This window comes from Rhinolophus sinicus, chromosome X (genome assembly GCF_036562045.2).
Source record: "Rhinolophus sinicus isolate RSC01 chromosome X, ASM3656204v1, whole genome shotgun sequence".
Classification (NCBI taxonomy): domain Eukaryota; kingdom Metazoa; phylum Chordata; class Mammalia; order Chiroptera; family Rhinolophidae; genus Rhinolophus; species Rhinolophus sinicus.
This window is the reverse complement of record NC_133768.1, coordinates 30,345,475-30,417,563: the sequence shown is the minus strand read 5'-3', so window position 1 is coordinate 30,417,563 and position 72,089 is coordinate 30,345,475. Positions and strand designations below refer to the sequence as shown.

At 41.5% G+C, this 72,089-nt stretch overlaps 2 protein-coding genes across 3 annotated transcripts; both read right to left on the bottom strand.

The window, feature by feature from the left end:
- Nucleotides 1–1,718: 1,718 nt before the first annotated feature.
- Nucleotides 1,719–2,915, bottom strand: LOC109438503 (E2F-associated phosphoprotein). Of its 2 annotated transcripts, XM_019718413.2 has the most exons (2): nt 2,506–2,915; nt 2,185–2,387 (listed from the first exon to the last, which is right to left on the bottom strand). In XM_019718413.2, exons 1-2 carry the CDS (start codon nt 2,854–2,856, stop codon nt 2,319–2,321), a joined length of 420 nt encoding a protein of 139 aa, XP_019573972.2. In that variant the 5' UTR covers nt 2,857–2,915; the 3' UTR covers nt 2,185–2,318. The 2 variants fall into 2 exon arrangements, with proteins under 2 accessions (XP_019573971.2, XP_019573972.2); XM_019718412.2 differs by having other exon boundaries at nt 1,719–2,915.
- Nucleotides 2,916–19,456: 16,541 nt separating this feature from the next.
- XK (X-linked Kx blood group antigen, Kell and VPS13A binding protein) lies at nt 19,457–69,265 on the bottom strand. Its single transcript, XM_019718414.2, has 3 exons — nt 68,515–69,265; nt 61,018–61,280; nt 19,457–23,310 (listed from the first exon to the last, which is right to left on the bottom strand). Exons 1-3 carry the CDS (start codon nt 68,757–68,759, stop codon nt 22,484–22,486), a joined length of 1,335 nt encoding a protein of 444 aa, XP_019573973.1. The 5' UTR covers nt 68,760–69,265; the 3' UTR covers nt 19,457–22,483.
- Between the last annotated feature and the right edge of the window lie 2,824 nt (nt 69,266–72,089).

Genomic DNA, 72,089 nt, shown 5'->3' with positions numbered 1-72,089 from the left:
GAGATAGGCCTGTAATGATATAAATTTCCCTCTTAAAACTGCTTTCCTGCATCCCCAAAATTTGGTAGGAAGTATTTTCATTGTCATTTGTTTCTATGTATCTTTTGATCTCTCCTCTAATTTCTTCTTTGACCCAGTCGTTCTTTAAAAGTATGTTGTTTAATCTCCATGTATTTGTGTTTTTTCCTGCTTTCTTTTTGCAGTTGAGATCCAATTTCAAAGCCTTGATCAGAGAATATCCTTGGTATGATTTCAATCTAATTAAATTTGCTGAGGCTGATTTTATGTCCCAATATATGGTCTATCCTTGAGAATGTTCCATGTACACTAGAAAAGAATGTATAGTCTGATGTTTTAGGATGAAGTGCTCTATAAATGTCAATTATGTCCATTTCATCTAATGTGTCATTTAGGGCTGCTATTTCGTTATTTATTTTCTGTTTGGATGATCTATCCATAGCTGTCAATGATGTATTTAAGTCCCCTAGTATAATTGTGTTTTGGTCAATTTCTCCCTTTAGTTCTGTTAGTAGTTGCTTGGTATATTTGAGTGCTCCCTGATTGGGGGCATAAATATTGATGACTGTTATGTCTTCTTGTTGTATAGAACCCTTCACCATTATGAAATGTCCATCTTTGTCTCTTGTTATCTTTTCACCTGAAGTCTGTTTCATCTGATATCATTATGGCTACACCTGATTTTCTCTGGGTACCATTTGCTTGGAGTGTCAATTTCCACCCTTTCACTTTGAGTCTATGCTTGTCCTTGTAGCTGAGATGTGTCTCTTGGAGACAGCATATGGTTGGGTTTAGTTTTTGATCCAATCTGCTACTCTGTGGGTTTTATTGGTGAGTTCAGTCCATTTACATTTAGGGTGATTATTGATATGTGAGGATTTCCTGTCATTCTATCTTTAGTTTTCTGGTAAGGCTGTGTCTCCATTGTTTCTTTGCCTTTTTGTTGTTGTCTATTATTTCTGTGTGGTGGTATTCTATGATGTTTCCCTCTGTTTCTTCTTTTATTACAGTATATATTTCAGTTCTGGATTTTTTTGAGTGGTTACCCTTAAGTTTATGTAAAAGAAAGTTTGATATTTAGAGTATTCCATTTTCTTCAGCACGCTTACTTTCTCCATTCCCATATTCCGGTTCAGGCCTTTACTCTCCCTCATTTTATGTTTTGGTTGCCACAAAGTGTCCCTGTTGATGGTGGTCGAATAGCCTCCTTTAGTATTTCTTGTAGTGCAGGTCGTGTATTAGAAAATTCCCTCAGCTTCTTTATGTCTGGAAAGGTCTTTATTCCTCCTTCATATCTAAAGGATATCTTTGCTGGATATATTATTCTTGGCTCATAATTTCTCTCTTTCAATAGTTTGAATATTTGGGTTCCACTCCCTCCTGGTTTGTAGAGTTTCTGCTGAAAAATCTGATGATAATCTAATGGGCTTTCTTTTGTAAGTTACCGTCTTCTTTTCCCTGGCTGCCTTGAGGATTCTTTCTTTGTCGTTGATTTTAGACAGCTTCAATACAATGTGCCTTGGAGAAGGCCTGTTGGGATTGAGGTAATTAGGTGTTCTATTTGCTTGTTGGATTAGAGGGTCCATTTCTGCCCACAAGTTTGGGAAGTTCTCATCAACAATTTGTTTGAATATATTCTCTGTTCCTTTCTCTCTTTCTTCTCCTTCTGGTATGCCCATTATTCTTTTTTTTTTTTTTTAACTTTTTGATTCTAAAGAGTTTTAATAAATAAAAAGCCCCAAGTCTCCAAAGTCCATCAAAAAGGGAATGAATGAATAATCAATCCCATGAGAGCGGGAGGAAAATTTTAAGAGAAGGGGAGGGATGAAGGTTGATTAACCATTCTCTTTCAAAAAGATAAAACACTGCTTCCTCAAATAACCACTCAGAATGTCACTTGATGTGAACAGGCAGGAGGAAAATAACTTGTCAATATTTGCCTATATACAGTATTGGGCAATTAAAAGCCAACACAGCTACTTAGGAATGGCTCGCTAAAATGTTGAAAAAATGAAAGACTTCGTCCTTGTCATAGACAGCCACCTCCGTGGAACATTCGCTGCACATGACTGGGTGATAGATTTCTTCCACTTGTGTCTCTGCCTGCTCTGCAGCATCTTCATGGTCAGACCTCATCTTCTTACGGCCTCGCCTTTTCTTCCTGTTCTCTGGGGTTTTGTATCTTAGAACCTCCTCTTTGTTGACAGAACAATTCATTACAAACATTGCTCTATATTGAGTTTTGTATGATTCATGCCTTTGGCAATCAAGACACAGAGTGGTCATGCAGGCAGGGCAATTCAAGACAGCATCACTACTCGGAACAGGCTGTTGCTGACGTGGCCTCTGTCTTCCCAACCCATGGTAGCCTCTTCTCCGTGCATCGACCCAGGCCTGATCTCTGTTATCTTTTTCAGGATCATATAGTAATTCATCATTTGTTGGACTCCTATGTCGTTTCTTCTTTTTCTTCTTGGTCACCTGTGCTGTTTTGTCTTCGTCCTCAGAATCATAATCAAAATATATATCATCATAGTACTTTGTCAGAGCTGTTCCAACCTTCCCATTTCCTGAGGAAGACCCTCTTTCCAGAGAGGATAACTTGTCCTGCATTGTTTTTATGGTGGAATTTAATTCAGCTTCCATTTCTTTTTCAAATTCATCTTCACTAGATGATTCACTTTCTCCAGTAAGACATTCTCTGATGAGTTTTTGTTTTTGTTCAGGCATTCCATGTAAAAGCACATCCACTTCATCTTCAGAACTGCTTAAAGCCGGCTCCTCATCGCTAGGCTCTTCAACAGCGTAGGGGTCATAGTCATCTCCGAGCCGGTTCATGGTGGCCTTCACCCTCGGAAACCGTCTACAGGCGTTGGCCTAGTACCTGTTTACTCCGCAGGTCCCTCCCCTCCCATTATTCTTATATTGCTCTTTCTGATGGAGTCAGAAAGTTCTTGTAGAGTTCTTTCATTTCTTTGAAGTCTCAAGTCTCTTCCATCTGTGTAATTGCCAGGGTTCTATCTTCGATGTCACTGATTCTTTCCTCCATCTGGTCAACTGTACTGCCTAAGCTGGTTATTTCATTCTTAATTTCTTCTATTGAGTTCTTAATCTCCAGAAATTCTCTTTGGTTCTTTTTTAAAATTTCAGTCTCTTTCGTAAAATGCTCATGTTGTTCTTTGATTGTGTTTCTGAGTTCATTAAACTGCCTTCTTGTGTTTTCTTGCATCTCGTTGAGTTTTTTCAGAACTGCAATCTTGAATTTTCCGTCATTTAAGTCACATATTTCCATATCTTTAAGTTCCTTTTCTGGAGACTTTTCACTTTCTTTCTGAGCTGTCTTGTGGCCTTGGTTATTCATGGCAATTACTGATTTATTATTTCTCTTCCTAGACATCTACAGGAGTGACTTCTGCAACAGGTTGATAGGAAGAGGTCTTTCTTTTGTTTTCCAGTACTTGTTGGTAAAGTGATTTATTTTCTCTCCAACTGCATCCTTTTTTTTCTCTCACACGGTAGTGCTATGTTTTCTCTGCACTATTCCAGCTTCTCACACAATGGGGGGATTCCCTGGGAGACGGGCTTCTCCTCTGTTAATAGTTCACCTGGGTCACAGGGCGCAGTGTCCCGGTGGGTATGCAGAGAGATTTTGAAGATCCAAAGCTCTTCCTGAACCAGATTCAGAGTTCATATGTTTCAGCAGTTCTGTTTACTCCTGCAGGGATCCGCCCAGATTGGTGAGGCCAGGGGCAGGGTGAGTTGTGAGAGGTAGCCCAGAGCAATGGCGGCGACCAACGCCACAGCCGGTCCTGCTTCCACATCTCCCTCCCCTTGGCCGGAAATAGTTGGGCTACGAATGTGTGTCTGTGGCCCACAGTTCTCAGAACAGCAAATATTCTGTTCTTTTGATCTGACACGGCTACTGTTCCGCTTCTAGCACCGGGTAGGTGGGGGCGGGGCGAGCTCTGGGAGGGTAGGGAGGGGGCGGCTAGTCTCAGTGCCTAAGGCTCCGTTCTCTGCTCGGCAGTGAGGGCTTAAACCACCATTTTCAGCCTTCTTCCCTCAGTCTTTTCTCCGAGGTCTCTGCCATGAGCGTTGGGTTCAGCCGTGTTATATGCTGCCCCCTCAGCCCTGTGGGCCATAGATGGAGCCCTAGCAGTCCGAGTTCTTCCCTCTCCCGCAGCTGTGGTAGCTCCGGGACGCAGCGAGCTCAGAGCACTGAGCTAGGTCTGCGTCCTGTGCCCGTGCCGCTCCGTCTCTGCACTTCTTCCTTCCCTCCTCCCCTGCTGGCACGATTCGCCCACCTTTAGGTGAGTTCAGTAGTGGGCCTCTTCGTCTTGCCTGTTTGCTGTGCAGGGAGTCCTTTGTGGAGTTATTGTTGTTCGATTAGTTGTAAATTCCAGGGGAGCTTTACAGAGGCTCACCTCACGCTGCCATTTTGATGACGACCAGGTGTCCGAGTATGTTTGATTATACCAAGCAAATGGGTCTAAACCAGTATTGTCCAATATGGTCAGCACTAGCCATATGTGGCTTTTTAGATTTTAATTTATTAAATTTAAATAAAATTTTAAAATTTAATTTCTCACTTCCACTAGCCATGTTTTTAGTGCTCAATAGCCACTAATGTCTGGTGGCTTCTGTATTGGACAGTGCAGATGTAGAACAGTTCCATTGTCATTGCAATTTCTATTGGACTCTGCTGGTCTAGAACTGATGGGCCCTGACAATTTAATTGTCACATCACTTTTGTGAAGCTTTCATCAGCAAGATGTTTTACAGGAATAAAACCAGCAACTAAGAAAAATGTACACTGAAAGGTACAAATTTGATCACCGTGCTTTTAAAGCCTTTTTGAAAAGTATGAGATGCATACCTAGAAGTGAATATAACATAACCAATTATTTAAAAGTGAATTCCCATGTAAGCACCATCCAGGTTAAGAAATAGAACAATTCCAGTCCTCTGGTATGACTCACTTAGTATATCCCTTCCTATTCATAGTCCAACCCTCTTCCCTCCAGGGGTAATCATTAGTCTAACTTTAGACAATTATCACGTTCCTTTATAATTTTATCACCCATGGGTTCATCGCTCTAAGTTGTAGGGTTTAATTTTGCCTTTTAAAAACTTTACATAAGTTGCAACATAAATTAGGAATTATTTTCTCGTCTTGCTTATGTTCGAAACAATGTTAGTAAGATTCATCCATGTTGTTGTGTATAGCTATAGTTCATCCACTTCCTTTGCTGTATATACAGAGGGTGCCAAAAAAAGTATACACATTGTAAGAAAGGAAAAACTGTATTAAAATTGTAATACAATGGATGTTGCTAGCATTCATTTGATGAACGCCACCTTTTGAGCTAACATCATACTACACATTGCTACCGTAATTCAACTTCGAAAAGTAATACATAGAGATAAGATCTCTTAAAATGTATACATTTTTTGGCTCCCCCGGTATAATATCCCCATTGTATAATTATGCCACACTTTTCTCTTCTACTGTTGGTGGCCATTTGAGTTTTGTCCACCATTTGACTATTACAAACGTCATCTGAAAAAGAGGATTTTCCATTCTGTCAAGGTGAGACTTGGGTTAATAGAAATGTACAAACATTTCTGACTACAGCCACATTAAGAAAACATTTTATATTGTGACCCAGTATACTCATGAATGCATAGAACAGAAACAAAAATTCTCCCAAGGAATAACTGATTTGATATGTGCAAGGCACTCTGGTATTTTCCTTTATATTTCATTCTAGTTTATTTCCTTTTTTAAACAAGTTCTGGTTGTGACCCACAAAACTGATTTTGGGATCCATTAATGGTTTGCAACCCACAGGTGGAAGAATTTTGGAAAGTTACAAAAGATATGGATGGCAACACTAGATTAGTAGGGTTCTTCCAGGATAAGCCTTCCACGGTTTCCATGACCACCCGTTTTCCCGTTTTTCAGGAGAATGAAACAAACCATGCAGTGAACCAAAACTATCATGACAATCTGCTCCTTCCTCTCTTCTTCATCAGAACGGGGATTAAATACAGCACACAACTGAAGCAGCCGGAATGTGGAATCTGTGACCAGTGCCCTCAGAGAGAATCCAGGTCTGTCCGTGTAAAAGCCTCATGCCCCAGATGTGGTTTGCCCACATACCTCTCCCAGGCTATGGAAGAGCTGACCCCTTCCCTCACCTCAACGGCCACTCAGAGGAAAATTTCTTTACTTCTTTATAGAGCTGGCCCTTCCCCAGGGTGTGGAGGAATTAATGACGACTCGGAGCAGCCAAACCAGCTCTGAATCAGAGGATAAGCCTCCTCCTAAGTTCCCCTTGGTGTTTTCCCCACATTCCCAAGTTCACCCACTTCTCAGCACTGCTAACAGAGTGTTACCTCCCTCACCATATGCCAAACTGCCCATTGTCATTGTGTGGACTTGCCTATCTGGGTATCATAGGGGCTCTTTCCCAGCTTGCTGGAGATGGGGCCCCAGAGTAAAGGACCACAGCCTTTCCAGGGTGGCAGGTCAACTTGCCAACTCTGATTTTTCTGCAGAGTTGTGAGCTGTGGGTGGTGAGGGGGGAGTGACATCTGGGAACTGTGGGTGTGGGGTGGGCATGAGGGTGATGGCATTGTTCTACTTTTAGCTACTGAAGCAAGAACATGTGATGTCCTGGAGAACCTCAAGGGAGTGGGAGGTTAAGGGCAAGGGTTTTAAAGTCAGATGGCCTGGACTCAACCCCAGCTTTCCCACTTTCTGGCTGCATGACGGACCAATTATGTAACCTCAGCCATGGTGTCCACAGGTGTAACGGCTACATCTCCGCACTGTTCTGAAGATGAAATGAGATGATGCACGTGAATCACTAAATGCCTAGCCCTCAGAATGGGCTCGCTGATGAAAGCTGCTGTTATTAATGCTTTACTGTTGTTAATCACACCCAGGAACAGGAAATGGTGAAGAGGCCTCGGCAGTGACTCTGGGAAGCAGCCAAATGCAGAAAGTAATGCCTGGGAATTGCACATATACAGTCACCCCCCCCCCTTATCCACAGGGGATATGTTCCAAGACCCCAATGGACGCCTGAAACCACAGATAGTACTGAACCCTATATATGCTTTTTTTCCCTATACATACATATCTATGGTAAAGTTTACTTTATAAGTTAGGCATAGTCAGAGATGAACAATAACTAATAATGAAATAGGACAATTACAACAGTATAGTGTAAAAAATGTTATGTGAATGTGGTCTCTCTCTCTCTCAAAATATCTTTTGAATAGTTTATTTCGGAAACTTCCCATTCAATAGTGTCGAACTGCAGTTGACCCTGCGTAACTGAAATCATGGAAAGCAAAACCATGGATAAAGAGGACTGTTGTATTACACTTGAACCCAGAAACTTGCTCTACCTGGGATGGCAGACACGGGTTTGTCTTGCTGGTCTGTTGGTCACTAGAAACTTCAAGGAGAACTGTGCTGAGAAGGACTCTGAAGCCCCAGCACGTGTCATGGTGGCAAGAGTCAGGACTCGTCCTGGCCAGCCTTGGGCTTGGAGTGGAGAGTTTGGACTGGGGAGACCAGCTGAGCATTTGCCTTTCCTGCCCCTCTCAGGACTTAATGTTTAGTGATTTAATCTTTAATTTTCCAAGATTTTCAAGATGGCTCTTTTTTTTTTTTTTTTTTTTTTTTAAGATTTTATTGGGGAAGGGGAACAGGACTTTATCGGGGAACAGTGTGTACTTCCAGGACTTTTTTCCAAGTCAAGTTGTTGTCCTTTCAGTCTTAGTTGTGAAGGGTGCAGCTCAGCTCCAGGTCCAGTTGCCGTTGCTAGTTGCAGGGGGCACAGCCCACCATCCCTTGCGGGAGTCCAACCGGCAACCTTGTGGTTGAGAGGACATGCTCCAACCAACTGAACCATCCGGGAGCTCAGCGGCAGCTCAGCTCAAGGTGCCATGTTCAATCTTAGTTGCAGGGGGCAGAGCCCACCGTCCCTTGTGGGACTCAAGGAATTGAACCGGCAGCCTTGTGGTTGAGAGCCCACTGGCCCATGTGGGAATCGAACCGTCAGCCTTCGGAGTGAGGAGCACGGAGCTCTAACCGCCTGAGCCACCAGGCCAGCCCCCAAGATGGCTCTTTTTTAAAACATTCTCATTAGCACCCTGCTGGGTGGTGTGTAAGCCTCAACCACATTTCTGCCAGGCCATAGTCTATAAGGTGCATATTGAAGGAGGGGTTAGATGTATGAGGAAGGTGGGTTGAGCAGTAGAGGGGAAAAGAAGTGGAAGGAAAGAAACAGCCAATCACAGGATAAGGAAAGTAAACGGGAGAAACTTAGAACCAGTGCAACTTCTCAAAAAGCCTCTCAAGCTCAGGATGGGCCCCAGTGTAAGGCAGCTGTCAATATTCCATACCTGGCTGAGCAAACATCGCCACCCCGTGGCCAAGGAGAGTGTGACTGTCGAGGGGTCAGTTTGGAAACCACATATTTGAAAGATGTGAGCAAATGGGTAGAAAATTTAAAATATTTAAAATGTGTGTTTTTCCATGTGCGTGTAAATGCATGCTTGGGGTGTAGAAACCAGAGAGTAGTAGAGATGATAGTAAAAGGTAAACGAGGAACATGCATCCTTTCTTTATAGCTGACATTTATTGAATGTTTATAATGTGCCAGGCACAAGTCTAACTGTTAAGTGTGGATTATCCCATTTATTCCTCATACCAACCTAATGAGATAGTACAACTATATATCCCCATAGTACATCTGTGGAAACTGAGGCACAGAAGGGTGAATGCACCTGGCCCCAAATCACTCAGCAAGGAAGTGGCGGTGCCAAAAGGTCAACCCTGGCAGTTCAGCACAGAGCCCAGTGCATATATTGGAAACAGAAAGGAGGCCAGAGATTGAATGTAAAATTTCAAAGATTTGTAAAGTAAGTAAGCACAGGAGCTGAATTAATAATGAAAACATGAAAATAATTTACCTTTCCCCAAGTCAATCATTCCACAGATATTTACTGAGCCCTGAGTCTGCTAGGCACTGTGGGGGCTGCGAGTCTGATATGGGGTACAGTTCCCACCCTCAGAGAGTTCACAGTCGAGTTGGGGAAATAAAACACACATGTAAGACACAATCAGAAAGCCACATATAATTGCATTAAAGATGCTGCAAATTGTGCAGGGTCCAGTATAGGTGATGAACAGAAGAAATTAGGAGGCAGTAGCAAGTGAGGCTAAGGAGTGGGGAATGGGAGCATTGTATAATAGGCCACACTAGGTTAACGAAAGTGTCTGGAATTCAAATGAGCATGAAACAAAGGACTTGGACTCCACAGAGACAGATTAAATACTGCTGCGAGGGGAGCTTTAATGATCAGTAATAAACCCCATCTAAGTTGTCGTCCTGCACATTTATTTACTTTTTAAATATTGTACCCCAACTCCTTCCAAAAAGCATTTCAGCAGTGAGATCTCCTGGGCCTCCTATGCCAAAAGAATTTTTTCTTGCCACTCTTTATCGCTGTGACTCCCAAGAAGAGAGGCAAGGAGTGTGTAAAGGGGAAGGGACCATATGGAGGGAGAGAAGAGCTCAGTGGCCTACAGCATAAACTCTGGAGCTGGTCTAGATTCAAATCCCTGATTGATCTTGCTAGCTGTGTAACTTTGGGCAAGTTACTTAACCTCTCTGTGCTTGTTTCATCATTAGGTTGTGATCAGGATTAAGATGATTTAACTCATGTAAAGCACACAGAACAAGGCTCGGCACTCAGTAAACTATTCCAGTATAACTGGAATAAGAGTCATAGTCACATCTTAAAATGCTTATTAATGAACTTTTCTCTTTTGCATTTCAGTGTGGCTGACCCTGTCCCTAGTCACCCTGAGGCAACATCTGCCTGGAATGGGGGGATACAGGGTTATGACTGGGGCTAGAATCAGAAAGGAGGTAGTATTCCCACTTGAGGTGGCAAAATAAAAATTTTTTTAGTTAAAGCCATGATTGTGAAAACCAGGCTTTGTTGTGAGAGAGAACCATTTTCTGTGTCCCTTTGGCTCTCACTTCAACACATCAAAAGCAAATCCTAGAGGGCTGAGGCCACATTGCTCTTGCAGAGCAAAAAGGACATTCTTTCAGTGTGAGGTACCTGGAAAAGGAGACTTGCTGCCCCAGAGAAAGGTGGGCTACGCATGTGAGGAAGTGGGCGATGGGCCCTGGGGGATTGTGGGAAAAGGGAGCCCCCTGCATCCTTACCTAAGCCCAAGAAGCGGCATATTGAATCAGTTCAGAGAATACCAAAGGTTAGGGGCTTTTTTTGTCACTTCCCATTGATGACTCTCTGAGGGACACTTGTCTAGGGCACCACCTAATCACCCATTACCAAGGAGAAGAGCGCAGACAGAGGGAGGGCCGGACTAAGCCCTCTGGGATGGACACAGCGACCCAGAAGCCCAGCCTTGCCCAGGGGAAATGGAATGTGAGGCTGAGGCTGAAAGCCTTCAATCTCTCTCTTCCAGAAGGGGAAGATGTGGGCTCCAGAGTCTGCAGACCTTGGCAGCAGAGTCCAGGAAAATGTGTAGGGCTCAGGTATGAGCTAAAACTGGTCTGACCTGGTCCCAGGACAAGCCTCACTCCAGAAGGTCCCACAGGGCCCTGTGCCATGAGGTCACACTGTCGTGTGGGGCGGCCTGCAGGGCCTCTGGTCCCGCTGCCCACACTAGAATGCAGGATATGGTGAGGCCAAAAAGGAACACCCATGGAGCCATAGGTAGGGGAGTCATACCACTATATTCTCGTTGGCGACTAGGTTGGAGACACAGGAAGCAGGAACCACACTGTCCGCTGTCCTAACTACAATCCGCGCTTGCCAGCCCAGCCACCATCTTCTTGCTAGCCCCCATGTTCTGCTAGCGTATCCATAACAGTTATATTAGTGGCCAATGGCTCACTGGTTACAGCTAATGGCCAACTAGCCACAGCTGATGGCCATGCAATCACAGTTGATGGCCACTTACTAGCTGAGCCAGCACCTTTCTACGTGAGGCCAAGAGCCTGGAAACTGCTTTCTGGGGCTCTGCCCCCCCACCACACACACACACACAGTCTCTCTCCCAAACACCGGGGTGCTGCCATCTTAATAAAAGAGGGGGGGGGAGGCATTCTGAAAGATAGAGCATTTTAAGTCTAAGATATCCAGTAATTCCAAAGGCACTATTAAATTTAGCCGAGATGGAGATACCAGGCTTAGCAAGGCTTTTTGTTTTGTTTTTTGGAGCCAAATGGGGACAGGGAATCATGAGGAAGTTCAAATCCGTTCTAGAATATAAAGAAAGGAGCTACATTTTATTTGGACTTCTGAGCAGTGTGAGGAAATCAGTGATTCTGCTACCTTTAGACACAGACACAGTAAGTCCACACGTACCGTTTTCTATAGGTTCTTGGAACAGATTTTGAGCAAAATGACATATAACAAAACCAATTTTATCATAGGCTAATTGATCTAAACAAGAAGTAATTTCCTGTAGCATATTTCTGGTCACAAAAACATCGCTAAACTAATTAAAGATCAAAAACACTTCTAATATTAAACATTGAAATAAATGTGAGCTATACAGACATTTAAGAGATGAATAAAAACACGATAATTCTTTTCCAACCTGCTTATTCCAGTTCAGGGTCGCGGTGGCTGGAGCATCTCCCGGCAGCTCAGGGTGCTTAGCGGGCAACCCACCTGCCCTTCCATCACAGGACGCACTCACACCCACACCCACACTCACTTGGTCTGGGACAATGTAGACACGCCCATTCACCACACGTGCACATCTTTGGGATGTGGGAGGAAACCGGAGTGCCAGGAGAAAACCCACACAGACATGGGGAGAACGTGCAAACTGCACATGGACAGTGGCCACGGCTGGGAATCAACTGTTTTTTTTCCTCATCAACCTTATATGAAACAACATTGAACAAAATGACTTTATTCAAGGACCTTCTGTGTGTGATGGAAGAGTCAGCTGTTCTTAATACCCAGACACCTGCCTTTGCTTATAAAGCAAACTTTCTGGAATGCTGAAGAGTTCGGGTGCCTTGTAATCACCTGAGGAACTTAAAAAACAAAGAAAAATGCTGACACCCGGGTCCCACCTCAAGACGTTACCATTTAATTAGTCTGTGGTGTAGCCTGACTTCAGAATTTTTCAAGGCCACCCAGGTGGTTCTAACGGGAAGACGAGTTTGAGAACCACTATATTGAAAAATATTTTCTCCCTTGCTCAGGATATTCTCACTGAATATAGAACTAATAGAGTGAGGAGTATTTGTTCTTACTGAAAATACAATTTCCCTGACATGAGGGGAGGGAAACGCCTGGCTAGTCTGGTGTCTTTCTGGTGTACTTTGCATCCTCCATAGAAAAGCAGGTCTTCAGGGTGGTATCAAGCCATCCGAGTGGCAAGAGCAGCACTGTCTCGTATAACACAAACCACAAATGCCAACCACGAACAGCATTTTAAATTTTCTAATGGCATATTTTAAAAATAACTACAAAGAGGTGAAATTCATTTCAATCATACATTTTATTTAGCCTAATATATCCAAAATATCATTTCAACATATCAACAATATAAAAAAATTAAGATAGTTTCCCTTTTTTGGGGGGGGAGGACTAAGTCTTGGAAATCTGATGTGTGTTTTAACTTACAATACATCTCAATTCAGACTAGGAGCATTTCAAGTGCTCAGTAGTTACCGTAGCGAGTGGCTCTTGTACTGATGGATAGTGTTGGTTTAGACATGATGGCATTCATCAGTATTAGATAATGAATCAGAGTACTAAGGAGATGACATTGTAGCACAAAATTTATTTCCCTTTGAAAACATTTCGATGCTATCAGGGCACTGAAAATGTAATATTTGTTTCCTCCTGTAATCCCGCTTAGCCCTGTCAGGTTATAAAGAGTCCTGCCCTACCTGTCTAGTTCTTTAGGACCTAGTGGAAACCTTGCTTATCTCTTTCCTTCAGAATCAGTTCTCCAGAGAAAGCAGAGAATGAATTCAGTCTGGGAGGTGAATGTAAAGTAGTCCCAAGGAGTTCTAAGATGTAAAAAGTGAGGTCAACATTTAGGCAGAAGAATTAGGGTTTTTTTTTTCCTATAACCCGTGATAGGAGGAGACTTGTGTGATGCTGGCAGCTGAAGACCACACTGCTTCCTTTTGCAACTCCTGGGACCCTCTCCATACTTCAAGATGTCCAAAGCCAATTGATCAGATTTCAGGGCCAATATTAGTCCACATTAAGCCCTTTACAGGTGAAAGATGTGACCTGTAGAACAGGTGGCTGCACTTTTCCTCCCATTGATCTAATTTCAAGAGTGGAGTGTTGGCAGTAAGACAAAATACATAAGGTAGGTCTTATAGCCTGCCGTTAAACATTTAAGCTACTTAAACCTTTCTAATGTGGGGAAACGGATCCTTCAAGATGTGTCAGACCAGCTAACTAGAGTTCTGCATTGGTGTTGAAGGAGATAAAATGTCTTGCTTCTTTTTTTCAGGAAACTGTCCTTGGGGATTTTAACGAAAGAGGTGGATGGTCTGCATAGCGATTGAAGTCTTTCTTGTCCCTTGGCCCGACACCATCAAATGTCAGGTAACTATGACACCTTAACCAAATTGTCTCCCTCTACAATGTGAGCACTTAATAGTCTCCCTCCTAAAATATCAGCTTGAAGAAAAAATATATATATTTCTTATTTATCTACTTAAGCAGTGTTAACTTTTTCGTTTCCAAAAAACAAAAAATAAGACTTGATAAACCAGGTTCTAGGCTCAAATGTGCTCTAATTCACTAGTTGACCTGGGGTGAGTCCTATAATTTTTTCCAGGAGAAGAAGAGAGCAGCCCTGAGCACAAATATTGTTGTAGAAGAGTAGGATTTCAATCCCAGTGTTCTTTCCTCTAGGGCCTTCATGGTTTCAGCCCAGTGGCCCCCTCATGGCTCTTCAGAGCATGTCTCCAGTGCTTGGAGCTGAAGGCTGCCTTGCCTCAGCCCCCAGCCTGACACCTCAGCAGAAATAACCCTCCCTACTGAGTAAGGGTGACCCTATACATGCCCCTGCCCCTTCAACCCGGGGGACCCTGGGAAATGCCACCAGGCTTGCTTCTTCCCTCAGTCTCTGACATCTGCCACACTTACCCACATCTGCAAATTGGGGGGGGAATTTAGGAGTGAGGAGAGCCTAGTGATTTAATGGTTGAGCTTTGGCACCAGACAATATTGGGCTTGAATCCCAACCCTGCTACTTACTGTCCAACCACAGGAAAGTTTCTTTATCTCACGAGTCTCAGCTTTGTTTTTTGTAAAATGGAAATAATCGTAGTAACTGCTGCACAAAATCGATGTGAAGAATAAAAGTGATTGTGTGTGTAAGATGCTTAGCGTGGTGCCTGACTCATATCAACACTATCACTCTCTTCTCCGTCTCTCAATGTGGCTCCTGATCATCTCTCCAGTGTCACCCACCTCCCATTGTCTAGCAACACTGACCTACGGGCTGTTACCTGATGACAAATGCTCCTTTTACTACCGGTCATCCCAGGCTTTTGCACATGTCCCTTTACCAGGAACATTCTTTCCAGTGCCTTCACCAGGCAAATGCGTACTCATGCTTCAGATCTCAAGCAGGAGCAGATCTAAGTTTTATGGGGCCTGAAGCATAAACAAGTTGGCTTGGGAAGAGGCTTTGAAAAAATATTTTTAAAATGAATTCAACATTAGGTAGGAAAGAATATTGAGAATGAAAAGGAAATCACAACAAATTACTGGCGCCCTAAAGATTCAGATCCCTTCTCTGTGATCTCTTTGGACAATGTGGCAGAAATCCTTAGTACATGTGCTTCCATATTGCATCGTGACCTCTCATACCCACCTAGAACATGCTATATAACTCCCAGCATTCACTGTGGCGCCCGAGGCTTAAGTTTTATAAGCTTCAGGGTAAATTCACTTCTGGTCTCAGATTTTATGTCACTTTCTCTGTGAATGTTCTCTGAACCTCCAAGACCAAATCTGGGCTCCTTATCTCTGTCCCTAGGACCTCCTGGCTTACAGTCCCATGGTTGTTCTTACCTCTCTGCATTGAAATCACCATGTTGGGTGTCTGTCTCTTCAAAGAGACTATGAATTCTGGGAACTAGGGCTAGTCTCTTGCATGCCAGTCAATCTTCAGTGCCTACTCCAGCACGGGGCTCACAGGGGCACTCTGTAAATATTTGTTGAACTAATGAATGGATATCTGGTTTTCCCCCTGAAATCTCAGGGAACCCTGATTCTCCAGAGCTGAGAATTCTCCTCCCTGCTCCTTCTAGATGCCCACCGTCCCACAATTTCAATCTTGTGACACTAAGATAATCCCACTAGTGGGACTTCTCACAGGGTAATTGGGTGTAGTTGCCACTATTTTTTTCAATATGACTTCTTCCAAAGAGCTTCTTAACCAGTGACATATAACACAAGAGGAGATGAGGTAAATATGGGCTTTTTTCTTGGAAAGAGTGGGTAGGGTGCTGTCACACACTTCCCCAATTCCTCAGCTTAGCTGAGTCTTTAGTTTTCAAAAATGTCATTGAAAGACACTACAGGTTGTCCTGCAAATGGCTATTTTCCTCCACTTGTTCCTTGCAGGATGCTATTATATTTTTGTGGCTATTTTTCCTCTCATGAACTAAGGGATGGTGGCCCCTTTACCAGCCCCGAGGGGTGAATGTTGTGTAGTCAAAGGAAATCATGGCAATTCCATTCTCCTTGCCAGAGACAGCTTCAGAGCTGGGCCAATAAGGAACGGGAACTTCTGTGGAGGGCGGGTGGCATCTAGGAAAGATTTTCCTCCTGAAATAATAGAGATAGCAAAAGGGGAATCCCTTTTTCAATGGTGGGTTCAGTTGTACATGTGATACCTGGAGCTCAGGTTGTCCTGCTGCATCATCAGACAAGCGTGACGAGGAGGCAGCAGGTTGAGGGTGGATGAAGGAAAGGTGGAAAGCCTCTGGAGCCCGAGGATGTTTGGCCCACTATACTAGAATCACCTCTCTCCAAACTTCTTGTTCATTTAAATAACAAAATCCTTCTGTTAAAGCTATTTTAAATCAGGTATTCTACAAATTGTAGCTGAAAGCACCTTGATATAATTTCTAATAAGGCCAAGGAGGCAAATAGGAAAGTGAATGAAAGAATGTGTAGAAATCACTTCATTATTTTCATGGGTATTATGATAATAATATACATTTATTAGTGCTTTGAAATGGTAAAAGCATTTTGCTTCAATGACATACTTTGTGTGAAGGTAGATAATTTACTTATTGAAGATAGAGCATCCACATTCCATTTAAAATAATTTTCTCATCTCTGGTATCAAGCTGGGAACGAGAGAAGCCAAGTGACTTGCGTGTGAACAACCCTGTCCTTCAAAGGTACACGTGAGAAAATATTCCAGCAGAGAAACCTTCTAAGGCAGTAGTTCCCAACAGTTCCAATGACAAAGGACGTCTTTCAATGTCCCCTCCCATAGGATAGTGGTTGAATTTTTAACAACTGCTCATGTTAGGGGCTGGTAGGGCTAATGACAGAGCTACTTTAAATACAATGGTACCTCGGTTTTCGAACGTAATCCACGAGTTCTGAAACGTTCGAAAACAGCCGACAGCTAGGCCTCAGGATCTTGCACTCAGCAGACGCCGTGTGACATGTTCGACTTCTGAGTCGTGTTCGAAAACCGAAGCACTTACTTCCAGGTCTACGGTGTTCATAAACCAAAATGTTTGTCAACGGAGACATTCGAAAACCGAGGTAACCCTGTACAGTGATACTTCTCATCAGCCCTGTTCTATCGCTCACAACAGCATCCCCATGGGTTTGAAAAATGATTGTAAAGTGTATGCCAGACATCTCTGGTTAGTGTGCAAACATCTCTAGTTAGTGGAGAGGAGCATGATGCCTTTCCAATTCTTAGAGGTCTGCAGCCCTACAACTGGACACCATTGTTCTAGAAAATTCTGCCACTCTACTTAAGGTCACCTTGTTAGGAGAAAGTGACATCAGGGAAGCATTCTCTTTTCCATGGGGGTGATGATGAAGATGGTCTTGCAGCAACACTCCAAAATAGTATTTCTAAATCCTGTTTTGTTTCTTGAAGTACTATCGCTCCTGAAAACCAGATTCATTAACTGTAGAGTTTAGGTAATTAAAATAGGAAGCCTGCTGATAAGAAATTAAACCAATATGTATAACGTGGATGTCTATAGACGATATTCCCAGGGCTCTGGGAAGCAGGTTAATCAGGCTTCAATCAGGAACTCATCATTCTGAGAAAATTAATTCAGGATGGGAGGGTGGGAGGGAGCAGAAGCACAGGCAGAATTTCAAGAATCTAGCTGATGAATCTCTCCCTGGAAGGAGGAAGCCCTGAATCCCCCTCACACGGAGGTGTATGCCGCAGTGGACTCTGGGTGGGAAGTTGCCTGATAACCTGCTGCGAGGAGATGCAGCTGCACACTGCTACATACTCCTCAAAGATGCTCTGGGTTCCAAAACCCGCTTAAAGCAATACTGTTTCAGACCTCCTTGGCCTCATCATTTCCAGAGAACCAACCACGTAGAGTGGGTGACCAGGAGATGCGAGGCCTTTCCTTTCAGCAGGCTTCTGCAGCAGACACACGTTCTGAGCCGGCTAGGCCTAGTCGCACAGGCTGTTGTGCGCTAGGAGAGGGGGGACTGGGGACGTGCCTGCATTCCCGGCTCTGAAGAAATCTCTGCTTCTATGAAGTGCCTTTCCCTGAAAACAGAGAAAAGGCTCAAAATGTTACTCGTTTAATTACAGTATATGGTTGAGATTTCTGAGCTCTTTCCCATTTGGAAAGATGTTCATAGAAAATATAATATCCTGGAAGGGGAGACAGGGAGAAATATGGGCATAGAGGCATAATATATATTTCCCTCACCTCCTTCCTAATCTTTACAAACTTGGGCCTAAACACTGTAAAACAGAACTATCACAGTGGGGCAGGGATGGGGAAAGAACTACAGGCTCACATATTAAGCAGCAAATACTTGATGCCTAACATGGATATCCATGAAAAAGAATTGCCCACAGTTCACCAGTAAACACTCCAAATTTACGGTTTTAAGCTATTACCGTGTTTCCCCAAAAATAAGACTGGGTCTTATATTAAGGTTTGCTCCAGAAGATGCATGAGGGCTTATGTTCAGGGGATGTCATCCTGAAAAATCATGCTAGGGCTTATTTTCCGGTTAGGTCCTATTTTCAGGGAAACACAGTAGTCAGTACTGATGATATGCATGTTTTCTTCAAATAGCTTTTCAAAATCTGCTGTGGTTTTCCCAGCATTCATAGGCAAGTGAAAACTTATAACTTTAAACAAAGAGAACCCCATAGAAGAGAACTGAGTAGATTTACACTGTTGAGGAAGCTTTGTGAAAACAAATGAAGCAATTGGCACAATTGTTAAATGGAATGTGGACTCCAGATTAGATAACTAGTATTGTATCCATTAAATTTCCCGAATTTGATCACTGTACTGTAACTATGTAAGAGAATGTCTTTGTTCTTATGAAACACATACTGAAGTATTTAGGAAATTAGGGGTAAAAGAGAGAAAGTGACAATGATAAAGCAAACATGGCAAAATGTTAATAGGTGAATCTGGGTGAAGGATATAAAGGAATTCCTTGCACTATTCTTGAGGCCGTTCTATTAGCTTGAAGTAATTTAAAATGAAACATTTACAAACACCAAATGAATTCATTTTAGACTGACCTAATTACACACTATACTTGTAGACATTCAGTTTTCTCAAGGGTTTAACACCAAGAGATCTTTCAAAAGACTCATCCTACAGCTAAGTCTTTCCAAATTGCAAGGCCACCTTCAGAAGAAAAGGAATTACTGAACCAATCCATGTCTATCTCATGCTCTGAAATGACCCCTTTAATAAATAACATATTTTTCCAACCATGGATCATCATTTACATTTGATTATTTGTTTATGTTAATATCAAGTCATCTCTTCAGTATATTTCTGAATCAGTATACCATTTATGCTTGTCTACAAGAGATTTATATTGCCTTTTTTTTTGTATCGCACACAGCAATCAATAGACAGCTGAGCAGAATCTTTGTATCTAGCAATGCAACTTTAACAAATGGAGTAAATGCTTATAAAACAGTCAGGCAATTCCATGGACTGTTAGCCTTACAAGGTAGAATCCTAGCACTCTCAAATTTCTCATCCTACAGAAGGAATTTCCAGGTGAGGTTACAAAACTAATTAATCACAACAAAACCATTTTTAAATTTCTGTTTTTAAAACAGTTCCTGAAGTCAAAAAGCTATAAAAGGACGGCGTAAGAAATGAAACAAGGAGAAATTGAAAAATTAATTTATTATATGAAGAAACATAAACAATATTTATTAGAGTCAATGGCTGCAGAGAAGCAGCCTGCAAAATCTCACACCCACAATTTACTGGCTGAGTACTGATACATACACTCACAACCATAACACTAAAGTTCTAAGGCGGTTTTCCAAGGAAATGCTGTATTTGACAATTTTAATGTTTATTTTCCCATTTATGAGGCTGAGAAGATTAAACTCACATTCAATGAAAATCTAGCAGGATCAGGCATTTAAGTTGTAAATTATCAAAAGATGCTGCTATGTCCTTTATGAAAGATGATAGATACAAAAAATGATAAACTCATCTGCCATCAAAAGCAATTTCTCAGATTGTGGTGGGTCTTGTTTGTCCAACTACCAAGTGTTTGGCTGCTAATTTTTGTAAGCAACTAATGTAAGAGAAACGGCAAGGGCTGAGTTTTCTCCAAGAGTAAAGACCACGTGACGCTTGCCCTCCCATAAGGCCAAAGGCCAGCGTATTCACCCAAGACACGCATGTGGATGGTGCTCCTTGCTTCTTTTCTAACAGTAAAAAAACTAATAATAACCTGTTTATGGATTTGAATGACTATAATAACTCCTTCAATGTTTATGGCACTTTAAAAATATTTTCAAAGCATTTTCACACTTATAATCTAATTTGATCTTTCCAACAAGCTTGTGAGGTAGGCTGGGCAAGTATGCATTGTGAATTTGGTGGGTGAGGGAACTGAGGCATACAGCAGTTAAGTAACTTGTCAGGCTTGACAGGGAGATGCCAATCTCTAGACTGCACTGGCTCTAGTAATGAAGAAAGTCTAGACATGTTTGATGATTTTGTTTCAACATATTTTGAGGAAATACTTCACTTCCATCCAGCCAAATGATAGTAATTCCGTTGGAGCAGGTGTCATGACAAGTTATGGCACATAATTAGACAAAACACTGAGAGTTTTAAAAATTGGAATTATAACTGAAAACCACATTTTAACTCTCAACATGTGAGGGAATTGGCTGGTTTGTCTTTAGGGCAACCTAGCTCTGCAGTCTGAACTATAATTTTACCATTTCAGAGGTATAATATAAATAATTTAAAAATAAAAATTATCAGTTCAACATAACTTAAAAAGTTTCAACATGCAGAAACAAAAGCAGTGGTTTCTCTTCCTCAGAGTGAATGGATATACATGGCCCCAAAGCAAGGGTATCTGTGTCTGAAGGGTGAGATATGACAACATGTCCAATTTACTTACCACACCTCTTCATCCTTATATAAGAGGCTTATAATTGGGCTTTGGGAGTCTGACAGACCATCACTGTTAGTTTGGTTTGAGGTCACTCAAGGTATTTACCTATCTTCTACATTAAAATTATTTAAAATGTATTTGAAGCCTCAGATTTTATAACGGTTCTTGAGATAGGCTTCTAAACCAAGGCTGGGAAGTACCAGTCTCTCCATCCCTGTCTGATTCTGACTGTAACTCCTGTTCAAACTCATCATTTTTAACCTGCCCCCTCATAGACTGGCTGTTAGAAACTGGATGGGCCAGAAAGTTCATCCAAGTCCTTAGACTGTCAACCTTGACTGACCTGCAATGTCTGGCCTAGTCAGTGACAGGTTACCTGCTTCTTTATCAAGGTATTTCATTATCAAGGTTCTTACAGTAAAAATAATGGCACTAAATCCAGGCATCTTCCCAAGACAACTGAGGATACATTACAAAATCCTTTTATGAAACAAACAGGGTTCAGAAATTATACTGAAGAGAGGACAGTGTAGAAGGATAAAATTGGAGATCTTGTTCAAATTAACTCATAATTATGCCAAATCAACATGCATTCAGTTAAAGACAAAAATCACTGGAACATTTTATCATTTTCTATAATTTAAAAGTTTCTGAAGTCTATATATAACTCTGAGGTAGGAGGAAAACCCTTTTCCTTCAAATAATAAAAAAATAAAATGTCCTATATACCTGTGCTGGGTGAAAGATTTTATGGAGTTTTCTAGAAAAACTGAAGTTAACCAAGGTAACTTGTGTCTGAAACCTTCCTGACAGACAAAGAAGAAAGGGAGTCAAGACTATGAGTTTTATTTACTTCTTTCTTAAGAAGGCAAATCCTAGCAAATTCTATTAGAAATTTCCCAGAATCGTAGGACAGGAATGAACCCTGAAGAGGGTGAAGGCTACCTTCCAGCACATTCACATCTTTAACCTTCCTGAGAAGGTAAGAACTCTGCTTACAAAAGCCTACATCATTTTGATGTTTTAACCACCCTCTTGATCCAGAGTTTTTCCAACATATTTCAACATACAGGAAGACACAACGTTCTTAAAATTCTAAGGCTTCCATAACCAAATTTAGAATTCAATTTTGCATCCATGGACCTTTGGGAATAAAGTCTTCAAATCTAGACTTTTGAATCCATTCGAGATGGCAGGCCACAGTGGCTATGGTTGGTTATGAACAAAGAGCCCTAATGAGATGAAAATGGAACATCTGTCTAGTAAAAAAAAAACCAAACTTGAACAGCTGTCTCTGAAAACTCTGCCAGAAATGATGTTACTGACGGCAAAACCCCAGCAACCTTTGCTGGTCATCAGGACAGCTCCTGGGTGAAAACTATGCTCAGGGATAATAAAACATTAGGCTACCTGGTCCAGCAGTCCAGAAAACTACACAACAAAAAAGCCCCTGTCCTCATTCTAACTGATGGATCTAACCAGCTCAACAGATAGCGTGGGTACTTTGTCAGTGAAAAAGCCAGTAGTGCGTGGGAGAGCATGGTCAACTCTGAATGGTGGTACCTTAGGCTGCCCTCCAACACTCAGGGGTTTCCCCGACTTCTCTGCATAGTTCCCACACACCCAAGAGCTCTCTAAAGGGGAGCAACTCACAAGAAGTTGAGAGCTAATTCCTGCTATGTTAACTGTGCAGGGCTCATCTGCTTGTATGAAGAAGAGGGATCCACCCAGAAAACAGTATGTCTCTGCCCAAGAGATCCAGGTCCCACTAAGCAGAGCAGAGCTCATTAGCACTCAAGATCTGGCTGGGCACAGAAATGAATTTACTGCTAGAAGGTGTCTCATCTCTGTCTCCGAGTGATCTTAGATCTGCCTTTCCTACAGACTCTGAGGATTTGTGCCACCTGCAAGGACAGCAAATACACTTTAGCCACCGCTGAAAGCTTTCAGAAACACTGGAGGAAAAGAGCTTTTTGCAAGGATGGAAGAACTGGTAGAATACCAGCATGAACAGAATGGCTGTGCAGTACCCAATGAGCAATTTCAGAATCAACAGAGGTGCGCACACATACATATAGATGTCAGTTTTGTAAAGATACCACATGAGCAGGAGGAGGGCGTTCTCAATGAATCTCAGCATGTAGTACACGAGCAGCCGGTACCAGTTCTGGGACTTGCTGATGAGGTCAGGGTTATTGATTTTCAGCTGCACAGCTGACCAGCAGAACATGTTGATGCCGGCGTAGAGTAAGGTGAGGAAGCACAGCACGATGGTGGTACCCACTCGACTGAGGGCCTTCTCGATGTTCTCAGGGAACGGGGAGCCACTGCACCAGAAAAGGATCCAGGGGTACAAGAAGAAACTAAAGAAGTTGATGAGTACGACCAGCACCACCCAGGCCTTCAGGACGGAGGTAAAGAGGACCAGGACAATGACTCGCGTGGCAATCTCGAAGCTCCTCCAGAGGAAGATGCAGACATAGGCCAGAGGCTTCACTTTGATATCATATTCATCGTACTTGATTTTGATGGCTAGAATGTTGCAGCGCAAGGCGCCGTACACAATGGACAACAGGGATAGGAACATGCAGAGACCTGGGGAGAGAAGAGAAAGAGCCCTGTCACGTCTCATGGCCACCAAGACTCCTACTGTGGCAGACACTCTGTCATCCCTCTACCCGTATTCCTTGGACTCGTCTGTCTCATAGGCACAGGCTGACTTCCACCTGTCGGTATCGGCTTACTGCGCCTGAGGACTTTTGCTAGGGTTGTAGAAGGACGCTCTGCCCAGGTGCTGGACAGTTCTGGAGAATTGGTACCCCTGGGAGAGTCCTCATTACCCCAACAGTAGCCCTGATAAGAGCTGGAATGTAACGACCCTAGCTCCCCTACCCCTGGCGTAGAATAACTCGAGGCATGTGTTTTGTACTATTTACCAGTGTTTTCTCATAGGAGTACTTTCTAGTCACCCATGGTGACCCTTGTCTAATAATGCCCCCTTGACTGGCTGCCTTCCCTTCCCTGTCTCATTTCCTTTCTCCCGTGCTCCTTACACCTTCCTCCAAAAATACCTGCACTCAAATCCTTGTCTTGGGTTCTGCTTTGGGGTCAACTCAACCTACAATACCTTCCTGGTCCCATCTTGTTCTGCCTGAGTATGCAAAGTCCTTTACATGGTATGTTTTGTTTCCTCAATTAGCTTATAGGCTCCTGAGGAGTCAAGTGCGACCATGTCTGATAATTATTCTTGAAGCCGCTCAACATACAGCAGTAGTAGGTACACAAACAGAAGGCACTCAAGAATAAATTGCTCAGTGAGTTCCTCTCTATCTGCAGGACCTTTCACATTTATATACTGACTATAAAATGCTCATGTTTCTTTACTCTTCAGTTGTATTCTTCAGTTCTACAGACTGCTGAAGAAATGAGGATCTCACTGTTACTGAGAGCCCATCTGTCTTGGGCTGAAAGGCCTTAGTGTTTTAAGAAGTCTTAACTTTAAGCTGTTTATTTCTTAAAATGACTTATGGCTATTGGGTTTATCCAGTGTATACAACACAGCAGGACAAGCTGTGGCTTCTTTAAATGGAACGTGGTACTGTGTTTGGGAGCACGACACTCTAGGCTATGAGTTCTATCGTCTAAGAAATGTGCTGCCAATTCATGAGCACAGACTGTGTGATCAGAATGGAAATACAGTCACTTACTGCAGGCTGGCACCACCTCCCTGCAGGCTGGCACCACCTCCCTGGGAGGCAGGGCTTGCAGTTAGGAAACAAGAGTCTGGCTCCGGTTTGAGTCTTGTCTCACCAGGCTACACTGGGGAAATGGCCATCTCTCTGGGTTCTGTTTTTTCAGCCATAAAATTGAGGTGACACCTTCCACGCCTGCTTCTTAAAATGCAATGTCCATGTAACATAACTGTCTCTACTTAAACATGTAACTTTAAATGTATGTGAATAAAGGGTTTTTCCTTATTTAAGTTCTGAATCAATGGAAAAACATCTATATATGGTGGGCATAAAAACTCCGAAGCTTTGGTACATATTTCCCTGAGAGAAGCTCAATTTTACTCAAAGCATCAACTTTTTTGATAGTCTTTGGCATTGATTTAAATCATCAGTATCCTTCAGTGGAAAGACTGTTATGTACTAATGAAATTTAAAAGACAGAAATCCTGTCACAGGAGTAGACTGTAGTCACACAACAGCCTAGCCAACTGTCCGACCCCCTGTGTCTTTCCTTAAGGAAAGGAGAGTCTGTGAGACTGTGCCTTTCTGGGACTCTGTTCCATCCTTGTGTTTACACCTTATGTCTCTCTGTCTGTTCCCCAAAAGGTGGTTTGCAGCCAAAGACGGGTAAGATATCTCATGGGAGATAAGAACCTAAGCCAGGCGGAACCGAGTGGGGACCCCCAATGAGTTGCCTTAGAAAAATATGGGAAGTGGCCTTGCCTCTCCTTCCCCCTGCCTGGGAAAAGCTGTTGCCGGCTCTGGCTTTTCCCTGGCACCTGTTTGTGAGAGAAGTCATGAGGACAGTAAAGATCAGTTCTCTCCACTTATCTCAACGGAGCTGTTACAATATGAGAGACTTGACCCTGAAAAGGTACATCCTTAGGTAAGACATTATGGGACCTTGTGCTTCGACTGTTTACAGACAAAGGGTGATTGGAATAAACATTTTTCTGCTATGATGTATGAGTCTCACAGACCGTGTAAGAAACAATGTTACTTTCTTATATTTGTATACTTATCAAAAAAACCTCCAGTCGGCTTTATTCTGGGCTCCAGTCCTCTGAGACTGAGACCCCTGGCCTTCTGAGATTTAACTGCATTAAGTCTCTGTTTGTTTCTTTCTTAAAAACTTAACCCAAAGCCGCCCCTTCTCGCACCCTCATTGCCTGTGTTGCGCTGGACGCGACAGTAGATGGGGAGGTAATTGGACTGAGTTATTTTTCCTGAGAGGCTAATTGAGTGAAAAATTGTAAAGTAGTACATATGGGTGATATATTTGTATCTGTGTGCTTACAAATTTCTATACTCTAAGAATCTAGTATTGAATCCTTTTCTTTTAGTCCTTATGTTTTTTCCACTACAAGAAAAATACTTCAAATGCAGAAGATGAGCTAAGCATAAACAATTAAAATGTAAATAATGTATTCACACAATACAGTATTTACATTGTAATACTGATGGTACTTTAACTCCAAATTACGTATTACTTTTAACAATGCAATGACCCAAACAATTTTTAAGCATCTATTCATTTTACTCCTGTGAGGCCAATTATTTCCAAACTGCATCTTTTTCTCTAACAAGAGTTAGCCAATTACTACCCGACTGTTGTACAGTAGCAGCCAGCCACTGAAGCCTTCTGAGAATCCATCATCACTCCTACCGTTGGCTGCTCAATGCAAAATGTCTCAGCTAGAACGGGGCCAGGAAGAGACGTACACTTGGGAGATAAGCGTGTACAAGATGCTTAGAAGGTACACTTCCACCTCTGGAATTTAGTAGGGTGCTCATGCAAATAACTACTTTTCCAGACTTAAATGAAAAAAAGTTCTCTGCCCCCGTTTCCTAACCTTCCCTTCCCACAGTCAACATAAAAGGGGATCCGTGGGCAGTCCCACCTATTTAAGTGGCACTTCCCAGAAGCCTAACATCCCCTAATACTCCTATTGTCGTTTCCTACATATGAGTGTATGTGGGGGGAGGGACATTGGGCTGCTTTCATCTTTTACTAGAAGGCAAGCAATCACTTTAGGTAAGGCTAAAAACCACGCTCTGGCAATATTCTCAACCCTAACCATACTTAGAAAGCTTCTTCCCACTCCATTCCAGCCAAATGAACTCTCTTCCTATTTCACAGAGACATGAATTGTTATTAGGCATGACTTTGCTCATTTCCCGACTTGATACCCCAAATTTAACCTCTGTGTTAAGTGATGGGGAACATTTTCTTCCCCAGGATTTCTCTTTGGAAGGGAATTCTATTTGCAGGACCAGGGGAACAATTTCTGTTACTTGGGAGACATAACAGAGGCTGCACCCAAGATGGAGGACTGTAAATGGTCATTCTCTGTAAAGTGACCACTCTCCGTGGACACTAGATCTTCAATAAAATGAGACTGATCTTGTGAAATGTTTGGGTAGAATACATTTTTCAAAAAATTAGTGAATGGCTTCAAGGGAAGAACTGAAGCCACCTGCAGGGATGCGGAGTGCAGTGCTGGAAGGAAACTGGAGGACTCAGCATAGCGAGCTTCTGGAAATGGAACTTTGAACCAGATTTCTGAGGGGCTGTGATTTTGAACTCTCTCTCTCCTCTCAGTAGACACAGTGCCTTTTGCACTGTCTGGAGCCAGGATCTCTACCTGTACTATACTCTATCACTGCCTCCTTCTCAAATATCATGCTCCCTCAATTATCATTTTTCTCTTCTAAATTTCCAACTGCTCCCCCTATCTTGGCTCTTTCTACTGAGTGTATGAACATGCTTTAATCTGCTGCACCTAAAAATTATCCTTAGTTGGCAAAAACGTACAAAATTGTCAAAGCTGTGCGATAGATACATGGAGAGTCATTATGATATCCTCTCAAGCTTTTTGTATACTGGGAAATTTCTATAATAATGCTAAAAGGGAGGGAGGGAAGGAGGAGAAAAGAAGGAAAGAAAAACAAAAGGGTGAGGGAGGGAGAGAGGAAGAACCCACCCCCTTCAGCCTCTACTTCTTTCTGTCTACTACTATACTCTCTCCTTGACACTTTCAGTCAGCGCTCTTGAATTATCTCTAATCAAAACATTCACTTTCCAGCCCTCAGCTCCCTGCGATCTGGATTCTGGTCTTGCTCATTCCTCATGTCTCTGTAACATCTGATGTTGTTCATTCCCACCTTCTTGAAACTTTTCCTGTAGAAGCGATCACATCATTTTCCCCTAAGCCTCCTCTCCCTTTCTTTGCAGCCCCTTTTCATTTTCATTCATAGGCACATTGCTCTCTTACAACTTAGGGACCGTGGTTTTATTTTCTCCTTCTATCCTAGAGCCTACCAGAGTTCTCTTCCTAGATATCTTATAGGTGACCAAAAAAAACAAAAACAAAAACGCCCAAACAAACCCCCCACAAAAACCATGGACAGAACAAAACTTCATGGTTCCCCGAAACCTCCTTTCACGTTTCCTCTAGCAGCCCATGACACACTCAATACAGATCATCCCATCCAGAAATCTATGTGCTGACTTGCGCTTTTCACCCTCCTCTCCTATCACACCCAAACAGATCTCTAAGCTCTTGCACTCAGTATGGCTCATGAACCAGCAGCACTGAGGACTGCGAGTTTGTTCTGACCCAGGAGTCAGAATCTGTAGTTTAACAAGACTTTCCAGGTGATCCGTGTGACCATTAACGTTTGAGACGTACTACTCTAAGTTGTTTTCCTCCTCCCTTTCTGGTCCTGTCACTTGCTAATCCTCATCTGGCTCTTGCCACAGGATCCTAACTCGTTTGCTTCTCTGCCACCAGCCTTCCTCTTTTCTTTGCCTGAACAACCCCTACTTGTTCTTCAAGGTTCAGCGAAAGTGTTACCCCATCAATGATGCCTTTCCTCAGCCTTTATTCAATTACGTTCATTCATTCAGTTGTGCTAAATGCTCCCAAGACTCTCGCAAGCTCAGTTCACTGCCACCCTGTTGGGATCTCACACCACCTATGCATCCTTATCTGTATCTTAGCACTTGGTACTTTGGTTTAGTGCGCACTCTTAGAGGTAGCTACTGTTCTGTATTACGCAGAGTTTTATCACCAGCACCTAGCACAGTGATTGGCCCATAGGTTACTGATTTATGTATGCTGAGTAAATGAATGAATGATAAATTGCACAATCTGTAAACTGTCTTTTTTCACCACTGAATGAGTAATTTCGGTTCCAAATCTCTCACAGACATAACAGAAGTGAGGAATGAGAATTCTCAAAGCCCCTTACCAGAGGGTGACTTCTGAGGTTATGCGCTTCCTATGAAAATACATCTGCTTCCATATGCCTTTCTCAATTAAGAAGTTGAACCTGGGTGGCGAGACCGGTGGAAAAGGTGAAGGGGAATAAGAGGTACAAACTTCCAGGTATAAAATCAGTAAGTCACGGGGATGTAATAAAGTACAGCACAGGGAATATTGTCCATAATATCATAATAACTTTGTACCATGACAGATGGTTACTAGACTTGAGATCCTATCATTAGGTATGTAAATATCGAATCACTACATTGTATTCCCGAAACTAATATAATATTGTATGTCAACTATACTTCAATAAAAAAGAAGTTGCACCTGTTTCCAACATTTCCTGAGAAGTAGGATCCAAATTAGAAAAGGTCTTTCAGATTTAAGTCTTACTCTAAAAAATATTTGAGGTACGTGAGAGGCCTGCAAAACAGGGAGATGTAGAAACAGTGCAATATCCTCTGACCACAGGAGTAACCGAGGAGGCTAAATACTGCTTCAGGATGTGGGGTCCAACCAGAAGTAAGACAAGTCTGCACTATCTTGGCAGTGTTGTGTCTTCCTGACCAGCTGTCAGATCCCTGTTCTTGCTGGATTCCACGGCTTACTCCCCGGAGTGATCCTTGACCACGTATCCTAGGACCCAGTGTTCTTCTGCTTTCATTCCACCCCAGGCCCTGACAGCTCGTCAGCAAACTGTTAATGAAGAGGTTGAAAAGGACAGAGCATCATCACCATGAGCTTGTACCAACATCTGCCACCCTCTCTCCCCAGTTGCTACCACAAATAGTGCTTCTGTTCTTTATTTTAACAACTTGATTGAGATATAATTCACATACCATGCAAGTGACAATTTAAAGTGTATTTGATGGGGTTTATAAAAATAGATTCACAGTTATGTGCAAATACCACACGACTCAATGTTCTTTCTTCCTTCCTTCCTCCTTTCCTTCCTTTTATTGAGGTAACACTGGCTAACAACATTAGATAAATTTCAGGTGTACAGCATTAAAATTCAGTATCTGTATACTCTAGAGCAGGGGTGTCCAAACTTTTTTCAATGGTTTTCACCAAGGGCCATATGCGGTAAAATATACAAACAGCCGGGCCACTCACTCGAGGTGAAGTATGTATTGGTTTATTTAAGTAAACTAAATATATTTTTGGAATTTGCTGTGGGCCAATTAACAATGGATCGTGGGCTGCAGTTGGCCCGTGGGCTGCAGTTTGGACACCCTGCTCTAGACCAACAAAAGTCTAGTTTCCTTCTCTCACCATATATTTAACCTCCTTTACCCATTTCACTTTCCCCCAACCCCCTTTCACCTCAGGTAACCACCATTCTGTTGTTTGTATCTATGAGATTGTTTTTGTTTTATTAGTTTGTTACTTTTTTTGCTTTATATTACACATGTAAGTGAAATCATATGTTTTTTGTCCTTTTACATCTGACTTATTTCACTTAGCATAATACTCTCAAGATGCATCCATGTTGTCGCAAATGGCAATATATCATCTTTTTACAGCTGAGTAGTATTCCATTCTACACATACATCTTAAAATGCCCACATCACCTAAAGCAATCTACAGATTCAATGCAATCCCTATCAAAATCCCAATGGCATATTTCGTAGAAATAGAAAAAAAATCTATAGTTTGTATACAACTGCAAAGGATCCTAACGAGCCAGAGCAATCCTGAGGAAAAAGAAGAGTCGATTTTAGTACATTTTCATCACTCCAAAAAGAAATCTGTACCTTTAGCTATCGTTCCACCAACCTCACTTCCCCACCCAGCCCTAAGCAACCACTGATGTACTTTCTGTCTCTATCGATTTTCCTACTCTGGTCTTTCATATGAATGAAATCATACGATATGTGATCTTTTGTGACTGGTTTCTTTCACTTAGCATGTTTTCAAAGCTCACCTATATTGTAGCATGTATCAGTCCTTCGTTCCTTTTTATGGTCAAATATTCTAAAAAATATATTCCATTGTATGGCATACTGCATTTGTTTATCCATTCATCAGTTGATGGAAATTTGTGTTTCCAACTCATGGCTATTGTGAATATGCTGCTATGAACATTCCTGCATGAATATGTTTTCATTTTTCTTGGATTTATAGGAGTAGATTACTGGGTCATACGATAGCTTTATGTTTAATTGCTTAAGGAACTGCCAGACTGTTTTCCAAAGTGACTGCACCATTTTACATTCCCACCAGCAGTGTATGAGGGTTCCAATTTCTCTACATCCTCAGCAATGTTTGTTCTTATTACTAACTTGAATTGTTATTATTATTAACTTTTTAATTCTAGCCATCCTAGTGGGCATGAAATAGTATCTCTCTGTGATTTTGATTTGCATTTTGCTGATGACTAACGATGTCAAGCATTTTTTCATGTACTGATTGGCCATTTGAATATCTTCCTTAGTTGATTCTGGTTCTGAACTATGGAACAAACTCATTATAGATTTCATTCTGTCCCATATGTATCCCAAAAAGTGTGCGAGAATTCAAAGGCCAGATCTGCACAGACTAATTTAAGAACAATATTAGCCTTACTCACAGCTGTCGATGAACATTTAAATTTTTTTAGAAAGATTGTACAATTCTGTCTTCTCATGCTTTTTTAATTCCCTAAAAAAATGCATCAAAAAGCAAAAGATCTCCATGCTGGCAGTGGCAGATTAATTTGTTTTGGTTCAGTATTTCTGCCAAGAACAACTGTACAAACACCTGTTCAAAGGCATCAGAAAGTAATGAATACTTCTAGGACCAAGATCTCAAAGAGAAGAACAATCCCAACAGAAAATTGTAAAGCTGCTTTCCCCCCTCAAGACATTTACCCATATGATAGCGGGTATGAAGAGACTAAGAATCTGAACGCAGCTTTTAGCAATCTCTCACAGCTGCTGAGTGGGGAGCCTGTCTTACATTCCAGCCCTATAGTGTTCCTGGTATACACCCATGGTTTTCTCGTGGGAACCCAAAGGACAGGACTCTAGGAGTAAGGGTGACCAGAAATAGATAAGTCCTGCCAAAGCCTGAAGTACAAACTTTGACCAACTCAAGTTGTGAATGAGTCAAGTTGATCTGTATCTAATCCAACTGCCTGCCATAAACAAAAGTAAAATCTTCCTGGAGAAAGAAAACTCATCCAGAGCCTCAAATTATCTCTATTTTTAATAAAAATACCTGACATTTATTTGAAAATAATATGATATGCCAACAAAAACAAAAAATGATCCAAATACAACAATAAAAACAGATAATCAAAACAGACCCATAGAAGATACAGATATTGAAATTATTTTTTAAATATCTGCAATTGATATGTTCAAGAAATTATATAACAAGATAGAGAATTTATCATAGACTGGAAACTATTTTAAAAACTCAAATGAGGGCCGGCCCAGTGGCTCAGGCGGTTGGAGCTCCGTGCTCCTAACGCCGAAGGCTGCCGGTTCGATTCCCACATGGGCCAGTGGGCTCTCAACCACAAGGCTGCCGGTTCGACTCCCACAAGTGATGGTGGGCAGCGCCCCCTGCAACTAACAACTGGCAACTTGACCTGGAGCTGAAATGCGCCCTCCACAACTAAGATTCAAAGGACAAAAACTTGACCTGGAAAAAGTCCTGGAAATACACACTGTTCCCCAATAAAGTCCTGTTCCCCTTCCCCAATAAAAATTCTTATAAAAAAAAGCTCAAATGAAAATTCAAGAACTGAAGAATACAGTAAGTGCAATTAAGAAATGAACAGGTGGGTTTAATAGATTAGAAATAGCTATAAAGATAATTAGTGCTAACTAAAACACAAGTCAGAAGGAAATGGAGAAACAAAAAGCACGAGAGACTTAGGGGAAAGTAAAAATGAGAGAGAGAGAGACAGAGAGAGACAGAGAGAGAGAGAGAGAGAGAGAGAGAGAGAGAGAGAGAGAGAGAGAGAGGAAAAAGAATGGGTCAGAAGCAACATTTAAAGTGATAAAGGCTAAGAATTTCCCCAAAATGTTAAAATATCAAACTAAACCCCAAATAGAATAAAAATGAAGAAAGCCACAACTAAGCATATCATATTAAAATTGCTGAGCACCAAAGTCAAAAATCTTAAAAAGCAGTTATATGTTTTCATTTCTTAGAAAACAAAACAAACAAACAAACAAAAAAAAACAACCCCAAAAACCCAGATTCCCTTCAAAGAAGCGGCAATAATAAGGACAGCTGGCATCTCAACACAAATAATGGAAGCCAGAAAACAAAGGAATGATACCTGAAAGTGGGGAAAAAATGACCTCTAACATACAGCTCCATATCCAAAGATGAAGGTAAAAGAGACATTTTATGACAAAACAAAAATGAGGGAATTTATCACCAGCAGACCTGCTCTAAAGAAAATATTAATGGTAGTATTTCAGGCCCATATATAATGACCCCACATAGGAGCATGGAGATAGAAGAAGGTATGAATAGGGACCAAAAGAATAAATACAACTCAATTTTTATAATGGGCAAAAAGATTTGGACAGTCACATCACACACAAACACACACACACACACCCCAAAATGGCCACTAAAGACAGTGAAAAGGAACTCAAGCTCATTAATCACCAGGAAATGCAAATTCAAACAAAAAGGAGATACTACTACACACCCACTGTATTCCTAAGAGTAAAACCAAGTGTTGGCAAGGATGTGGAGCAGTGGGAACTCATACACTGCTTGTGGGAGTGTAAATCTGTACAACCACATTTTAAGTTTCTACTAAAGCTAACCATGGGCATTCCCTATTGCCCAATTCTACTCCTGAGTACTGGCATACCTCGTTTTATTGCGTTCTTTATTTGTGCTTCGCAGATACTGCATTTTTTACAGATTAAAGGTGTGCGGCAACCCTGCACCGAGCAAGTCTACGAGCACCATGCTTCCAACAGGCTCAGACGGTGTTCATCCTTTTTAAGCAATAATGTCTTTTTAAATTAAGGTATGTGCATTTTTTTGAAACATAACGCTACTGTACACTTAACAGACTAGAGTGTACACATAACTTTAATATGTACCGGAAACCAAAAAAATTCTTGTGACTTGCTTTGATGCGATATTCACTTTATTGCTGGGGTGTGGAACCGAACCCACAATATCTCCAAGGTGTGCTTGTATAGATGTAACAGAACTGCAGACATATTTTCAGCAGCATTACTTTTAATAATCGCAATCTGGAAATAACCTAAATATCAATCAAGAGAAAAATGTATCAGTTCATTGTGGTATATTCATATAATAGAATACTACACATCTATGCTAAAGAACAAACTTCTGCTACAAGCCACAAGACAGCTCTCACAAGTACAGAATGAAAGAAGCTAGCCCTCTGATTCCGTTTATATACAATTTGTAAAATACAGGAAAAGGAATCTGTGATGATAGAAGCCAGCTTTCTGCTTCGTGGTTCCTCTTTGGGTAGGAGGGTTGGTAACGTGATTAAGAAGAGGTAAAGGGAGGCGTCTGGGAGTGCAGGTACTCCTCTGTGTCTTGATAGAGGGAGACATGAGTGTGTTTACTTTGTGATAACTCATCAAGCTTCACCCATACATTTCACACTTCCATAAACATGTTTATTTAAAAATATCTAGGTGTGCTACTAATGTACGTATTAGGCTCTCAGTAAAAGTTTATTAGATTGATTTTTTTTTAAGGCAAAATACTACACTTTCATTATCGTAATGAAATTGTTCGAGTTTTTTCCTACCCTGGCAAAATGCCAAGTAGAAAACAAACACAGTATAAACCCCTTCTTAGATCACTAGAGCAAAACTGGTTCTACAGATGTAACCAGAATGGCACCCTAATACTGGAAAATTCATCTTAACGTTTGAGTGACTATGACCTTACTGTTACCAAAATCTCCTTGAACATCTGCCAGTTTACCAGCTGTTTAGTCATAAATTAAGGACTTTCCTTTCAATACATATTTATATTTGTTTAGTACTCTGAATTGTCAGAATAAATACAATAAGCATACGTGATATGATTATTATCTACTCCCCAATCCCTGAAGATCCTGAATGCTTTTGCTATTTTTCTCCCATACATATTTTGATTTCTTGTCTGAGAAAACTGGGTGATAAAATCTCTTTCAGTTCCTCTCTCTTATGCTCAAAAAAATTATTGTACACTTATTTCATGCCAAGAACCGTTTCAAGCACTTTACAGATATGAATCACTTAATCCTAACAATTCTAGGAAGTAGATTCTGTTCTTATCCTCATCATACAGATGAGAAAACAGAGGCACAAAGGTGCTAACTTTCCAGAAATCGCTCAGCTAGCAGAGCTGGAATTCAAACCTAAGCAGTCTTGCTCTAGAATGTTAACTAGTTGTAACTAGTAGGCAATTCTACCTAAATAAATATAATGAGGTCTATTTCCCTAGCAATGGTCTTAGCTCCACTTTTTAATTTCTTCTATCAAAAGGAGGCAAGAAGTAGTGGTCAGTTCCCCTGACACTGCTCAGGGCCTAAAGGAATCTGGAGAATCCCCCCAGAGTGTTTGGGGAGTTGTCCAATTTTTCCTTGCTTCCACTGAGTCCAAATTTCATAACTATTTTCTATCACACGAGTATTCTATGTATAAAGACTTCCTGAAATTATTCTGTCTAGGCACCCGGGAGTGGGTAAGCCTCACTGCACCAAGCTGGTTTCTGGGAATGGCCTCCCAAGGCACAACCAATGATCAGAAAGAAGGGCCAGGCTCCTTTATCTGCCCTACCAACTGCCTTATCATCCTGCCTCAGGCAGAGAGAAGAGGCACCAGTGTGTTGAGCTAGAGCAAAAAAACCCCTTGCCTTCCACAGCCAGACAAAGGAAGTTAGGACCTGACCAATGTGTGGGGGCCCTCTGTCAGGTTATCTAATACTGAAATGATGGTAGCGGGACCACTTGTAACCCCAAGACAAAAGTTCTGCATCCTGCTGCAGATTGTCAGCTGTGGCAAGGCATGGCAAACTGTCTTTCAACAGTTACTCATGTACAGTGTACTTTGTAAATAATCAGGCATGGCCACTTGACCCTCCACAACGGAAATAATCTCTTGCCTTTCCTGCCTTTGCCAACACTTGAACCTTAGACACTCATAAATATTTGCACACACAATCCTTACCTACTCTAGTGTTTGAACTCCCAGTATTTTTCACCCCCCAAATCTATCTTCCCTTCCTTCTTTTCAAACTCTTTATTCTATTCTTATTAAATGGTACTGTTTTATATGCATTTATGGTTGTGAACATGAAAACCTTTTAGAAATAGGTAGGGTATAAATAATTTTTAAATGGATAATTGGCTTGGACCTTGCAAAGAAGACCTCAGTTCTCCGTGTGAGTGACTGTACCTGCTCGATGCCCCCAATTCTAAGCTGTACTACCAAGACCTACTTACTTTACAGGGACGGCGGAGGAATAAGAAGGTCCTATGCTGGATTCTTCAAACAAGGGTTCTAGAAGGAAACCTGAGAAGCTACATAAGCAGCATTGGCATGTTCCAGTGAACCCAAGCATAGTCTTGACAACACACTCTTATATGGAGGTGGTGGGTGGGGGCAGTGTGTCTTACCATTGAGTAGCATTAAGGAACTTCCACTGGCTTGTGGCCACAGACTTCAGAAACGAAAATCAAAGCCTATACCCAGGCAAGAGCCAAGCCTGAACGAAAAGTCTTGGTGGTATACGAAGGATTTTCTCCCTAGCACAATTGGAGGTGAGCTCAACTGAGAAAGAATGGATATGAACTCATCCTCAAGTCCTAAAGACTTCATATTGTCGTACACATTGACATATGCGTATATACCATTACACAATCATATAGACCATTTTTTCAACTGCTATATTATAGCAGCTACCGTGTTTCCCCAAAAATAAGACTTAGCTGGACATTCAACTCTAAAGTGTCTTTTGGAGCAAAAATTAATATAAGACCTGCTCTTATATAAGACCCGGTATTATATTATATTATATTATATTATATTATATTATATTATACTATAAAGACTGGGTCTTACAAAGTAAAATAAGATTGGGTCTTATATTAATTTTTGCTCCAAAAGACGCATTAGAGTTGATTGTCCAGCTAGGTCTTCTTTTCAGGGAAACACGGTATGTATACTATACTGATTATAACTAAAAATGCTCTTTGGTGCAAAAAAAATTTAAATATTTAAAAATATATATATAAAATACATATATGTATGTATGCATATATATTAGGTTGGGGCAAAAGTAATTATGGATTTTGGAATTATTATTTAACCTTTTAAACCGCAATTACTTTTGCACCACAGTACCTCGGTTTTCAAAGGTAATCCACGAGTTCTGAAATGTTTGAAAACAGCCGACAGCTAGGCCTCAGGATCTTGCACTCAGCGGAAGCCACATGACATGTTCGACTTCTGAGTCGTGTTCACAAACCGAAGCACTTACTTCCGGGTTTATGGCATTCATAAACCGAAATGTTCGTCAATGGAGACATTCGAAAACCGAGGTACTACTGTGTATGTGTATGTGTGTGTGTGTGTGTGTGTGTGTGTGTATACATATGTGTGTGTATATATATATACATTATATATATATATATATATATATATATATATATATATATATATAGTATATATATAACTTCATTCTTGGATTTGCAATAGTCAAATAAATGAATTCATCTGGATATAGGTCAATGAGAACAGTGTGGAACCCTAATCACAGACATCTAACATGGAGCAGAGGTTTGAGAAATTTCCATACTGGAGCAAAACCAATATAATGCACCTAAACCAACCTTAGGGTAAGAATAAAACTACAGTAAATTTTTTATGGCTTTAATTTGGTACAATTTGTATACAAAGAACTGCATATATTTAATGTATACAATCTGATGAGTCTAGACATGTACAAGGAAAATTTTTAGTAATGAAAATACCTATAAATTTCATTTAGTCGTATTTAACCAATTTTACTTTTAGGTACAAGAGAAATACGTCTAATTCATATCCCTAATAGAATATACACTCAACAAAAACAAAGATTTTGTTTTGTTCACTAATGCCTGGCACCAAGTGCAGTGCCTGGCACATAGTGGGTGTTCCACAGATATTTGCTGAATAAGGTAACTGATAACAAGGATTTATTATTAAATTAAAAAACACTGTATTTAAGCCAGTGTTCACATATCTTCTTCATTTACCAAAGCATATACTACAAACATGTTCCAAATGCTGCATCATCCCCAATCTTCAAGGAATATTTCTAATATGTATGGGATTTTCTTTAAAGAAAGGCAGAAAGATAACAAATATAAGGCAGAAAAATACACAAGCAAAATATATTTCTGGATGGCCCATGTTTATCAGAAAATCAAATGCCATTCTCTTTGGAGAAAAATCTCCATTCCCTTTGGACTGTTTAACTGAGTTTCATGGTACATTTGAAACATTTGTTCTGCCAGTCACTCTTACTTTGAAAGAGAGGAAATCAGTTACACAACTCTGTGCTCAATGTCCTATTGTCCTTTTTGCTAAGCATTAAACAAAATAATTCAAATGTACTTCTGAAGGTTTTAAAATGAATAAGACTTTGAAGTCAAAGAATTAGCAACTTTTCTAGATTTTTTTCTAGACATCTGTCGCTTTACACACACATACAAACACACACACACACACACACACACACACACACACAAACACACTTCCTTTAATTAACCTTGATGTTTGGATCCTGGTCTACACACACAAGAAGAACTCACAAAATGTTTACAGAAACAGATGATAACAACTATATGTCCTTAAGTTCAACTCAAAGTAGCCAATTCTCAGAAGTTCAAAAGTCATGAATTTATTGTTTTACTTTTTCCTAAACATAATGAACATATGCCATTGTAATAACCTTGTTTTAAGATGCTTTTAATTCATGTTTAATATTATTTTCCCTAGAAAAAATTCAATTTTATCCTATCCGCCAAGTCCAAATTACTTTGGGGTCTCCTGAGGCACAATTAGAAATACCAGAAATAGCTTCCAAGCTGAAGCAAGCATTAAAAACTACTTATCTCTGCAAATACAAAAATTCTCTTTCTGTCAATCTTCTTTCTCAGTCTCCTACACACTGAAAACTGCAGAATCAACCTTAATAAGGAAAGGCCAGCAACCACAACCACTATTATCCACATTGTAATACAGCTGCATCAGCCAATTTGACCCTTTCCACGTGTCCTTGTTGCCCATTTGCAAATCTCCAGCCCTTAGCCAGCCTTCATATCCGCCATTTGGCAGTCTGGGCAATCTGTGACTGCAGAGGATGAGGAAGGATTGCATATGGCACACCTGAGCACTGAAAATGTGAAATCAATTCAATTTTGAAAAACGTCTTTCATTTGTCCACATGCCTGCCACCAGGCTAGATCCTATTAGTAAACATGTGCTTAAGGCATAAAAAAGGTGTTTGCAGTGATGTATGAAGGATATTATTTATGCATACTTTTCTCAAAGTTCTTATTTGGGCATAGTTTTAAAAGTAGACATACCGAAGTTAGTTCCTTGAAAAGATCAACAAAGTTAATAAATTTTTAGCTGGACTAATCAGGAAAAGAAAAAGACAGAATGTGAGTTACCAACATCAGAAAGAAAGGGGGTATCACTAGTCCTGCAGACATTCAATACGTCCTGCAGACATTCAATACGTCCTGCAGACATTCAATACGTAAGGGACTATTACTAACAACATTTGCCAATAAATTCAGTAACTTAGGTGAAATGGACAAATTGCTGGAAGAATACAATTTACCAAAAGTGACACAAGATGAGATTAAAAATCTGAATAGCCATCTATGTATGTATTACAGAAATTAAATTCATTAGTAGAACCTTCCCCCCCACACAAAAATTAATTCATCACTGCTTTGCATCAAGACCAGAGAAGGAACCAAAACATGGACTCCAAGCTCACTTTAATGGCCTTTTGTAAGGTTACAAATTTCATTAAAATCCATTAAAGTTACCAATGCTATAAAAAAAAAAAGGTAGGCGCATACCCGTTGAGGCCTTGCTGTCTAGTACTATAGTGGTCCTACAAATGGGCCCTCCATAAGTAAACAGCAACTGAGTAAATTCATCTCTAGTGAGCATCTTCCCAAGGGCCTGGACCACATGCCCACGTTTTCAGCTTATCTCACGTAATTTTCACAACAATCCTGTCAAACCTGTGTTGACAAATGCAGTTCATAGATAAAGAGAAAAAAGGTCTGTAAGGTTAGCTCAGTCACACAGTTATTTGGGAGCAGAACAGGCCATCAGCCTAAGCTTCTGACCTTAGTCCCAGAGCATTTAAACAAGGGAAGAGCTGTGTTCCAGCTACCGGTAAGAGGCTGCCTGGTAGAGTGAGAGTGCCTCCTGAATTTCCCAGAGCTGCAGCCTCCCCAATCCCAACTGCCCAATCTGTCTTCCCATGTATCTCCAACCACCTTAATTGCTCAATGAGCTCCCATGTCTCTTCATGCAAATTCAATTTGGAGTCTACTTAGGCCAGCAAAAAGGAAGAAGGGATGGGGAAAAAAAGAAAGGGAAGTGGGAACAGAGAGAAGGAATAAAATGACCCTTTTCAAAACATTTCGATGCACTTTCATTACCCATGATCTGCTTCATCTTCTACCCTCCTAAGGAGGTAGGCGAGACAATCATTGTCACTTCTGCTTTAAAGAAGAACCTGAGACCTAGGAAGCCATATAAATCAAAAGGAGAATGGAGAAATAGTGTTAGTCATACGATAGAATAGCAGTTGGCAAACTCAGTCCAATTTTTGCATAGCCCAAGGCCTAAGAATGTTTTGTACATTTTTAAAGGGTTGTAGAAACAAATAAAACCAAGGAAGAATATGTCACATAGATCATAGATGGCCTGCAAAATCTGAAATATTTTACTATCTGTCCCTTTGTAGAAAATTCTTGCCTGCAATGGAATACTTTTAAGCCACAAAAAAGAATGAACTAGCACTTACATTCATCAACATGCACACTTCTCAAAATATTATGCTGAGCAAAAATATGCAAATTTCAGAATGCTATCTGCAGCATGATAAACTTTAAAGGCCTGCAAAATCAATATATAACGTTTATGGATACAGTGCATATATAGTTAGGTTATAAACCATGCATGAGAATGATAAACTCTGAAATCATGACAAAAAAGGGTCACAGGGTGCCCCAATTGTACTAGTAATGTTTTAGCTCTGAAAGAGAAAAAAATTCTGAAGCAAACATGCCATGGGAATACTTGACAAAGCAGGCAAGGAGATACATGGTTTGTTTGTTATATTATTCTCTACTCTTGTCTATATGCTTTACCACGTTTCCCCGAAAATAAGACCAAGCTGGACCATAAGCTCTAATGCATCTTTTGAAGCAAAAATTAATATAAGACCCCGTATTATATTATATTATATTATATTATATTATATTATATTATATTATATTATACTGGGTTTTATAGTAAAATAGGACCAGGTCTTATATAAATTTTTGCTTCAAAAGACGCATTAGAGCTGATGGCCCGGCTAGGTCTTATTTTCAGAGAAACACGGTAGTATTTTACAATACCAATATTTTGAATTAATGTGTAAAGAAAAAAATATCTGCAGTTAAGGAGTGAGTGAATATTATAGACCTTGTGTGTAGTTTTCAGCAAGGCCTGGGTAGCGGGGAGCCCTCTCGTGATATCCTGTGGACAAGTCAGAGAAAACTCATATGCTAATATGAGTGCAGTCAGATAGACCTGATACTGGATTAGCTATCTATACTTACACTCTTCACTACTTCCTTTCAGGCTAAAGGGCATCTGTAAAGGAATGCCCAAGGCTTGTGTGGCTTTGGGCCTGTCCTAGTCTCGCCTTCTTGACAATTAGTGGATGAAGACAGAAAGTATAGCTGGGACAAAACTGAGAAAAGAACATGATTCAAAATTATTTCAACAGGCTGATACTCCGTGATTGAATCCAAGTAAAGCTAATACAACAAGAAAAAATATCAAGCCCTACTTCATATATTTAAAACTACACTGTAAAAGTGCAGGATGGGTAAATCCTGGCTTAGCTGCTCTCAGCATGAAAAAGGAACTGGGAAAATTTACTGCATCATCCATCAATATAAACCAACTGTGTAATTCAGCTCCTCCAAAAGCTACAACATTTGAGCACAGAGTTCTGATTAAAGCAAAACATTAAAATAAAACACAACATAGTTCCACTGCTTACAGCTCTTATCAAAGTAAGCCTGTAATATCACATGCAATTATGAATGGCATGTTTTAAGATAAAAGGTGATAAGTCAGGGCAGGCCCGGTGGCTCAGGCAGTTAGAGCTCCGTGCTCCTAACTCCGAAGGCTGCCGGTTCGATTCCCACATGGGCCAGTGGGCTCTCAACCACCAGGTTGCCAGTTCAAGTCCCGCAAGGGATGGTGGGCTATGCCCTCTGCAACTAGAAATGGCAACTGGACCTGGAGCTGAGCTGCACCCTCCACAACTAAGACTGAAAGGACAACAACTTGACTTGGAAAAAAGTCCTGGAAGTACGCACTGTTCCCCAATAAAGTCCTATTCCCCTTCCCCAATGATGGCTCAGTTGGTTGGAGCGCGGGCTCTCAACCACAAGGTTGCCAGTTCGACTCCCGCAAGGGATGGTGGGCTATACCCCCTGCAACTAGAAATGGCAACTGGACCTGGAGCTGAGCTGCACCCTCCACAACTAAGACTGAAAGGACAACAACTTGACTTGGAAAAAAGGCCTGGAAGTACACACTGTTCCCCAATAAAGTCCTGTTCCCCTTCCCCAATAAAAAAAGGTGATAAGTCAGAATGTATCTCAAGTACAACGACCTTGATGGCTTCAAAGCATGTCATTAGAGAAATGATTAGAGGATCTAGAGAATGGAAAAGAAAAAGGAGACAGGATAGTTGTGACTATTTGGAGATCTGCTATGTGACAAGGGGAATTAAATGTGTGAGTGCTGCTTTAGCAGGAAAAACCAGGTCTAACCATCAAGCTGAAGATTAAAGGAGGCTGATTTCCATATAATACAAGTGAAAATGCTCTACTTAGTAGTGTCAACTTGGTGGGGCATTATCATAAAAGGGATTTGCCCCCGCCCCCCATTCTCCTCTCAACTGTGGAAACAGAATGTGGAAGAAGTGACAGTGTACCTGTTCTGAGCCTAAACCACAAGAGGCTCTGCCGCTCGGCAGGCTTTGACTTTCTCAGAGCCCGGCCACCACCAGGCTAACCTGCTAAAGAAGTAGAGAGCACATGGAAGTGAGCCATTCCAAGGGCAGCCGTCCCAGATGAGTCATTCCCAACCGACCCACGGGCTGAGTATGTACTAATAAATAAGCTCAGCCAAGATCGGCCTAGCTCGGCCCAGACCAGACCTGCCCAATTGACCTATAGACTGTTGAGCAACAACAATAAACGGTTATTGTTTAAACCATGAAGTCTTGGATAGTCTGTTACTCCCAACAGCGAGCTGATACAGTGGGGACCTCCTATCTCCTTTCCAGGCACATGGCACCACAGTCCCTACTCACCCCAGGCTATTCCCTTCAGAAATCTACAAATGAGAAGCATGCCTCAATCTCTGTGCTATCTCTGAAGGAAGCAGTTGGGGGTGGGCCCTGGGTTCCCAGCTTAAAAGGCAGGGAGTGAAGTACTTGGCTACCCATGTTATGAGCACCCTTTATCTTGAAACCCCACTTTAGGTGGCCTCTGGAAGGGGAGGGAGTGGCCTCTCACCATCAACAATATTACAGAATTCCCTATTCTCTCACCTCTTCCCCACAGGTATCTCCTTACAGAATCAGGCGGTGGGGATATAGGGGGTTGATTGTGGTAGGGCTGGTTTGTCACTCTTAGAAAATCCTGAAAAAACGGGAATTTGGCCAATACTTAGTGGCTTTTTTTCTGAATGTGGTGTATCCAGCACTTGGGCCTGATGTCACTTCTGGGGGGAAAGGAAAATTCCCACTTAACTTATTACACAAGGAAGAATGTTCTAACAAGAGTGTCTTATCAATTACGTCATAGAAACGGCAGCATGAGGTGAGCCTCTTGAAATCTCCCCTGGAATTTACAACAAATTGAACAGCTATAATTCCACAAAAGTTCTTTTTTTTTTTGTATCAATGGAACAGTGCCTTTTGAGTACTGAGAGCTCCACTACTAAAAAGAGCCAAGCAGAGGCTGATGGAGCACCTTCCTGAGCTACCAAAAAAAGGATTTGTACATACAGTGCAAAGTCAGACATGATGCTTTCTTGGATACCTTCCACCTCTCAGCATTCTACAACTCCATGAGAAGCAGTGTTGGCTAAAACACTAGCAGTGGGTCGAGCATCCAAAAACCCGGGCTTTGGTCTTGACTTTGGGTCCTCAAACTTCCTAGACATCAGTGTGGCAGATACTATACGCCTCCCACTTAACTGGTATCGTTCCTCCATTCTTCTTTGAAAGCAGAACGCTAATTCCGATTACATGCTCACCCACGTGTTCAAGGAAGATGATTGCAGGTTCAGCCCCTGGAGTAAATCTAACTTTGTGTAGACTAGTCTCCTCAAGTTTTTTGTGTCACAAATAGAAAAAAAATGATAATATTTGCATGGCATATTCACTGGATTAATTAGATGAAGTTGATCTATCCATTCTGGGTCCTAACCAGCTATTCTGTAGCGACAAGGATATCTTGTCCTACAATTCATAATTCCATTTCCTACTCCTGTGGCTAGGGATTGGTTTAGCATGCACATGTGACCCACATCTGGGCAATACAACCTGAGGAGAATTCTGCTGCAGGAAAAGGTATCCCTCCCCAATAAAAAGAAATACACAGGAAGAAACCTCCCTCTTCTTCCTGACCTGGTCATCCCTGCCTGTGATGTCTAGACCTATAACATGTAGATGTGTTAAAACAGGGCCCCTCAAGTTCTTTGATAGTCCTCCCATCAAGACATAGGGTCTGTGTCCCCTCTTCTTGAATCTGAGATCTAGTGATTGCTTGAATAGTAGAATATGGCAAAAATGATTCTGCCAGTTTCTGGGTCAACGTATGAAGAACCAGAAAATGTCTACTTCATGTCTCTTGGAACTCTTAAGGGCCAGATGCGATGCTGTGAGGAAGCCAAAGAGAGGCCCCCATGGCAAAGAGCCAAGGCCTCCAGCCCTCAGCCCCAGCTAAGCACCCAGTAGGAAACACAGTACCAAACTGCCAGCCACGTGAGGAAGCCATCTTGGAAGTGAATTCTCCAGCTGGATTTCTCCAGCCAAGCTGCCCCAACTGATGCCACATGGAGCAGAGATAAACTGACCCTGCCAGACTTAACCAAATTACAAATTCATGGGCAAAATAAATGGCTGTCGTAATTTTAAGTCACTAAGTTTTGTGGTGGTTTGCTATGCAGCTGTTTATAGTGGATACATAGTCTGTCCTCTCGCAGTCACGTGGGGAGACAGACACAAAGATGGAAAAACGCCCAGGTTCTTGATGACACTGTTATGCAGATAAATTAGCCCACCCTGGGATCACTCTGCCTCTGAATTATATGAGGATATACATATAGGTAATTTTAAGCCACTTTACTTGGGTCTTCTGTCACTCGCAACTCCAATATCTTAAATGATACCCCTCTGCTTTTCACCTGTCAAACTGAAATTAATATAATTGCCTTGCTCTTTACTTTCCACCATTCACTGACTGTATATTGAGAACCCATTTATGTGCTGAACTGGGCATGCGCAAATGCATAAGACAAAGACCCATAGCTAGCCCAGTAGCTCATACCTGACCATTTTCCCCACCCCCAACAAAAACTAACATTCATTATGGAAGCACAAAAAACACAGATAAATGAAGAAAAATATAACCCATAACCTCACTATACCAAGACAACAACTAATCGACATTTCAGTGTATTTCCCGTCAGACTCTTTTTGAAGTTTTGTATTTTGTGTAGGTGTATGTGTATGTGAGTACACATGTGTCAGTGCACACATGCAAAAAACTGAGAAGATATAGTGGCGAAATTTATAAACTTGTATCATGTAAAACACTACAGAGAGAGAGAGAGAGAGAGGGAGGGAGGGAGGGAGGGGGGGAGGGAGGGAGGGAGAGAGAGCGAGCGAGCGAGCGAGCGAGCTATCCTTCAACTTCTCCCCCATGTGCCTCTAAGAATGCATGGATTAAAGCTATTATCTTTAGTTCATAAAATACAGTTGGTCCTGAAACTGGGCAACACATTAAATAAGTTTTGTTTCTGAAGCCAGACAATGTGTCTGGTCAAGGTACATCTCTGGGCAGGGACCTGATTAAAAAGAAGGCAACTGTGTCAGGTTACCAGAGTTCAAAGAACTGTGCAACAGGTCCTCGAATAATGTCTTTTCATTCAATGTTGTTTCGTTATAATGTTGATGAGATGCCGTAAGAACTTAACTCTTGTTGATATCGATTGGCCTGTGGTAAAATTGCTTTCGTTATATGTCATTTCACTTAAAGTCACTGATGTTAAGTGAGGACTTACTGTATTATAGCATTAGAGCTCTGAATCCTAGCCTATTCAGCCTTCCCCCAAATACAACAGAAATGAAACAGTAGGTGTGAGTTATTAAGAGTCCTTTCCTAGGGATTCAAGACACAATAAACACCTCTGAAATCACTAATCTGAAGCACCTATGCTGACCAGCACCTCCTACCCACTCAGCTCACTTGTCTAAGAACTACAACAGTTTTTTAAATATTCTTATCAAACCCTCAAATCAAACAAACGCTCATTTCCCCCATTCAGCTAAGAATCCTTGGTGCACAATCTCATTCATTCTCTTGCACAAACCTCACACACACTTGCGCCTGTATTCTTTGGCAGCCTCCAACAGAACTGGAATCCTGGAGGAACCTGGCTGCCTTTTCCACAGCTGCGTACGCAGCGTTAAGTATAACATAAGCATACGTTTTTATGCCTCTTAGGTATATTTTTTCCTAAACTTATACAGGTTTATAATCAAATGAACTAAAATTATACTGAATGTTTAAGATTCTGAAAAACATCACCACTAATTTAGCAGGGACTAGATCTCTGTAAACCATGAATCCATTTTAGAGAGATCGCCAGATGGTCAGACCCTAAAAGCAAATTCCCATCCATTTCTGCCAACAACGGGGAATAACTTAATGGCCATAAGTGAACAAAAACAAAACAGAAATGTAATTTAAAATGAGAGAAAGACAGAGTCAACACAGCTGTGTTGGCACTTGGACTTCACCCAGGAGAGCCAAGAAAACACACCTGGGCTTTCAGAGCACATGACGTACATTCCTCTGTGGACGTTTACCTGGCTCTGACACATGAATGTATCTGACATCTCATTGTGAGTTCCAAAGCAGTTAAGAGATATTTCTCGAAAAGGTAATATGCTGCTCACATAGATATGGACACATAAAAGATTATGTATGAGTGAACACATGTTAAAACCAGTTCAAAAGTGAACAAAGGAATGTTAATTAGAAACATTGAAGTAAGTATACAACTGGGAACAAAACTGGTTTTATGGCATTGTGAGAGCGGGGACGACTGAAGCTCTCCTGGACTGCATTTTGCCTGTGTATCAGTGACGTGACAGCCTGTATCCTGGAGCTGGCAAGCAGCAAGGCCTGCGACCACCACAGGGGGCGTGCACGGCCCCACACGTGCTTCACCACTATGCTTAAGCAAATTGAATCACTGTTCTAACTTGTATTTCCACAGTGATGAGTTTTATAGTATGTCACCTTGAAGAGCCTTCCCCAAATCTTTAGATAACTGAAGACCTTGGGCTGATATTGTAATGAGATAATTAATAGACATTGAATGGATGCCTAGATCATTTCTAAGATACCCAAAATTGCTTACTAAGCATAATTTTAGTTTATATACTTTTGCTTCTTATTTGTATATATGCTACAACGAGGCTATATGTTTGGGATTGTAAATGAAGATGTTCATTTCTGCCATGTTGTGAAACTGTACAAGGGCAAGGTGTGGATAAATAAAGCTGGATTGAATGTATTCATGAACTCTGCTAAAATGACAGAAATGATCATGTCATAAGTGAGTCACAGATATTTTAACTCTCTGCCATCTCCAGATAGTTTTTATTTACTCTGATGCTTCCCTGAAGGCCTCACAATCAGCTATAAGACAGAGATTTTGTCTTCAACAAAGCAGACGGTCTCAGAATATGTGGGAAAAGACAGTAACTCGGGTAATTCAAGAATAGGCTCTTGAGCACAGGGCTGTGATGTCATCACATCACCTACCTTTGAGACTGTGTCAGTAGACAGAGACAGAATTTTGAGAACACCTCGACCGAGAAGGAGATGGGTTCCTGACACGGCTCTCACAATGTCTACTGGAGCAACATCTACGTTTGCAACATCCAAAGACTTGTACTATAAAGTCAGCCCTTGGATCCTAACCTGGCCTCCAAATAAAACACAAACGAAAGTTCTTAAGAGTGAGTTGTTGAGAATACATGCCTAGAAATCCAAGAGACCCTAACACCTCTATATTGAAGAGCTTAGCTTCTTTTTCCCAGAGGAGAACATGAAACACGTTCTATCTCAGGACCATCTGTTTCTCAGGATAAATTACAGGAGGAGCCTCAACAACAGGGTGGAGGGCTGGGCTCTTGCCCCTACTGTGCCACTGGCTCGCCATGTGACTGGGGAGAGCTGATTACCGTCTCTGGGCTGAAATGGCCTCAGCCATAAAACGGAGACCCTAAAAAATAATCCCTGTCCTCTGTGCCCCACTTAACCACTTTCAGTAAGAACTTTTCTTGGAAGATCATAGACTGGTAAATGCACACCTCGAGCAGACCTTGGAAATCACTTAGCCCAACCTCCTCATTTTATAGCTATGAAGGCTGACATGCCCCCAAGTGAATGACACTGCAGGAGACCAGAATCAGGGTTTCTTCCCTTTTCTTTCACTATTTTGCCCCAATATGTCATGAAGACTCTCTGTTCCATCGTCTGGCTGGTAAATTCCTTTCTTCCTACATTTTAGAACCCAAATATGTCACAACTGCAATATCCAACCTGCCTCCCTGCTGTACACTGGCTTCATTTACATTTTGCTTTAACAGAAGTCTAGAGATATTTCCCCCACAATGATTCTAGAACCCTAAATATCAGAGAGACCAATCTTCTGCTTTCATGAAGGACTCTGAAGGACAAATGCTAAAATGATACCAAATGCAGGTCCTTAAATTTAAAACTATACATCTAAAAGAATAAAATAAAACAAATCCAGAATCCCAAGCTATCTGAAGGGTGGTTCGTGGACTGGTAGTGGTCAATGGGCTGTTTGTTACTGGTCAGCTGCAAGAACAGGAATTGAGAGTCAACATTTAGGAACATGTATAGCAATCTGGTTTTGCCCCAATATTTAAGTGAATGGGCTCAGCCATTGAACAGGGTCTACGTCAGTCGTAGAGCTTTTGTACTCAAGTGGTGAGTCAAATGTGAGCTGCATGCTACTCTTGCATATCAGGACCTCAGATCAGTTCATAAGGAATTAAAACAAGAAGAACAGATAACAGTGGTCCTATACCAAAGATAGTTGGAGAAGCAGTGTACTATACTACATCATTAAATGACAAGATTGATCCTTCCGAACACTGAATGTAAGACTCATTTGTGCTGGGAGTAATACATTTAAGTAACTATAGTGGCCACTTACTATAAGCGAGTGAAGTAGGTCAGACATGAGATCCAAACGAGAGGAGTGGCAAACCAGAGGTCTGATCTTGAGAGATAGTACCTTGTATCTCCAGCTGACTAAAACCACACACCCAGGCATTTTTGATTTGCAAAAGAAGCCAGAAATCTAGATATTCAGGTGAAAAGTTCTTGATTTTAAATACCAGCTGCTTATTTTCTTCTAAGATGTCTCTGCAGCACTGATAAACCTATCTGTTGTCTCAATCAGGTCTGTGAGCTGCCACTTTGCAATTTGTGCTTTAGGAAATAATGTATTAGAGGTTAATAGAAGGGCTCTCTGTTTTTTGAGTCTGGGCCTTGAAAATGTTCCCAAAGTTGTTTTCAGTGGAAGGCCAACCTAGTTCCCAGGACTTGTATTCATGCCAATGCCAAGCTGACATTACGCTCCAAGTTCCCCTCAGGCTTGATTCTTAGGCTCATCTGTTCTCATACGTTGTGTTTTCTCCTGTCTTATCTTGTGTCTAGTTTCTGACCCATCTGCCCTGACACCGTGTTTGATCACAGACCTAGTTTGGCAGCTAGACCCTCCCCAGCCCCTGTCCCCGCTCACCCTGGTTTTATTTTTCTCACTCCCAGCAGAGCACTGGTCACCAATGGTGTCCTTTTCACAGGGCCCACACTAGAACAAATTGTTTTTCACCATCCCTCCTCCCACCTTTTCAAAATGCACAAAAAGCCGAAACTCGGGGGGCTCATTCCTTCCCAAGGGCAGTGATTCTCACTCTCTGCCTGCCTTCCTCCCCTGAGTGGAGGATTCCTATGCTCGTGCAGGAGGGGGATTTGGCAGGGCGCTGCATTTACACTGATGCCAAGCTTGCCGTGGACTCCACGTTTCCTGTGAAACCCACAAGCACAACTGAAACACAGTTCTTACAGGGATGGCAGGACTGCTCTGCCTGATTCCTGTTTCCTGTGAAATCCACAAACACAACTGAAACACAGTTCTTACAGGGATGGCAGGACTGCTCTGCCTGATTCTCCCGTGTCCTGCAGATGGCTTGCCAACAGGAAGTCATTAAAGCTCAACCTCCAAACTCCACCGGGGATATCAAATCGAATCTGAGAAAGCCCAGGAAGCCTGGCTCCCTACAGGTGTCACGGTGACCATTAGTGTCGACTCCTGCATGGGCTGTGAGGTGACCACTGGACCACAGAGTATCACTACCCTGACATGGTTTAACCACCAACCATGGTTTCTGCGGCCTGTTATGAATTCCTCAGGTATGCCTGCCAGTGAAGTATCTAGGAGACAAAGTTCAGTTCTACAACAAGCCACAACCACAGCCAAAATCAACGGTTTAAAGATCAGACAGCTCTTGAACCAACACATCAATATTATGGTATAATGATTGATTCCCTGGCGTTACCCACCCTGGAGGTACTCTCTGTTGGCTGAAGGACACAGGAATATGAAAAACTACGCTCTGGACACAGAGATGCTCTACTTCAAAGATGGGGTGGCAGTGCTGGTGCTTTCGTGTGATCTCCACTTGCAGGCGAGGGGAGGGGCCTGCCAGCTACTTACACGAACAGAAGAGTAAGAGTTGAACTTGGCTAAGGCGAGGAGGGCTTCATGGCTCTCTAGAACAAATCACAAATTAGGGGATGGACACCTTCACAAAGGGCTATAAATATCTGGCTTGATAGGCATTATGTGTCAAGAAGGGTTTCTTGGATTTATACAAGCGCATATTCCAAGGAACTCCAGGCACAACCCCGACACTGATTCTTGGGACACTCCTGTGAAGTGGGTGAGGGCTAAGCCAGCTCCAGCAGCTTTCATAGATGGTGGACGGAGGTGGAGAGAGGCTGAGTCCCCAGGCAGAGGGGCGCAGACAGAAAACCAAGGTGAGGACTGTCTGGTTCCCGGATGTACCTGCCTTCTCACTCTGCTTGGCACTCTTCTCTGCCCACGAGGCCCAGCAGGCCGCAGTTTCCAGCCAGTAGCCCAAGCCTCCAGCAGTCACGTGAGAACCAGGCCCAGTAGCACCTTGGGGAGCTCGCCTGAGCATCTGGCCTACAGGGAGGGAGACACACAAGCTCTTTATAAGGGCCTGCTCTCTGCCGGGCACTGTTATGCAGCAGTTACTGACACACACTGACTTCATCTCTGGGAAAACCCAAAGGTGGAGGGGCTCTCATTACCCTGTGTTACACGCGACGGAAGTGCTGCTCAGAGGAAACCGATGAATGTCCAGGATCCCATGGCCAGAAAGTGGTGAACGGGGACGGCCAACCCAGGTCATCTGGTCCCATTGCTGAAGTCAGCCGGGCAGCCTCTGACCAGCCCTGCAGGACAGGCCAGGAGGCAGGAGGGTGGCCTTCGAGCATATGATCCACAGGAGAAATAAATGTCAAATGTTGACACTCATAGGAGAGGGGTTAGTTTTCTACAACACTTAACATGACTCTTTCTTTTAACACAACACCTGAAAGTGTTTATAAGAATTGTATGTGCTTTTGAGTCCATCACTTGGGACAGAATTTATACAGAATGTACTTGCACGTCCTAAAACGTAGCCACAGATAACTCTCTCTGTTACTCTATTAAATATATGGTAAGAAAAGATAGCTGTTTCATTTGAGAATGAGATTTATAGTTGTGTTTATAATGTATTATTTAGTAATCATTAGAGCTGCTTGAATTACATGTCTTAGACCAGATAGGAGCTTTTATATCTTACTACTTAATTTACCAGTGTCCACAAAAGAGGATGAAAGAACATATTCTAAATGGCACTTACAACACTAGCTAATAATCCCGGTCTCAAGTCCTTTTTTGAAATGAGGCAGGGAATAAATACAATCTGACCATAATTCCTTTTAAGCATGTTGTTTTATGGTTTCCCCGTCACTCCTCAATCTTCATGTAAAGCCGCTACCCAGTAAGCTCATGCCAACTGCTATGCCACCCTCTCCACCCACCCCCGTTGCCATCACCTCCTACTTTCAGACATTCCCCTTCGTGAATAAAGCCTCTGGCCCCTCAGTCATGGTCTTCAGCCCCACCCCAGTTACCATCATCATTCGGGGAGCCCCCCACTCGGCCAACCTCCTGGCCTCACAGGCCTTCACTTGCTCAGAACAAGCGAGGAAGTCTCTCCCCCCCAAGCTTGGCCAGCTCCTGCCACCAGGGCCACTCCCTGCCTTGTCACCACTAGAAACTGCTCCCTGAAATCCCTGATTCCAGCACCCCACACTGACCACCCCCTGCTACCCTCCCACTCTCCCTATCTCCTCCTGGATGTCTCACAGACACTTCCAACTCAAAATGACAGAGGAATCAGAAGCACACTCATGAATTTGAACACTTTAATAACAAGTGCTGATGGCGGAAGGCCTCCCTCGTCTATGGGCACTTTGAGGGACTAGAGGAGGCCGCTGATGAGATCTCGCCAGGCTCTGGGCCTCAGGAATTGCCACTACTTCCTGAGTGAGGGCATCCCATTAACCTGTGGGTTTGTGTCATCCTCAAAGAGGTGGCTGAGGTGCTTGTCATCCACTGCCTTCTGCCCGTGCTCTGGCGTGATGAGCATCTTTTGGCAGTTGCAGGCTTCCTTGCCCGCCAGCTCCAGGATGCTGGCCGTCAGGTACTCCAGAACACCAGTGAGGAAAACAGGTGTGTGTCAGCTCAGACGCTCGACACAGCATCTCGCAAGGAGGCGGTCCACGCGGCTAACCGGGAACTGCAGCTCGGCTCTCGTGGAGCGGGAGAGGGCGTGCTTCATGGCCCAACGAGAGCACTGGCGTCTTCTTTGCCCAGACATTATGTTTACTGGGTGTTGCCCAGATCGGCCCCGCTGGATTGTCACGCTCACCTGTGCCTCTCAAGATACCAGTGCTTACTTCTGGCTGCTGTATCCCTGTGCTCCAGCCTCTCATTGGTCAAGGAAATGCCTTTGTGACAGCTCAGACTTTGTGATGTCATTGGTGACCACTGGGCCTGATCAGGACTGGCCTAGAAATGTCTGTCATGGGAACCTGGTCTCCTTGGTAACTCTACCCTTTTTTTCAGGGAACCCTAACTTTCTTCTTGACTTTAATAGTCTAGCCAAAAAAATGAATGTTTCAATGGAAACATCCCCGTCTTTAGAAAGCCACTCCCGGTTATCTGATTCCAGCCTTAAACTGCCCTTGAGCTCTTATATCCTTTTGCAAGCTGTAGCTCACTGATAGACATGTATAATGATTTGTATAATAGAGGTTCATTTGCCCCCCATCTCATGTGGTAATAAAGTCAGGTTTACCTCCAGTTACACATTCATTTCAATATCCCTGGTGAATATTTCTGTGTCTGTACTTTGGATTCTCTTTTGAGCTGATTATAACATCTGCTGGTTCTATCACAAGTCAAGTAGAACCTTTAAAAATGTGTTTATTTTTAAAAAGTCTAAAACTGAAAGCAAAAACATACCCCACACGTCTGTTCTTTCTCCATGATGCTTCACCAGTACAAATGGGGTCCATGGTTACAACTGCCCATGTCAGGAACTAGGAACCACTTTTGACATCTTGCTCTGCCTCACCTTCCCATTCAATCAATCACCTCATTCCACTTCTCCATCACTAATATTGCTTCAGTAGTCCATTCCTACTATTCCAGCCCTATGTCATTATCATTGTCACCTTGACAAGTGTGGCAACCCACTTACTGGCCCTTCTGCTTCTCCCTTAACTCCCTTCCAATCCATTTTCCAGAGTAAACAGTTCCCAAAACTAAATCTGATCACGCTGCTGTGTTGCTTCACATTCATCAATGCCTTCCCTTTGCCTCTGGGATGCAGCTGAAAAGCCTGGGATGCTCTTTCCTACTTATCCTTCACTTGACTTCTCCACATCGACCAGGTTTTGCTTTCAACTTAAGTTCCTCTGGGAATTTTTCCCTCATTTTTCCCTCATCTCCCAGACTCGCTTAGATTCCCCCACATACCCTCACACAGGACATTCACTGTGCAGGATTTACCTGAAACAAAATAAATGTATGACTAATTATTTGCTTCATGTTTGTCTATCCTGCTCCAAACACATGGGGGCCTGTCCACCTTGTTCACCACTCTAGCCGCACAGCCCAGCACAGCGTCAGGAACACAGAACGTACTCAATAACTAGTCACTGAACTCATGACTGAATTCACATAAATCTAACCCCAAATCCTGCCTCCTCTAGAAGACAATGAATACAACTTCCCTCTTTGGTGAGATGGGGGTCATTGTATCTACCTCATAGAGATACTGTGACAGGGAAATACAACGATGCCAATCACGGTGCCTGGCACAAAGCAAGGGTTTGAGAAGCAGTCATGAATACTACCAACATTATCACTTTGAGTACAAGAGAGAAGGTAACGTTGTGGTCCAGGCAGGCCAAATTGCAGGCTGCAAGGGCCTTCATGGAGCATAGTAACCTTAGTGTGCTCACCTGGGCCTCCGGAAAACCCCGTTTCCAAGGTCCAGAGACTTGACCAAGCCCCTGCTGAGAGGTGACTAGAGTCACCCAAGACTGAAGCTCACAGACCGTGTCCATTATTAATTGCCTATGAAAAATAAAACTCTCTCATCGTCTATGATTCCATTTATATAAAATATGTAAATAGGCAAATCCAGAGAGACAGAAAGTAGAATAGTGATAGCCAGGAGCTGGGGAGGGGAAATGAGCAGTGACTGCTAATCAGTATAGGATTTCTCATTGATGTAATGAAAATGTTCTAAAATTAGACAGTGGTGATGACTATACAACACTGTGAATATCCTAAAGTCTACTGAATGATACACTTACAAGTGGTAAATCTTATGTCATATGAATTATATTGCAATTAAAAAAAAACTCTCAGCAAGTAAATGCTCTGCTTGCCTCCTCTCTTGACCACATCACAATTACAACTAAACTACAGAACAACCAGCATTGAGAATTGCCAGAAGTCTAGCTGAACTGAAGCCCCACAACTAAGGACATACAAAAGAAACCACCTCAAGATTGGTAGGAGGGGCAGAGATGAGGAAAGAGCTGGTACCATACCTACGTGTGGCAGTTAAAAATTGGGAGTGACATCTCAGTTGCAGAGGTGCCCCAAGAGGAGAAAGGGGTCCCAGCCCCACACCAGGCTCCCCAGCCCAGGGTTATAATGCGAGGAAGATAGTCATCACAACTTCTGGCTGTGAAAATCAAAGGAAATTGCAGCTGAATGAGAGAGAGAGCAGCTAGGGCCCCAGGCGCTACTCTTAAAGGCCTGTGCACCAACTTACTAGCTGACGGACTCACTCACTCTGAGCTCCAGTGCTGAGGCAGCAGCTCAAAAGGCACCAGGGACATACGGGAAGGAACTGAATTGTCTGGCTTCAGGCTGAGGGCTGGAGGGGCAGCTTTCTCCCAGAGAGAAGCGTTGGCAGAGCCATTATATCTTTGATGAGCTTCCCCTCTCCCGGCATGCAGACTGAAAATCTAAACAAAATGAAGACAAGCAATCTACCAGACGAAGAGTTCAAAACACCAGATATAAGCATGATAATGAACTCAGAAGAAGAGTAGATGAACTCAGTGAGAACTTTAACAAAGAGATAGGAAACATAAAAATGGAGAAAGAAGACATAAAAAAGAACCAATCAAAGATGAAGAATACAATAACTGAAATGAAGAATACGTACGTTAGAGGAAATCAACAGTAGATTAGATGAAGCAGAGGAACAAATCAGCGATTTAGAAGTAAAGGTAGCAGAAAACACTCAATCACAACAGCAAAAAGAAAACAGAATCCCCCCAAATAAGTACAGTTTAAGGGGCCTCTGGGACACCATCAAGCATACTAACATTTGCATCATTGGGGTACCAGAAGGAGCAGACAGCAAGGAATTGAAAACCTATTTGAAGAAATAATGACGGAAAACATCCCTAACCCGAAGGAAACAGACATACCATGTTTCCCCAAAAATAAGACCTAGCTGGACCATCAGCTCTAATGCGTCTTTTGGAGCAAAAATTAATACAAGATCAGATCTTATTTTATATAAGACCGGGTCTTACATTACTTTATATAAGACCCGGTCTTATAGTAAAATAAGACCGGGTCTTACATTAATTTTTGCTCCAAAAGACGCATTAGAGCTGATGGTCCAGCTAGGTCTTATTTTTGGGGAAACACGGTACAAACCCAGGAAGCACAGAGAGTCCCAAACAAGATGAACCCAAAGAGGCCCACACCAAGACACATTATAATTAAAATGCCAAAGGTTAAAGACAAAGAGAGAACCTTAAAAGCAACAAGAGAAAAGCAGTTAGTTACCTACAAGGGAGCTCCCATAAGTCTATCAACTGATTTCTCAACAGAAACTTTGCAGGCCAGAGAGACTGGCAAGAAATATTCAAGGTGATGAAAAGCAAGGACCTATGATCAAGACTACTCTACCCAGCAAAGCTATCATTTAGAATCAAAGGACAGATAAACAGCTTCCCAGACAAAAAAAAAAAAAAAAGCTAAAGGAATTCATCACTACCAAACCAGTATTACAAGAAATGTTAGAGGGACTTCTTTAAGAAGAAAAAAATAAATAAAAAATATGAATAATAAAATGCCAATAACTATATATCTATCAACAATTAGTTTCAATGTAAATGGATTAAATGCTCCAATCAAAAGATATCAGGTGGCTGAATGGATAAGGAAACAAGACCCTTACATATACTGCTTACAAAAGACTCACTTCAGATCAAAAGACACACGCAGACAGAAAGTAAAGGGATGGAAGAAGATATTTCATGAAAATGGAATTGGAAATAAAAAAGCTATGGTAGCAATAATTATACCAGACAAAACAGACTTTAAAACAAAAGCTATAACAAGAGACAAAGAAGGATTCAGTAATCCCACTTCTGGGTATTTATCTGAAGAAACCCAAAACGCGAAGGGACGTGTTCACTGCAGCATTATTTACAATCCATATGTTCATTACAGCATTATTTATAGTAGCCAAGATGTGGAGGCAGCCTTGGTGTTCATCAATAAATGAATGGATAAAGAGGAGTTGGTACATATATACAATGGAATATTGCTTGGCCATAAAAAAGAATGAAGTCTTGCCATCTGCAATAACATGGATGGACGTATAGGGTATTGTGCTGAGTGGAGTAAGTCAGACAGAGAAAGACAAATGTCGTCTGATTTCACTTATATGTGGAATCTAAAGGATAAAACAAACAAAACAGAAATAAACTCAGATACAGAGAACATTTTGATGGTTGCCAGCTGGGATTGGGGTGGGTGAAAAAGGGGGAAGAGATTAAGAAGTACAAATTGGTTGTTATCCAGTAATCACAGGGATGTAGGGTACAGCATAAGGAATATAGTTAATAATATTATAATAACTACTCATACGTATGGTGTCAGACGGGTACTAGATTTATAGGGGTGATCACTTCGTAAAGTTATATAAATGTCTAATCACTATGTTGTACACCTGAAACTAATATAATATTGTATGTCAACTGTAATTGAGAAATAAAACAATTATTAAAAAACTCTCCACTGAACCACATGGTCAGCTCCACTTTCCCTCCCTGAGGCCAAGCTCTGCCATGGCCAAATTCATCAATGTTTGTTCAGTGAGCACAGAATCAGACAGGAGATGGTTACAGACTTTGAATGTTGCATGGGGTCGGGTTATGATGGATTTTATGTGCTTCTCCTACTCAATATCCATTCCTCCCCTTATATTTTAAGAAAACACGATTTTGTTCTGGGTGGCAATGGGCCCAACCCTAGGCAGGTCATGACTAGGCTAATCCAGTGTTCCTAAACTTTGCTGGTGATAAAAATCACCTGGAGTACTTGTTTGAAAAACAAGAGAAATAAAATAAAATGACGTATCTTGGCCTCCCATCACAGACCCAGCAAATCACAATTTCTAGGGATGAGGCCTGGTAATCTGTACATTTTTAACAAGCCCTTCCCCTCCATCCAGTGACCCAAATCATCATCAGGGAAGTTTGAGGAAATCTGGTCTAAGTCAAGGGTGGCAATCACTCTATGCTCAGTTTTCCTACTATGTCTTGCATCTAGATGACTATGTGACCAGTTCTGGTCAACGCGACCTAAATAGTCTATTAGGGAGGTTTCTGGGAAAGCTTTTACTTACTAGTAAAAGGAGAAAGACACTTGCCCTTCTGCCTCCACTTCCTCTTCCTGCCTTGAACGCAGCTATGATGATTGGTGCTGCAGTAACAACCCAGGAGAAAGACCAATGGAATTGCAGCCTTTGTGAGTAGCTGAAATAATGCCAGCAACTGCCTTCCTCCAATTTCATGTTAGATGAGAAAAATAAACTTCAGGTTGTTTAATCTTGTAGTCAAGTGTTTGTCCCTCGCAGCAAATGCATTCCTAATCACATGATGGCCACTACCAATATTTGCTTCTGTGACACACCCCAGCCCATGCTCCAATTGTAACTGCCTTTCCCCTTTCTGGTGAGGAATTGCTTCCCCACATACGTTAAGGCAGTGATTGGGGTTAGGAAAGACCTGCATAAATGGCAGCCATCTGAATTTTTAAGAGGCCTATGCCCATTTTCTTTTTCCATATGTACGATTTGCTTTATTAACTCAGAAAACTTAACAGTTTTCCAAGTTTTTGGTGGGCATCTCACAGATATTTTTGTGACGCTGACATTTTAATAGATAGGTTTTATTTTCCTGAAAAGAATACTAGCTGAAAAACTATAATGAGGGTTGGCAAACTTTTTCTGTAAAGAGCCAGATAGTAAATACTTTAGGCTTAGTGGACCACACATTCTCTTGTTACAACTGCTCAACTCTGCTTCAAAAACAAAAAACACACACACACACACACACACAAAAAAAAATGGCAAGCAGACATAGAAAGTAGGTAAATGAAAGGGCATGGCTGTGTTCCAATAAAATTTCATTTACAAAAACAAGCAGCGCCTGACTGGGCCCATGGGCTGTCACTGGCCAACCTCAGAATCAGACAATCTTTGTTTTTAAAAACTTGATTAAAAAAATTGGGTCTACGTGTAAAAATCAAACAGGCTATCACATCTTGTCTCTCACTGTGTCCCTGCCTGTCACATGGAAAACCAATGAACGGGGAAAAGGGTACAGTAGCATACAGAGGACTCACCTTGGTCAATGCCCATTCCAGGTATAAGTCCTTAGACAACACCTATTAAGCACCTACTGTCTACCTGGGGCTGTGGGAGGCATTTTCACATAAATGTTAATCCACCAAGGTTCAAGATCTCACCCTAAGGTCCTGATATATCTTAAGAGTCACGTCACTTTGAAGTAACCTATATAAGGGAGATAGCTGTGACATGAAAATACCCTGTGACCCAGCCATAAATTAAGACATTTTACCATCCAGCCTGGAATAGAGACAGAAAGAAAATAATATTGAGGGAAGTTAAATTAGTAAGAGTGACTTATATTTTTAAATTCCAATTTCAGTGTTATATTAAATACATATTTTTTTCACCTTAAGGGTTTTTAACTCATTTTTGCTTATCTATATAGTAAAACTTACTGGCATATCTGGTTTTCATTTACTCATAGTATTAAAATTTGAAAGGGGCTATCTCCTCTTCTCATATCAATGTTTTTCACTGTGTCCATGCATGTAGAGTTGGTTTTGAAATCTGGCTTAACCAAAACCTGCCTTCAATTTGATAATGTGAGAGTAGCCAAAGGTTAGATACTTAAAAGCCTATTAGAACTGCAAGAAGACAGGACAGTGCTCTGGCTTCCATCATTCACCACAGAGAAAATACTGCAACCAACTCTCTCAGCTGGTTTAGAACTATCACTGAAAGACAGTGCCAAAATCCAAAGAGGCCTGGTCTCGGGTAGCTGTATTTTCAGCCTACAACAAGTCGTATTTTCCAAAATGGTCACAGCAGTGAATTTCCAGAACTCTACCCTTCCCCAACAAGAGTCACTTTCCTTCCCTCCCCTTCCCTTGAACTTCAGCAGGATTCCTGACTGCTTCAACCAGGAAAATGCAGCAGAAATGATGCCACTTGACTGCCACATGATTATAAAAGGTGATATTCTTCCACTTGGCCCTCTGGCTCGTAGGACACTGCCCTTGAAAGCAGTCACCATGCTGTGAAGGAGCCCAAACTGGCCCACATGGAGAGAAGAAATGGAGATGCTCTGAGGCCCCAGCAACTGCCAGCATCAGCCATAAGAAATGCGAGGGAATGGGCCTTCAGTGGATTCTAACACCCACCCCACCCCACCCCCATCTCCAGGCCACCCCGACAGATGCACAGTGGTGCACAGGTGAGCCCTTTTGAACCCCGCCCAAACTGCAGATTCATAAGCCAATAAACACATTATTTTCACTCAGTAAGTTTTGAGCTTAGTAATCAGAACGCAAACTCAGGATTGAATGGATTTCACCTGAAACAAAATAAACTTTATGTTCTGATCCCCAAATGCAGGCAGAAATAAAAACTATACATACTTCTTCCAGCATTGATATCCTGCTGCAAGGCGGTTATATACAGCTGCAGGGTCAGCTGGGGGGCTGAGCCCAGGAAAGCCTGGATCACCGATGCCCGGCTGAATGCAGATCGGTGGGTGAACAGCTTGCCCTCTGCCTGGCCCACTTCCTTCTCAATCTCCTCTGAGAGGCCATTTTTTGGCATCTGTCGCTTCTTGGTGATGCTGACATAAGGCTCTTCGATGTGGCTGGACTGACAATAGATGCAGAAGACTTCAAAACACCTGGAAACAAATCCACAAGTCATGATAATCAGGGGCAGACAGGATTCTGTCTTTTCTCAGTTACCCTGCTTACGTTTAGCCTGATTCTCAAAGCCTTGACTGGGCTACTCTGGACTGCAGCCCCTCCTCTAAAATCATCCACTCCAAGGACCTGTTCTGAGCTTGCCGTCCTCTTGAGGTGCTCCAGCAGGCCACCCGGACCTGAGTGCGAACCCACTGACAGGTGACACTGACGTCCACTGAGGCAAGGAAACCAAGTGGAGAACAGGAAGTGGTTTGGCCTCCAGAGCCACAGGAAAATGTTCAGTTTCCATCCTGACACCATGTTTCCCCGAAAATAAGACCTAGCCGGACAATCAGCTCTAATGAATCTTTTGGAGTAAAAATTAATATAAGATCTCGTATTATTTTACTATAAGACTGGGTATAATACCTGGTTTTATCTTACTATAAGACCTAGTCTTATATAAGGGGGTCTTATATTAATTTTTGCTCCAAAAGACGCATTAGAACTGATTGTCTGGCTAGTCTTATTTTCGGGGAAACACGGTATATAGTCCTGGGCAAGTGATTTAACCCTTGAGCCATTTCCCTCAATTATAAAGCAGAGGTAACACCTACTCTGCCACATTGTTATGGAGATAATACAGAATATGTGTGTGCATACACACACACTATATATATACACACACACATATATATATACATATACACACACATATATATACGTATACACACATATGTATATAGATAGTTCTCTCCATGTGTATGTGTATTTTTCCACATCCAATAGATGCCCCAAATCTCCTCAGTTAAAGAGCAGCTATAGCTGAGAGATCCCCCAGCACAGAGCAGTTTGCCATCTAGCATTCCCCTGGAAGATCACACTATCTTTCCCATCTCTCTGCTCGGGTAAGTCCTTGTGGAACATGACTAAAGTCAATCACGCCTGGGGGCCTGCCAGCTATGTCTTATTTATGGAATTTCACGCCTACCTTAGGAATGGAGACTTAACCAGTCACCTTGCTAGACTGACAGAGTCAGCCTTTTAAAATTAGATTTTAAAGTTGGATTTTCCTCTTTAGGTAATGATACGGATACCAAAGGGAAGAAGAGTACTGATGTGTGTGATTTACTTTAAAGTACACACACACACACACACACACACACACACACACACGCACACACCACGCACAAATGGACTATGGATCGACAGAGGGATGGACACGTGTGAAATAAAATGTTAATTACAGAATTTAGGTGGTTAGTACTTGGGTGTTCACTGTACAGTTCTTTCAAGTTGTCTTCTGCATGTTCAAAAATTTTCCTAATAAAATGCTGGGAAGAATGGGGGTTTTCTAGGAATAAGAAAAACGCTCATGGTCTTAGGTTTAAAATTATCAAAAGGACATTTTTCCCCACACACACATTTTTATAACAACCATATAATGCCACCAGAAGATTTTATGGCTTCACTTATTTTATTGAATGTTGTTAACTGTGTACTCTCACCCTGTGGCAACTATGGCAATGAGAATTCACTCATAATTTGAAATAATAAAACTTGATGTAAGAGAGAAATGCAAGAGCCTCTCTGGTGAATACAAAGTGGACATATTTTGTGAGTTTTACCTTTGTTCATTTGTTCCTGGGAGAAAGAAGGTACATAGTAGTGAGAGAGAGAGAGAGAGAGAGAGAGAGAGAGAGAGAGAGAGAGAGAGAGAGAGAGAGGTTTGCTACATTTTGTTGGGGTGGGGTTACAGAAATATTAACATATTACATAAAAAGATGTAAAACATCCTGGACCAATTTGTTCAGCCGAAAATAATGAAGTTCATGTTATGAGTTCAAGTCCAGCTGATCCAATTGAATTTGCTCTGAGGAAAACTCAAATCTATGACTAAGGACTATTTGAGGCCTAGCAACTTCACATTGTTAGACCGGTGACCACAAGGACTAGAAGACAATAACTTGACCATTGTCTCCTTTCTCAAATATGTGATGAATGTAGACACGCTTTGCTAAGTGCTGTGGGGAATGAATGCAAAGACAGCGGTACACGCCTGCCTCAGTCAGAGGTGCTTGCAATCTAAATGGGAAAATGGGACATATACATAATAAGGATAATAAAGAGTAAATACAACTAATATTTATACAGCACTTTCAGTTCATAAAATATTTCTCATATATTAACTCACTTTGGAAAAAAACCTATTGCAAGAATTTGAATCATAGAATTATTTGCAATAGCAAAATTCTAGGAATACTCTATAGGTCCCAAAATAAAACAATGATTGAATAAATCATAATATATATATTCAATTAAATATTATCCAGTCCCTAAAATTGAAGGTATAGACATACATCTACTGATACATAAAAATGTTCACTATATTTGGTAAGTAAAAGGAGTACATTACAGTAGACTATATATAGAAAATTCCATTTTTTTGTAAAAAGAAATTTACATATGTATAAAAATATACACAAATCTCACACACACTTACACATAAACAGTGGAGTGCTTGAGCTGGCTCATGCTGACTCAAGAGACTGTTAAATAATTAGGACTTTTGTGAACCCATTATTAACCAACTGGTAGCCTGGAATAGGCCATGCTGGCAATATTTACATCACAGAAACCATCAAACACCGCAAATCAGGGCTTTTCCCCCCAAGACAATTTACCAGCTCACTGCTGTAAAAATATTAGTAAGGATATACAACAAAATGTTAAGAATTGTTCTCTTTAGGCAGTCGAATTATAAGATTTTTATTTTTTTAATTATGCTTAGCTGTTTCTACTCTTCTGTCGTTTCAACAACAAATGTTTTACCTGAATAATAAAATCAAGCTTAGAATTTTTAAAGACAAAACAAATGAAAGAAACACCAAGACATGCTAAGAGGTGAATGAATGAAATGAAGGTTGGGAGGAGAAAGCAATTCTCTTGATGCTGAGGAGGGGGCTGAATTAAACAAGAAGCATTTACAGAATGGAAGAGGAAATGAAAATTCAGTGTCTAGCAACAGAAATGAAAGAATGTCTCTGTATGAGCTAGACAGAGGTATCCTTGAAGCCCTGGTGGATCCCCTCGCCATCCACTGTTTTTTCCAACGAATGCATTTATCATAGCATAGAGTTTCACACTTAGTAGATGTTTAATAAATTTGTGAAAGCCCCTAATACTTCCACTGCTTGCCACTACTGGTTAAGAAACAAATTACTATTTCTTCTTGGAATTCTCCAAGACTCATCCAATTACTCCAAATGCAAATCTGGCTTTTTCGTTTGTTTGTTTTTTTGCTTGAGAGGTTATTTAAATATAGCCGCAAATTAAATATTGTCCTGAAATTCAAGGTAATGTTTCAGTATGACGTAGAAAAAGTTTTCTACAGGGTTGTCAGGGTTGGCAAACTTTCTGTATTTATAAAGAGTAACTATTTTAGGCTTTGAAGGTTATGGTCTCTATAGTGAACTCTGCCACTGTAGCTCAACATCAGTCATACCCAGGACATAAATGAGCGTAGCTGTGTTCCAATAAAACTTGATTTACAAAACAGGTAGTGGGGGGTTTTGGCCTGTGAGGCACAGTTTGCCAACCCCTAATGTAGATAATCAGCAGGTTGACCTTTTCTTTTCTTTTTTTTTTTTCCACTTTATCACATTTTCAAGCATCATAGTGGAAGGAGTTCATTCCTTAGCTGAAATTATGCATATTGGTGTCAGTAACCTACGGTAACAGAGAGCCACTAAGGTAGTTAATAAAAACACGTTTTCAAAAGAAATACTGACTATGATTTCCTATATGCCACATTTATCTTCCTATGACACACATGCTTGGTGAGGCTACACAAGAACCAAACTGGTTAAATAGAAAGTGCCATGTGACCTTTGAAAAGCCACTTGCATAATCTCACTGGGCCTCAATTCCTCAAGTGTAAAACAAAGATAGTGACAGTTAGCTCACAAGGTTTTACAGTGGAGGGAATGAAATATTGTATGTAAAAGCACTTTGGAAACAAAAAAAAATGTTCTTCAAATTTAGGCTATTATTCTTTTAAAGTCTTTTGAAAGTTTACTATAGAAAGAAATACTGTGGTGAATCACTTTGTAATGTTCTATAAAATATTACTGGAACTTCTTAGCTTTTATTTTATAAACCCAGATTTCCATGTACCTTTTTTTTCCTCATTATATCAGCAAATAAAAATGGAAAGTAATTCCTTGAAGTAGTAAGTCATTTATACTTATTCCTTCTCCCAATTAATTTATAAAATTAACATAATTATAAAAATGATAAACATGTTTTGTTGTTGGTGGTCAGAGATGTTTTCCCCGTTTTTATAGAATATCTATTATCATTCACAGTAAGATTGTCTTAAAACAGAAAAAAAATTAATTCAAGGCATTATTCTATGTTATCATGCAAACCCGGCCTTAATGAGGAAACCACCATACAAACTGCAACTTCAGTTTTAAATATAAAACTGACATAAATGAAATATGGTGTTCTGCTGATGCTTCCCTATAGGAAAGAAGCAGCAGGGCCTTTAGTGTGTAGGATCTGGCCATTATCAGTAGGGTGTAATGCAATGCAGTTTAACTGAGTGAATTTAAAAACAGCACCTCACCTAAAAAGAGTATGGGCTGGAATAATTATCATGCACCCCAAAATAAATAGAGCTACATTTTCCAAAAACAATTTCCAAATATTACTAAATCTAATGGATAAGGAGGGGAAAGAAACACACCATGACTCTCCTTCGTATGGTGGGAATAATCTTGATCCTTATGTAAAGTCTTAAAATTAAAATAGAATCAAACAGTCAGCAGGAAGGACTTTCAATGAAATATTAAGACATCCTAATACACAACATCAAATTGCTTTTTTTTTCATCTGGAAGCTAAGAGGCTTGGAACCGCATTTTGTGTATCTCAGCTCTGAGATCATAGGTCCAATATCTCCTTGAAATAAATCAGCTGCATTAGAATGAGAGAGTCCTTGTTGACAGAAGGGAGCTGTTTGTTACTTTGTTTTTATGTTTTCTTTTTTCCCCAAGAAGATAATGACCCATTTAGAGTTTTCTGGAAATCCGTGTTTTTTGGTGTTGAAACCTTTCCTATAGCTGAGAAGTTCTCTTTTCAAAGCATCAACTTTTTTCTTTCTTTTAATGAAGTTAAAATATTTTACTATAAATATTGAAAAATGTAGAGAGGTATATGATAAAGGAGAAAATTACCTACTTTTCCATATTTTTCAGGAGAAAATTAAAATTACTCATATCTCCACCATACAGAAATTACCACTCTTAACAAGTTGGTATATTTCCTTGAGCTGAGGTTTATATGTGCCATCCCATTTTTATGCACAATATTACACCATTAACTTGCCTTAGGTCACTCTTAGTATTTAGAAACATTTTAAATGGTAATACCATTTCAATACCATTTTAAATGATATTATCATTTACCTAGATGGCTAATCAGGTTGTGTTTTTAAATTGTGCCAAGACGACCAACCTTTTTTAATTTAAGATGGAACAACTGATAAAATGTACTCCACACTCCTCTGCCTTCTTTTCTTTCACAGAGTGTAAGGGAACATAATTCACTCACCTCCATTTCTAAGAAGCCTGTGAATGTGGTCTAGGATCTCATTTTCCTCATCTCTAAAATGGGGACAATTATATCTACTTCATGATGAGGATTGAATGAACTGAGGCACATAAGCACCTACCAAACCATCTAGCACAAGAAGCATTTGAGAAACGTCAGTTCCCCTTTCTCTGTCACTTTACTTTAAACATCACCAGCAATGAGTTTTCTTTTCACAGATGAGGTTCAAAAATGATGAGTGCGCTGCCCAAAGTCAGATCACGTTGATTCTACTAAGTGACAATACAATCAGGAAACTGGCCTACTTGAACAGGGAGGACTAACTCTCTCCTTACTAAATGGCTCCAGGATGCAGGACTTTTAAAATTCCCCATTCCCTTTCTCTCCTTCTCTCTCTACTTCTCGCTCTCCTCCCCCTTTTCCCCAACTCTTCCCTTGCTCTCAAGATGTCAGTAGCAACTCCTTACTTCCGCCAGTGTACCTTTCTCTTCCTTTCTAGAATTCTGAAGCTTGTGGAAAATTTGTTCACCAAGTTTGTCCTGACTGTGTGTAAACTACATGTTGGTATTCTGAGTGTCACCTGGGACAACTGTCTTTAATATGAAACGCAAAGTTTTATAACAGGGCCCTATAAAACCCATCTTACTATTGGACTTTGTGTTTTGTGTTTTGGAGATATTTCCTGGTAGGAAAGGTCCTTGGCTAGCTGAATTTTCTGGCAGCTGAGGTGCATCTCTAGCTTGGCTGTGTCTTCCAATTCCTCTATCATCTATGTCTAAAGTTTAGTATTATACATTTATTTCTAATCCAGATAGAAACCCTTAGTTTTGCTTTTCTTACAGAGATGAAAGATATTGAAACAACACATTTCAAACTCTCTTCATGTGCCTGGATAAGCCAAAGTCTACTACATTACCATGTACTTCTCTTGCTTTGTGTTAATGAAAATTAATTTCCCAAATTTAGTTTTTATTTTAACACACTGCAAGTTTTTGTCTTCATGGCACATTGTGTTCCAGCTTCAAGGACTAGGTTTATAAGTGAGGCAGGGCCAGAAGACGTTTCTACAACCCCGTATGTTTCCCCGTACAAGGAAAGACTGATGCGTGGATTTCTAGAGTTATGTATGACAACTGAATAAATTAGTATTTGTAAAGCGCTCAGAACAGTGCCTGGAACACAGTCAACTCAGCGTATTTGATAAATTAATCTGTCCCCGCTCTTGCTCTCACAGTGATGTAAGACACACTTCCCAAGGGTTTGTTATGACACAAGCCAATCCTGCCAGAGCCCATCTGACCGCAAACAAATCTTGAATTTCAGGGGATCGAACAACCTGAAATTGCCATTTGTGTCGCTCAAATTCTGTTGAACGTTGGCAATTTCATAGGCAAGAACCTAACAGGAACGCGATACGCCCAGCTTTATTGCCACTATCCTAGGATTCTGTCGCATTCCTGGGACTGAAACGGTGGGGCTGAGGGGCAGGGCGGGTCGGCCTGGGCCCGGTCTGGATCCAGCCACCTGTCCCTCCCGGAAGGCCGCCCCCCTTGGCCAGGGTGGGCTAGGGTAGTGGCCCGGGTCTGCGGCCTGGGGCCCGGGGTCCCGCACGCACCTGAACAGGGGCCCGAGCTGCAGCAGGTGCAGCAGCAGCACTAGCGGCCGGTCGCGGCTGAAATCGCGGTGCACGAAGAGGAGTGTGAGCTGCACGAGCGTGCAAGGCAGCAGCGAGAAAAGCAGCGTCAGTGCCTGCCACATGCCGTCCCCGCCCGAGCGGTAGGTGCTGCTCAGGTACAGCGCCGCCGTCGTCTCGGCCACGAACAGGAACACGGACGCCAGCACCGAGCCCGGGAATTTCATCTCCGCGCGTCAGCTGCGCTCACCGCTGGCGGACGCAGTGGCGGCAGCAGCGGCCCGAGGGCTTCCCGGCATGCCCGGCCGCGCCGGCTCCCGCGCTCTGCGCTGCCCGCCGAGGGCACGGGGCCCAGGCGCTGGAGCTGGGCCTGGGGGCAACCTACCCGACTGCGACGGGGCGGGGAGCGCAGCCCGGCTGAGACACGCCCACGCGCACCGTGCGCCGCCCGCGCGCCAGAATGTCTGCGGCGTCTCGGCGGCGACGGTCCCCGGGCGGGCTGCGAACTCGCGTCTTACGACCGCCCGCGCCGGAGCTCTAAAGGCTCCCGCGGCTGTGCGGGCCCCGCGCGCTTCCGCTGGGTCCTAGAGCCCCTTGTCCGGCATCGCGTTAGAAACGGTTCACATCCCTTTGAAAAACTGCAAACGATGGGCCCCAGAGTGAGGGTCTGGATGCCTTTCCAGCCCAATCCCTATTTTCTGGGTTTAGGGAACGCCCAGTTCGTCAAAGGGCCAGCTTTTCCGGTCATTTAAAAATAACCTGACCATACAGATGCTTTCCAAAGTACAAGTATATTCTCATGCACCCAGGATTTACCTTTTTACTGGGCCAAGTAAGCTTGTCCCTCAGCCTTCTAAAATAGAGTGGTCTGAAGCATTGCTTCCAATGACGAAAGAGCACCAGAGATAATCCTTAGAAGCCAATTCCATCCCTCCCAGAAAAACTGCTTACAAAATTTATTCCTCTACAACTGTGACTAACTCAGACAGGGTAAAGATCAGGGCCTAATAAGGAAATGGTTTTCTAGCCTAGGGCATAACCTCTGCTTGCTGGTGTGTGCCAGTCCCAAGACTAACACAATGCCTTGTCACTCACTGAGTATGTGACAACGTTCTGGACATCAGGATGAGCTCAGCCCACCTTGTCCATTAGAGCTTGCGCAGGCCACTAAATGTCTCAAAAATTCAGGTCCTAACCTGTCCCATCAGGGATTGGACTTTAATAATGACACTATCCCTTTTCCTGATGAAATTAGGTGATTCCATCAATCTGCAGGCATCTCTGGCATTTTTCTATTTAGAAAAATGACGTCAACACAAATAGAATGTGAAGATTCGATAGGAATCCAGACAAAAGTTGTAAAGGGCGAGAACATGAAGGGCTGTTTTTCTTCATTCTTGCGTGGCTCGGGAAAATCTATAAGGGTTAAGGAGAGGATTCAGCAGACAGCTGAGAGGTGCCAGGCCCATTCTCTAAAAGGATTACTAATGTCTATTTATAGAACCTTGCCGGCCACCATGTCCAGGATCAAGATACACACACTGTCACAAATAAAGAATAGGCAGCAGCACTCCACAGAGTATTTTTGTAATATTTTATTTGACACAGTCTTAAGCTTTAAAGGAAAAATATGTAGCTTAGAATTATTAATTAAAGTACACTCAATATTTAGCATTAGATTTTATTTTAAGGCAAAGGATTATCACAGGTTTTATGTTATTAAATAGACTGTACATAAATCGGGGGAGGGGCGAGAAGCCAATAAATAACATCACTTTAAATGCTTACAGAGTCCAGTTTATGGCAAATTATTTTCTACAATACAAAACTAATACAGAAAACACATCTGGAAAGATCACAGTGTTTAGAACGTTGTGACAGCAGTTTTAAAAACAGTAAGGTACATCTCTAAGTGTCTGGGTCAATCCTGCTTTTAAAGAGATTTCATTATACCATGCATTGACTGTGAGCAAACGGCACTGGGAAAGAAGCGGCAACATCAACTGGCCAGCACTTCCCCCTCCAGGAACAACCAATAACAAAAGCTAAAATCTGATGAGCATTTGCAAGTTGATCCTTCTCAGTCTGCACGAGCTAGTAACTTGCCCCATTGACTATGTCTGTATGTATTATCATTTGCCTTTTTGTCCTTGAGAAAAATGTATGCATTTGAGCTTATGATTGCTAGTTTCCCTGTCAAATACCTAAATGGATTTTTACTAAAGATCAATTTAATGTCATGTATTGCATTATACTTTCTTGCTAGGACTGAAATACTCATTATTTTTAAAAATATGTACACAATAATAGACTTATAGAAAGTGGGTTTTTTGGTATAATAATATGTAAGACCAGAATACTTGAGAATTTGGTTTTATTATAAAATACAGTACTACGACATTTTGTGAGATAGTAAAATATCTGACAGAATGTTCTGCTCTAAATTTAGACCTAACTGCTATAGATACGTCTTTGAAAGCGCCTCACGGTACCTCTAAAGAAATATATAATAATTATCAAGAGGTCATAGAACCTGTTTTTGGCAAAAAGGCATTTTTGAAGAAGCTTCTTGTTTTCTGTGCAGGACTTTCAAAAATTTAGTTATATAATACAGATAACTGGTGTTGGATTTAGTGCTAATGGAAATTAGTAGGATTTTAAAGGAGTAATAACTACTCTCTATTACTTGGTTAATTTTACATAATTTTATGTTTTTAATTGCATTTGTGCTAAGAAAAATCTATTAATATACTAATTGATTGAGCAGTTCTTCAAAATTCAATACTACTTAAAATAATAGTATGTATTCTTTCCTACATATAATTAGGAACAAGCAATTATAGTCTATTGACAGAATATTCTTTTATATCTCCCAAAATAATTAAGGAATTGCACTAGTTTACTATTGAGTATGAAATGTATCATTAGGAAGGTGAGCTTTATTCCTCCAATGATACAATCATATTTCTGTAAGTATTGTGAATTGTGCAAAAAATCTTTTTGGTAAATTCTATTCGCTTGGGAAATGCACATTCCAAAACTAACATGTGGTGCTTGACTATTCCTGCATATGGCTTTGCAAAGTGTTTCCCCTAATAACTGGATTCTACAAAATCCATTTTTAAAATGTTTGTTAATTTAGCGCCACTAAATCCATGAAATTAAAATTCAGACTTCCTTTCCAAATAGAGCTCCGCTAGATGTTCAAAGTTGGGAAAGCTGTCACCTTTTTAGAGAATGGGCTGCCCTTTCTTATTAGAAGGATTCTAAAACCAAACTTTTGCACTTAGAATGTCCCACTCCCATTCCTGGACAGTCTATATAAAACTCATGGTATATTTTGCATTTTCAAAAGCAAAGGGATTCTACTGCAGCTACAGTCTCCAGAAGACATCTCTAATATTGAAAAACTAAAGTCCTAAAAAACAGAGACAAAACTGATCATTTAAGTCAATCTTCTTATTTGAATACATCTATATATAAAGATTACTACAGTCAACTTGGGCCAAATTCAGTGACAGAAGTTATTTCTAATTGGTAACTGCCATGTAAGCACG

Excerpts from the sequence above, each read along its gene's own strand:
- LOC109438503 (XM_019718412.2), bottom strand. The coding sequence starts at position 2,856 with ATGAACCGGCTCGGAGATGACTATGACCCCTACGCTGTTGAAGAGCCT.
- XK (XM_019718414.2), bottom strand. The coding sequence starts at position 68,759 with ATGAAATTCCCGGGCTCGGTGCTGGCGTCCGTGTTCCTGTTCGTGGCC. Across the intron at positions 61,281-68,514 it reads CAGCTCGGGCCCCTGTTCAG|GTGTTTTGAAGTCTTCTGCA; the intron begins GTGCGTGCGGGA and ends ATTTGTTTCCAG. Across the intron at positions 23,311-61,017 it reads GGATATCAATGCTGGAAGAA|GTCTCTGCATGTTCCTATCC; the intron begins GTATGTATAGTT and ends TTCTCTCCCCAG.